Raw genomic sequence first — 72089 nt, 5'->3', positions numbered from 1 at the left:
ATTTAGTCCAAAATTAGCCCTGATCAATCTTGCTTTTTCGAATCTGTAATATCTTTATATTTTTCAGGTGAGAGGAATGTTATCCTCTGCTGTGATCACATCACCCCAACTTTGAATCATGTTAACCATTCACAATACACAAACACCACACCACAAGCACAGACTTGACATTCCTACACCATTACAGACAAACTGTCATCCCACAACACACACATAAAAACATACAATATTAAATTGTAAAAGGAACCATCCCTACGCAAAATTGTCTCCTCAATTAAAATTTCCCTTTTTATTTTAAATCCAAAATGAATATTTAATTGTCTGGTCTCCTGTCCTCTTATCGTTTGCCAATATGCATAATGCTGGAACATGATTTAACTCCCCATATAGTTTGCTCACATCTCACATTTAGACTATTTTGACACTTTGTGTTGAGCTGTAACTTCAATATTTCCACCTTCCCATATTTCTTCCACTAAACAGTTCCATTTTGCTTTCAGTTTAAATTCATCCCTCCAAATAACTACCTGTGGCAAAGAACCAAAAAATTATAGAGCACTCCCTTTTACTGTTACCTTGTTCCTTCATTCATCTCCTCACAAGCATTACTGACCCTCCTAAAAAATAATGATACTAAAAATAATGTTTAAAAAACAATATACAGAGCTTCTTCCTGCCACTTACACTATCACCTTGAAGATTATCGTTCTCATTTTTGTTGATGCCAATTCTTAGAATTAAAAAAAAATGCTTACTCTTGATAATGGAGTCACGCTATATCACAAATTTTGAAACCTTCTTCCACGTTCCCCCTTTGTACCTATCAAAACCAATTAGAAATATTTTTGCCGTCATGATCATCAAAGTCAAAGTCAAACTCTGCTTTATTGTCAACATCTTCACATGCCGAGACACACAAAGAGATCGAAATTACGTTTTCCCTATCCCACGGTGACAAGACATATTACACAATAGACATACAAGTAAACAACGCAATATAAAAAACAAGAAGGCACAAACAATAAATAAGAGTAACAATAAATAATAAATAAATAGATAACACAACGAATAAAAGCCAGTGTGCATACAGACAGTAAAAGTACAGGACGCTACGCAGAACGGGGAAGCGAGTTCAGGATCCTGACAGCCTGGAGTATGAAGCTGTTTGAGAGTCTGGTGGTGCGGGAGCGCAGGCTTCTGTACCTCTTCCCAGAGGGCAGAAGCTCGAACAAAGAGTGAGCGGGGTGACTCACATCACTCACAATCGTGGTCGCCTTGCGGGTGAGATGGGAGGTGTAAATGTCCTTCAAGGAGGGGAGCGAAGCACCAATAATCTTACCAGCCGTGTTCACTATGCGCTGCAGGGCCTTCAAGTTGCAGTCAGTGCAGCCGCCACCCCAAACAGCAATACAGCTGGAGAGGACGCTCTCAATGGTGCCGCGGTAAAATGTAGTCATGACGGCCGGAGGGGCGCTCGCTCGCCTGAGTTTCCGCAGGAAGTACAGGCGGCGCTGGGCTTTCTTTGTCATCATTGTGGCCTTCACACTTATTGTTCCTGTACTTTAAATTGTCATTTTTTGTACATTTGAAGCCCTTTGAGATTTGCGTGTGGGCTGTATAAATAAACTTGACTTGCCTTGACTTTAGTATTATTCAACCACCAGCTCAGTGGCCTAGTGGTAGAGTGTCCGCCCTGAGACGGGAAGGTTGTGGGTTCAAACCCCGGCCGGGTCATACCAATGACTATAAAAATGGGACCCAATGCCTCCCTGCTTGGCACTCAGCATTAAGGGTTGGAATTGGGGGGTTAGATCATCAAATGAGTCCCGAGCGTGGCACCGCTGCTGCTCACTGCTCCCCTCTCCCCCAGGGGATGGAATAAAATCACATGGAGATGGGTTAAATGCAGAGGACAAATTTCCCCACACACAGATGTGTGTGTGATGATCATTGGGAAGTTAATCATTTAATTTAATCAAACTTCTTCTGCATTCTTCTGCCTCTTTTTGATTTATTTATTTATTCTTTTTTTTTTCTTTTCTTTTTTAGCTTAACTACTTCTACAAACTGATTCTAGATTAAAATGTTGCATTTTCACTTTTAACATTGCGGTAAAATTATGCAAAATTTCCTTTTTCCCTTCTAATTTCAATTTTTTTTTTTCATTGACTCAACCCATTTCAATTTTTTAACTGTTCATCTTATTCCAAAACTTCCCACTTGTGAAAAATGTCAAATTTTCAACTTTAAAATTCACGCCCAATTTTACAAAATTCTTTCTATATTTTCATCCATTTTCTGATCAATTCAACACGTTCCAAATTTAAATTTTTATTCAGCCTCTTCGCCTTCACGCGCAATTTCTCCAGAAATGACAAATTCTAGTTAATATTGTTAATCCTCCCTGCCCCTCGTAAGGACAAGCCGCACCAGTAATGGATGGATGGATTGTTAATCCTAACCTCAAGTGCCTATCATGAATTGCCATCTAAATCAATTGTCACAAGGGTCATGTCAATCAATGTATTTGTTATTTAAAGCCCTACTGTATTATTTTCTCATTAAGTAGTGCCCTGTACTACTATTTTGCTGACTATCCCGAATTCCAACTTTCTTATGGCCCCTCACCCCTTCAAGCTCAAATATGCATTCTATAAATCAGTCGCAATTGATGTGTAATTAAATTCTGTCGTTTTGATAAAGATCAATTAAGTTTACCAATTCAGCCTTCTGTTGCCCGAATCCAAATTTTCTCCGGTCCAATTATAAAATTTCGTTATTTCAATTAGATTCATCATGGCTTCGAAATGCTATGTTACATATAAAAATGTATGATTCAAATGATTTAATTTCTATCGATCAATGTCCACTTTGCAAAGTTTCTGATCACGCTGTCGTATGATTTGTTATTATTAGTGCATCTTCACTGTCCATATCTATGTATTTTGTTTTTTATTCCCGTTTCAGTGTCAATAAGCAGCCTTATTATTCCCTCTTTTATCAAAACTCCTCAGTTATGTCCGCCCCCACAGCCTAACACACTTCCATCCCTTTTGTCCCATACTACACCAACTTTGTAATGCTTCAGCAGTCTTTAGCAATGTGTCCAGTTTGACTTCATGTGCCTCGTGCAAGTCTTTAGCAGCCTTTCCTCTTAGATTCTCATGATGATGATTCAGGGCTGGATTGTCCGCCATTCTCAAATGTGTCCATCTTGTCTTTGTTCTTTCAGTCCATTTTCTGTTTGATCTGCCACAGTGTGTATTCCACCAACTGTATGGTTCTTGTCCTGTGAAGAGCTGTGCTTGCCCCCTTCAAGCATGATAATAGTTCCTGTTGTTCTCCCAAAGGTGTCTCATGACCAGGGATAGTCCTCTGTTGATTTTGAGACAGCCAGTGGAGTACGAGGACTCAGTTCAGGACTTGTGCCACGCCCTAGGGCAGAACACACTGGGACACAAATTTCACAAAACTATCTTTGTGTTATCAGTCTTCTTCTGTAGTATTTGTTCCTTACGCCCCAAATCTTCCTATTAACATTTTGTATCCTATCAGTTGCGCACACTCATCCTCTTACTATCAAGCCGCCTTTATCAAATGCTTTTTTTTTTTTTTTTGAGTAATCCATCCACCCTACCCATTAACACAGCTAAAATCCTCGTTCCAGTGTTTATCATCAAATAAAGTTCCGAAATCCTTTTTATTAAACTGTAATGTAATTTAGCATTCTACCAACATGGTTGTACTATATGCGGTGAATGTTATTGTTCAATCTATAGGTCATACAGCGCCTGTGTTCCAAATAAGACACTCCTCCTTGATTTACCATCTCATAAATTATTGTTATCAGCGGCGCTAAATGATAGTGCTTGATAATGAATGTCTCCTTGCCCAATTTACAACAAATGCCACATTTCAGCCAATATTTATTCATTTATTTATTTGCCATCTTCATGTTAGCTGGCATGTCAGAATTAAAATGTAATTTTGCTTTTAATTTGAAGTCTTTCAAAACTGCTATATCCTTTTTGCACCGAGATAAACTGTTAAATATATCTTTAAAAACGAACAAAAACAATCTTTGCTCCTGCACAGACTCTTAAAAGTGGCACCCAAATGCCAGATTACAAATCAAACCTCCTCCTTCACTCTCACATTTTTTTGATAAAACAGTCTACTTATCTAGACACTGCCATCACATACTAAATAATGGCCCGCAAATATAATGTTGTTGCTGTGGTCCCTCAAAACATGTGACTAGAATTTGGATCATTATTAACCCCCATCAATTGATCAATTATCTCCCCACTAAATTCCTAGCCTGTTAACCTATCTGCATAAAGAAGACATTTACAATGCAAGCAATAAGAGAATAACAAGGAACACCTGAACCCTAACCCAAGAACACTAGGAAAACATAACAATAAACAAAATAAATCCAAGTGCTCCAAGTGTTTCCTCATTAAAATTTCAGCCTTTTTGTGCAGAGCACCATTTCTAATCATTGACCTAATTTTATCCTTAATTTAATCCCAATCACAAATTGGTGTTCTTTTAATAAAAAGTGCCCCCTTGCAATGTCGTTTTTATTTGTTTTGTTTTTGTTTGTTTTAACTCTAAGTGATTCAAATCCTTGATTTATTCTTACATGTAACCACCTTGTAATGTCCTAATCGATCAATAATTCCTCCTAAATGTAACATCTGCAATCACAATTTAATTTGATCCAATTCTACAATGTATGTTCTCTCTTACTCTCACATTTTTTATGAGGGCTGGGCACTCTCCTTCTTTGGACCAGTTTCTGCCCACAACCCTCAGATTATTCTATAATTTCTAATGTTTACATTTAACACTGCCAACCGAAGGGGGGGGGCAACCGAAGTGTGGAGAGCCTCGCCACCACAATGTACAATGCAACCCCCCGCCTCTGTCCAAAATATGCATTTGTGCCCACCTAACCGTTTGGCCCAAACTTTAGAGCCCCACCCTTTCGAAAACAAAAATGGTTACAGTCAGGGCTGTGGACTCGGTCGGATTTCTGCACCGAGTCCGAGTCCGGCCTCTTGACCACCGAGTCCGAGTCCGGCTGTCCATTTTTTCTGTTAATTTATGTGGCTGCTTAGTCTTTATTCAAGGCTAATTTAGATCAAAATCTAAATAATTTTAAACAGTTTTGTGATGGCTTTGTCTTTATTAAACATATAAACGAATACAATAAACAGATACTTTCAAGTTTCAATTCAACGACTTGAGTTTGTTCTTAGGAACAAAATCGCCTCAACCAAGTCAGCCTTCATCGCGCCGCGCTGATCAGACATGATAAACTTGAGCCCGAAAAACAGGCGCTCTACGCTGACTTGGCTGATTGGCATTGCTGTTAGTGTCCGAGTCGCTGCCTTGAGGCCGGACGGATAACGATCAGCTGTAACAAATGTAAGATAATATTTTTTAATCATTAATTACACCATTATAGCTCAGACATTTATCTAAACACAAATAATTAGTGACGACCCCACAACTATCGAAACACATCAATGATATAAGCTGGGTGACATAATCATCCTTGACATTGGTACTTAATGTAAACATTAGCCTAAGTGCAACTCAACGTGGCCGCATTGATCCTACGCGCATTCTCAGCAGCATGATGAAAATAAAATTTAACATATTTTTTTTATTGTCGGACTCGGTGGACTCGGTCAAAATCAGCACCGAGTCCGACTCCGGCAAAAATGACCGAGTCCCACCGAGTCCGAGTCCCCAAGTCCGAGTCCACAGCCCTGGTTACAGTTTAACCCCAGCACCCAATGGGATATAACCTTCATGCTAATTATATATACATTCTTTATCAAATTCTTGTTAAGCCATTTTTCTGACTCCAACTCACATACCAAATAAAAGTCAACAATTTTATACAAATCAACTTATTGTTCTTCATGAACCACAAATCATCACTTCCACCCCATGAACAGCAGCACCACAACTAATCACTCACTTCTCCAGCTGCGTCGCTGTCCCATCTGACAGCCAAGCCTGCTTTCCACACAATATCATCATAGACACACTTCAACAATTATGTCGTGACCTGGTTAGCCCAGTTACCCTTCGCCCGAGACAACAATATAAGTCTCTAAGGTCGCACTATTGAGGTCACCAGGCATCCGTCCTGCTATATCAGCGATGCCTTCACCTTTTTTTTCTTTTCACGAGTCCCCAACTCGTATTGGTGGCCTGGCCGATCCAATCGGCCCCGACCTTAGGCAACAGTATAAGTCCCTAAGTGTCTACTATTGAGGCCATATGCTAGTCACTGGCATACCACAAGTTCCAGCGGTGTGAGCGCCCTTTGCTGATCAGACAAAGTCCTCACCACCTTTCTCTTTTCAAAAAGAAATCATCCATACAATCATAAATGTATATACAACCACCATTCCTGAACACAGAGCTAAAATTATTGATTTTTAATTTTTAATTTTACTCCGCTTTCACTCCACAATATTGCTGAACTGGGAGATTTTATTGAAAAAAAAAAGGTTCCCCCTTACCTTTTGTGTTGATCGGACTACAATATTGTTGAGCAAGAGCGGAGATAGAAGAATCCTTCCTGGAGCATGCACTTTCCCTTCTGAAGAAATCACGTCGGATGGTCACCATTTGTTGTATTTGGTCCATAATTGAGGGAGCGCGCTATCTGCGCCTCACGGCAAAAGCAATTACCAATCACCTGTTATCCAATTTACCGTATTTTCCGCCCTACAAAGCACACCTAAAAACCAAAATTTTTATCAAAAGTCGACAGTGCGCCTTATAGTCCGGTGCGCCTTATATATGGATCAAGTGATGAATTTGTTGATCCATACTGGTTGTACACAGTGCTCTGCCAAAATGTTTTAGTACGACTAGTAAATTGCAAGGTCGCATCGCTTCCCAACATTACGGTAACTGTAGTCAGGGGGCGTCACCGAATAGCTGTTGTACCCGCGAGGCTATTTCATTTAAAAATAGGCTGCTCCGTTAATGTTTCGAGTAAATCTACGGATCGATATGGAAGGGAACATAGGTAAGTAGTACCAATGCGTTAGATCGAACTTTAGTCAGTTCTGATCATTTTATAGGAGATCGTTTGAGAAACGCGATTGTTTACACTTTACTGAGGCTCATGGGAGATTGCAAGCTGGGGCTCATAGGAAATTGCTAGGGGTGTAAATCGCGGGTTTTGTCACGATACGATATCATATTGATATAAAGAACTACGATACGATATTTGCAGATATCTTAAAGCCTGCTGCGATTCATTCACGATATATCACGATATAGTGCTCTACGATCTATATATATATTTTTTTTAAATAAAAAATATAGAACAATATCCTGATTTATAACAATTCATACGCAAAATCAACAAGGTACTGCAAACTCTTTATTTAGGAAATTACAAGAGTATTGTAGTATACAAAGTGCTTATTTTAACACTGAACTTTGATGTCGTGTTTTTTCTTTAAATGTGCGGCGAGATTTGTGCTCCCTGAATATTTGATCACCGCATGGCAGGATTTACAAACTGCACGTGTCTTGTCCGTTGAGCCATCTTTTCTTTGGAATCCAAAGTGCTTCCAAACGAATGACTTGAAGCCTAAAGGGGAGCAAATTTCCTCGTTTTTTTGGACACTAGCCATTGCACCAGCCCAGGAGCCGCGTACTAGTTGTCGACTCCCCTTTCACGTGCCTGCTCTGCTCACAACACAACAACGCCGCGCGCACTGCTCCCGGAAAGAGGAAGCAAGCAACAATGAACTGTATTTCAAAATAAAGTCGCGTCTAATGTCCGAGGTCAAACACGGCGATATAAATCGATGTTTACGTTTAGCATCGATGCCAATAAATCGTAGAGCATTATATCGATTAATCGATGTGTATCGATGAATCGTTACACCCCTAGAAATTGCGGATGGCTAATGCTATAACGATAGCTGCTATACGCGCGAGGCTATTTCATGTCAAAATAGGCTGCTCTGTTAATGTTTCGAGTAAATCTACGGATCGATATGGAAGGGAAACCTAGGTAAGTAGTACCAATGCGTTAGATCGAACTTTAGTCAGTTCTGATCATTTTATAGGAGATCGTTTGAGAAACGCGATTGTTTACACTTTGATGAGGCTCATGGGAGATTGCGAGCTGAGGGTCATGGGTTTTTGCGGATGGCTAATGCTATAACGATAGCTGCTATACGCGCGAGGCTATTTCATGTCAAAATAGGCTGCTCTGTTCATGTTTTGAGTAAATCTACGGATCGATATGGAAGGGAAACATAGGTAAGTAGTACCAATGCGTTAGATCGAACTTTAGTCAGTTCTGATCCTTTTATAGGAGATCGTTTGAGAAACGCGATTGTTTACACTTTGCTGAGGCTAATGGGAGATTACGAGCTGAGGGTCATGGGTTTTTGCGGATGGCTAATGCTATAACCATAGCTGCTATACGCGCGAGGCTATTTCATGTCAAAATAGGCTGCTGTAGTGGGGTGACATAATTCACCCGGAACCAAAGTTCACGTTGCCGAGTTCCGGTGGGATGGTTTACACGTGTGGGAGTTTCCTGTTTGGTTTAGTGTGTTAGGATCTCGAGGGGAAAAGAGTCGGCCCGTGGTTGAATGAAGCTAATTATAAATGTCATTAAAACAACTGCCGTTGGCACCGTCATTTGTCACTCCGCCTCCGACTCCAGTCCTTGCACACCACACTGGTGACCCCGACGTCAGTCCCGCTGAAGATTCCGGGACTGAACAGAATACCGAGCGAGACGGCATGGCGCATTCCGCCGTCCTCAGACTGCCTGAGTTTTGGGAGACTTCTGCGGCAACGTGGTTCGCACAGGCGGAGGCTCAGTTCGCCCTCCGGGGAATTACGGATGACGCCACACGCTACTACCACGTTGTCTCAGCACTCGGAAGCTCCACCGCGGCCAGAGCCGTAAGTTTCATCACTTCCCCTCCGGCCCAGGATAAATATGCCGGGCTCAAGGCTTATCTCCTCAGGATTTTTGAATTGTCACGATCCGAACGAGCCCGGCGCCTGCTTGCTATTCAAGGCATAGGGGACAGCAAACCCTCTGAACACATGGAGATGATGTTAAACCTGCTGGGTGGGGAAGAGCCGGATTTTCTTTTCATTGAACTGTTTCTGCGACATATGCCTCCGCACGTCCAAACGGCCCTCGCAAATACAAGTATTACGGAGCCGAGTGCTCTGGCGGAGGAGGCGGACCGTTTCTACTTGTCCACCCAGCGTTTCGCCCCTGGTGTGCTGGCCCCAACACGCAGCTACACGTCCCCCAGCGCTGGCGTTTCCCCCGGCAGAGGACACGCTGCAACTGACAGCCGCACCAGCACAGGTTTGTGCTACTTCCATGCACGTTTTGGCGCCAAGGCTAAAAGGTGCCGCTCCCCTTGCAACTTCAACGCGACGGGAAACGCCAAAGCCTGCGCTCAGTAGTGGCCGTGACCGCAGGCAAAAAGAACCGGCTGCTGTTCATTGAGGACTCCCTCTCTGGTCGCAGATTCTTCTGTGACACCGGTGCCCAGAGGAGCGTCCTGCCGGCTACTGTGGACGACGCCGCTGGAGGGTTGCACGGCCCGCCCTTAACATCCGCCAAGGACACCCCCATCAGGACGTATGGCACAAAGACTGTGGACATATGTTTCGGGGGTCAGCGTTTCACATGGGACTTTGTCACTGCCGACATCTCCTTCCCCCTGCTCGGCGCAGATTTTTTATGCGCCCACGGACTGCTCGTGGATGTTAAGAACGGCCGCCTGGTGGACGCGTTAACCTTCTCCTCCTTCGCATGTGTCCGTGATGAGGGGAATTATGTGAGTCTCTCCAGTTCGCTCTCCGAGGGCGACGTGTACCAGAAACTCCTTGGAGAGTTCCCCAGCCTTACACAGCCCGCTTTTGCCGCCACCACAGCTAAACATGGGGTCAAGCACCACATCAAGACCAAAGGCCCCCCCATCTACGCTAGGGCCCGACGGCTCAACCCGGAGAGACTGACAATTGCTCGAGCCGAGTTCGCCAACATGGAACGCCTTGGAATTATTCGCCGATCTGACAGCCCGTGGGCCTCCCCACTCCACATGGTGCCTAAGCCAGACGGTGGTTGGCGCCCGTGTGGCGACTACCGCCGCCTCAATGATGCCACCACGCCCGACCGCTACCCGGTCCCCCATGTTCAGGACTTTTCGGTACATCTAGCAGGGAAGCACCTGTTCTCCAAAGTGGACCTGGTGCGGGGTTATCACCAAGTCCCAGTGCACCCTGCTGACATCCCTAAAACGGCAGTGGTGACTCCTTTCGGGCTTTTCGAGTTTCTTAGGATGCCCTTCGGCCTGAAAAACGCGGCCCAGTCCTTCCAGCGGTTGATGGACTCTGCGCTTAGGGACATGCCTTTCATCTTCGTCTACTTGGACGATGTCCTCGTCGCCAGCTCCTCGGAGGAGGAGCATGCGGCACACCTGCGGGCCCTTTTCACAAGGCTCGACCAGCATGGCCTGATCATTAACCCGGCGAAGTGCGTCTTCGGAGTGCCGTCGATCCAGTTTCTTGGGCATCTCATCGGCAGTAATGGGGCCACCCCCCTCCCGACAAAGGTGGAAGCAGTTTCCGCTTTTCCCCGCCCACATTCGGCCCGGGGGCTCCGGGAGTTCCTTGGGATGGTTACATTCTACCACCGATTCATACGCCGGGCGGCCCACATCATGCACCCACTGTATGAGGCCCTTAAGGGTAAAACCCCCAAACAGGACATCGACTGGACCCCCGAGAGGATCAAGGCTTTCGAGGATACTAAAGCTGCGCTGTGCCAGGCCACCATGTTGGTCCACCCGTCGCCTGGAGCCCCGGTCGCCCTCACAACCGACGCATCTGACTACGCAGTTGGTGCTGTATTTGAGCAGTGGGTTGGTGGCGCCTGGCAACCGCTCGCCTTTTTCAGCCGCCAGCTGGTCCGTAGGGAGCGCAAATACAGCACATTCAACAGGGAGCTACTCGGCGTCTGGTTGGCGATCCGCCATTTCCGCTCCATCCTGGAAGGCCGTGAGTTTACGGTTTTCGTCGACCACAAACCCCTCACGTTCTCTATGTCCAAGGTGGCTGAGCCGTGGTTCGCCCCCCAGCAGCGTCAGCTGTCTTTTATCTCGAGTACACCAAAGATATCCGACACATCGCTGGCAAGTCCTACGTGGTCGCCGATTGCCTCTCTAGAGCGGTCATCCACACGGTTCAGCTGGGGCTCGACTACTCAAGTATGAGTGCTGACCAAGCCTCAGATCCTGGGATCCAGTCGCTCAAAGACTCGGACACTGGGCTGCGTCTGGAGGAGGTCGCGGTTGGCGACTCAGGAGTCAGGCTGTGGTGCGACCTCTCCACCGGCCAACCTAGACCACTTGTCCCTGCCGGCTGGCAGCGGGCTGTCTTTGAGGCGATACACGGCCTGTCCCATCCTGGCAGAAAAGCGTCCGTGAGGCTGGTGGTTCAGAAATTCGTCTGGAAAGGGCTGAAGAGAGACGTGCGGGCCTGGGTCGACTCATGTGTGGCTTGTCAGCGTGCGAAGGTGCACCGCCATACCAAGGCCCCGTTGGAGCCGTTTACTGTCCCCGAGAGGAGGTTCGACCACGTCAACATCGACCTTGTGGGCCCGCTCCCCCCTTCCCATGGTTTCACCTACCTCCTCACCATGGTGGACAGGACGACCCGTTGGCCTGAGGTCGTCCCCCTCTCCTCAACCTCAGCTGCTGACGTGGCCCGGGCGTTTATCGGCACATGGGTCGCACGCTTTGGAACACCTTCAGACCTCTCCTCGGACAGGGGTGCACAGTTTACTTCCGAGATCTGGAATGTGGTTGCTAGAGACTTAGGGGTCAAGCTGCACCGCACCACCGCATATCACCCCCAGGCTAACGGGCTGTGCGAGCGGTTCCACCGCACCATGAAGGCTGCTCTGCGCGCCAGTCTGGTGGATGGCAACTGGGTGGACAGACTTCCCTGGGTCATGCTGGGCCTCAGGACGGCCCCTAAGGAGGACCTGCAGTCCTCGTCTGCTGACCTCGTCTACGGCCAGGTACTACGGGTTCCTGGGGACTTCATTCCGGACACCACGCCTTGGTCGGCGGCCGGGCAGCGGTCCTCCCTGCCAGGACGTTCGCACCTGTCCCCACGTCACAGCACGGCACCCCTGTTTCCCGGGTGCCCACCAACCTACGCTCGGCGGGTTTTGTGTTCATCCGCCACGACGCCCACCGCGGACCGTTGCGTCCGCCTTACGACGGGCCTTTTAAGGTCTTGCAGCACGGGGGTAAGAGCATGGTCGTGGACGTCGGCGGTAGGCCTGAGACTATCTCGGTTGATAGGATTAAGCCTGCCCACGTGGATGTGTCCCGGACAGTAGAATTGGCGCAGGCCCCACGCCGCGGACGCCCTCCAGCGCCTCGCCCCTCCGACCTGACCGAGCTCCCACCTGCCCGACCGACAACGCGACCGTCCAGCCCGGCGGTCTTTCCCACGGCGCCCCCTACCCTTGACCCCCTGCCAGCCCCTGCCACCTACACCCGCTGTGGTCGGGCTGTCGTTCCTTTCCGGCGTGGAGATTTTGACTATGGGTGAATTCTGGGGGGGCTTGTGTAGTGGGGTGACATAATTCACCCGGAACCAAAGTTCACGTTGCCGAGTTCCGGTGGGATGGTTTACACGTGTGGGAGTTTCCTGTTTGGTTTAGTGTGTTAGGATCTCGAGGGAAAAAGAGTCGGCCCGTGGTTGAATGAAGCTAATTATAAATGTCATTAAAACAACTGCCGTTGGCACCGTCATTTGTCACTCCGCCTCCGACTCCAGTCCTTGCACACCACACTGCTCTGTTAATGTTCAAAGTCAAAGTCAAAGTCAAAGTCAGCTTTATTGTCAATCTCTCCACATGTCACAACACACAAAGAGACCGAAATTACGTTTTTCTCTATCCCACGGTGACGAGACACATAACACGATAGACATACATGTACGCGACACAATATAAAAACAAGAAGGCAAAAATTCAAACAATCAATAGTAAGAGTGATGAATAAATAATAAATAAACAGATAACACAATAAATAACGGAGCCAGCAAGCATAGCGCAAAAGTAAAAAACATCACAAACAAAAAGATTTGGTCATCATCATCATCAATCTTGCATCATCGGTTTAAAGTCCGCTTACCAGGCGCCGCTGGGTTGGACTGGGTTCTCTCGCTTTCTTCCACCGTGAACGGTCCATGGCCATCTCGTGGCTGATGGCGAGTGTCTTTATGTCGGCTGCCACGGTCATCTGCCAGGTCTTTTTAGGTCGGCCACTAGGTCTTGTTCCCTCTACGTTATACGACATAACTTTCTTCACCCAGTCGTTCTCGTCCTTCCTCACTACGTGTCCGTACCATCGCAGTCTGCCTCTCAAGATTTGGTCATGAGTGCAAAAAGTCTTGGTGGTATTTTTATTTTTCCCGGGCTCAATCCAGGCTTTGGTATAACTGAATGGTAACACGTGGAGATTTTGAGCAATACACAGAACAGTAGGGGTGTAACGATACATCGATACTAGGGGTGTAAATCGCGGGTTTTGTCACGATACAAAGAACTACGATACGATATTTGCCGATATCTTAAGGCCTACTGCGATTCATTCACGATATATCGCGATATAGTGCTTTACGATCGATTTTTTTTTTTAAAATAAAAAATATAGAACAATATCCTGATTTATAACAATTCATACGCAAAATCAACAAGGTACTGCAAACTCTTTATTTAGGAAATTACAAGAGTATTGTAGTATACAAAGTGCTTATTTTAACACTGAACTTTGATGTTGTGTTTTTTCTTTAAATGTGCGGCGAGATTTGTGCTCCCTGAATATTTGATCACCGCATGGCAGGATTTACAAACTGCACGTGTCTTGTCCGTTGAGCCATCTTTTCTTTGGAATCCAAAGTGCTTCCAAACGAACGACTTGAAGCCTAGAGGGGAGCAAATTTCCTCGTCTTTTTGGACACTAGCCATAGCACCAGCCCACGAGCCGCGTACTAGTTGTCGACTCCCCTTTCACGTTTCTGCTCTGCTCACAACACAACAACGCCGCGGCGCGCACTGCTCCCGGAAAGAGGAAGCAAGCAACAATGAACTGGATTTCAAAATAAAGTCGCGTTTAATGTCCGAGGTCAAACACGGCGATATAAATCGATGTTTACGTTTAGCATCGATGCCAATAAATCGTAGAGCATTATATCAGTTAATCGATGTATCGTTACACCCCTAATCAGGATATTGTTCTATATTTTTTATTAAAAAAAAAAAAATAAAATATCGATCGTAGAGCACTATATCGCGATATATCGTGAATGAATCGCAGCAAGCTTTAAGATATCGGCAAATATCGTATTGTAGTTCTTTGTATCGATATTATATCGTATCGTGACAAAACCCGCGATTTACACCCCTACAGAACAGTATTATTGTCTGCTCATTTGCTGGATGGAGAGTGCAAGTAGAACAAATAAAAGATTCTTCCTAAATAATTTTAGAATAAACAATAATAAATCATTACATTAATAAAATAATGCATCTGTCTTTTATTATTTTTTATTATTATTATTAGTAGTAGTACCGTGTTTTTCCATGCATAATGCGCAAACTTTAACTACCGTTTTTCTCCGTGTATAATGCACCCCCATGTATAATACGCACCCTAAAAATGGCATGTTGATGCTGGAAAAAAGCCTGTACCCATGTATAATACACATGCAATTTTCACACAAGCAAGGAGGCAATGGGTCCCATTTTTATAGTCTTTGGTATGGTCTCAACTAGGCTGGATGTATTTTTTTTTGTTGGCGTTGATTTCTCCGACTGCCCGTAAAGGCACCACCGCGATCAGATGAAAAGAGAGGAAAGTGACGTGCGGACATGTGAAAAAGGCAGCTCTGTATGGGAGAGACGTTGACGAGGAATAAAAACACCCTTGGAAACCAAAACTTGCCCCTCGTCGTGACTCGAAGCCGCAACAAATGTTTCGGATTTGTGCAGGGTACATTGTGACAGCAAACGAGCAGGTGATCGAGCAAGCGTCTGATACGAGAGCATTGCGGTCGTATGGAGCGTGTTTGAAGTGAACAGCAGAGAAGAAAGGAACAAGGCAAAGTGCTGTGAAATAAAATACCTGTAATACGCATTTTGTTATTTGCTGATTGAAACCGCTAATTAAACTGTGAATTGAAACTAATGGGAAGAAAACTGATTTCTCACTCTTTATATAGCTGACGTGTCTTGCGCATCCGTTCTGCGCATCTGTAATGGCGGCCTCCGTATGATATCCGGTTTGCGATGGAGATTAAAAACCAAACAATATTTGACAATAACACACCATCAAGGATTGCACCATCGCATCAAACGATGTGTCGTCAATTATGAATTTTACTGACTAAGCGTGTTGGGCAGGATGGCTGAATGCGATGCGCGATTGACAACAAACAAGAAGAAAGGTGATTTCAAGTTTTATTTGAAACATTTGCGATCGGACCAAATTAAGCTTCCTGCGCACTGAGGTCCACTTCAATTTTGGAAAGTACATCAGGACTTTAAAAGTATTTTCTAAATTTCAGCGACGGCTCTGTCACAATAATGCGACCAGCGCGGTGCAGTTGCGCGGTCGGCGGCGCAGTACGGTTGCGCGGTCGGCACTGCGCTGCAGTTGCGCAATCGGACAAAAATGCACAAATGAAAAATGCTTATAAAAGGCGGGTTTTTTTGTCTCGGAACGGATTAAATTTTTTTCCATTATTTGTAATGGGAAAAATAGATTCAGAATTCGACCGATTCACTCTTCGAACCGCATTCTGGAACGGATTGTGGTCGAAAACCAAGGTTTGACTGTAATAGTAGTAGTAGTAGTAGTAGTAGTAGTAGTAGTACCATATTGGCCCGAATATAAGACGACCCTGGTTATAAGACGACCCCCTTCTTTTCAAGACTCAAATTTGAAAAAAGACTTTTTGAACACCAAATCTAATTTTATAACTACAGTACTCAACAAGCTGGCCCTCAGTACCTGGACTTCCTCTGTCAGAGGCCTCAGGTGGTACGTGTTGGCGACAAAATCTCCGCCAGCATCACGCTGAGCATGGGGCCCCCCAAGGCTGCGTGCTCAGTCCGCTGCTCTTCACTCTGCTGACGCATCACTGCACTGCACTGCAGCCTACAGCAACAACCGCATAGTAAAATTTGCTGACAACACAACTCTGGTGGGTCTCATTACCAAGGGCGACGAGACTCAATACAGGTTGGAGGTTGACCTTCTGACCACGTGGTGCAGGGACAACAACCTCCTGCTGAACGTCAACAAGACCAAGATTGATTACGTATTCGCATTCAACGAACACATTCATTACATTAACCAATTTCAACCACAATATAGTAAGGGACTCAATTAGCTCGTGGGAAACACAAGTGATTCCAGTACACGAGCATCTTTCCCGAGTGGTATCAAAACCCGCGTCAGTTCGATTCCCACATTGGGCGTCATTATTTGTTTTACTCTTTATCCTTCCCGGTTATCATTTTCAACAGTTATCATTTGTAACTTTTGTCATTCGCATTCAACATTCATTACATTAAGCAATTTCCACCACTTTGATTACGCATTCGCATTCAACAAACACATTCATTACATTAACCAAATTCAACAGGTACTGAGGTAGGAACCTGATTAGCTCAGTTGGAAACACAATGGCAATGTCAACCTGCGCCAGTTTCCTGTAGTGGGTTCGATTCCCACTTTGGGCGTCATAAATTATTTTACTCTTTATTCTTCCCCCTTATCATTTGTACCTTTTTTGTAACATTTGTAACATTTCATTTTTAACGCTTATCATTTGTACCTTTTTGTAACATGTATTTGTAACATTTTCCCATTTATTTCACAATAATTTATTTTCCCTTTCTATTCTTCCCGCTCATCATTTTTAACGCTTAACGTTTGTAAATTAACATCTGCCTTCGCCTTCACACGCAATTTCTTCCGAAATTGCAATTCTAGTTGTGTGAAGGCGAAGGCCTTCACACATTGTTTTTCTACTTTATTGTGTGAAGGCGAAGGCCTTCACACATTGTTATTCTACTTTATTGTGTGAAGGCGAAGGCCTTCACACATTGTTATTCTACTTTATTGTGTGAAGGCGAAGGCCTTCACACATTGTTATTCTACTTTTTGTGTGAAGGCGAAGGCCTTCACACATTGATATTGTACTTTATTGTGTGAAGGCGAAGGCCTTCACACATTGATATTGTACTTTATTATTAAACAACTTATTCCTCCCACTTTTTTGACATCTAACTACTCCCACATGCTTCAACCGATTCACCTCGTTCAACCTTTCACACGTTCAAAAAATTCATGGCACGCTTGCCAGTATTTTTCGCGTTCATAACATTTACCGTTTTTAAGTAATTAGCAAATTTGTGCCTTTTATTTCCCCATTCATTCTTAATGGCAATGTCAACCCGAGCCAGTTTCCTGTAGTGGGTTCGATTCCCACATTGGGCGTCATTAATTATTTTACTCTTTATTCTTCCCGCTTATCATTTTCAACGCTTATCATTTGTAACTAACATTCGCATTCAACATTCATTACATTAAGCAATTTCCACCACTTTGATTACGTATTCGCATTCAACAAACACATTCATTACATTAACCAATTGCAACCACGACATAGTAAGGGACTCAATTAGCTCGTGGGAAACACAAGTGATTCCAGTACACGAGCATCATTCCCGAGTGGTATCAAAACCCGCGTCAGTTCGATTCCCACATTGGGCGTCATTATTTATTTTACTCTTTATCCTTCCCGGTTATCATTTTCAACGGTTATCATTTGTAACTTTTGTCATTCGCATTCAACATTCATTACATTAAGCAATTTCCACCACTTTGATTACGCATTCGCATTCAACAAACACATTCATTACATTAACCAAATTCAACCAGCAAGAAGGAAGGATCCTCGTTAGCTCAGTCGGAAACACAATGGAAATGTCAACCCGAGCCAGTTTCCTGTAGTGGGTTCGATTCCCACATTGGGCGTCATTAATTGTTTTACTCTTTATTCTTCCCGCTTATCATTTTCAACGCTTATCATTTGTAACTAACATTCGCATTCAACATTCATTACATTAAGCAATTTCCACCACTTTGATTACGTATTCGCATTCAACAAACACATTCATTACATTAACCAAATTCAACCAGTATGTAGACAGGGACACAATTAGCTCGTGGGAAACACAAGTGATTCCAGTACACGAGCATCTTTCCCGAGTGGTATCAAAACCCGCGTCAGTTCGATTCCCACATTGGGCGTCATTATTTATTTTACTCTTTATCCTTCCCCTTATCATTTTCAACGCTTATCATTTGTACCTTTTTTGTAACATTTGTAACATTTCATTTTTAACGCTTATCATTTGTACCTTTTTGTAACATGTATTTGTAACATTTTCCCATTTATTTCACAATAATTTATTTTCCCTTTCTATTCTTCCCGCTCATCATTTTTAACGCTTAACGTTTGTAAATCAACATCTGCCTTCGCCTTCACACGCAATTTCTTCCGAAATTGCAATTCTAGTTATTAAACAACTTATTCCTCCCACTTTTTTGACATCTAACTACTCCCACATGCTTCAACCGATTCACCTCGTTCAACCTTTCACACGTTCCAAAAATTCATGGCACGCTTGCCAGTATTTTTCGCGTTCATAACATTTACCGTTTTTAAGTAATTAGCAAATTTGTGCCTTTTATTTCCCCATTCATTCTTAATGGCAATGTCAACCCGAGCCAGTTTCCTGTAGTGGGTTCGATTCCCACATTGGGCGTCATTAATTATTTTACTCTTTATTCTTCCCGCTTATCATTTTCAACGCTTATCATTTGTAACTAACATTCGCATTCAACATTCATTACATTAAGCAATTTCCACCACTTTGATTACGTATTCGCATTCAACAAACACATTCATTACATTAACCAATTGCAACCACGACATAGTAAGGGACTCAATTAGCTCGTGGGAAACACAAGTGATTCCAGTACACGAGCATCATTCCCGAGTGGTATCAAAACCCGCGTCAGTTCGATTCCCACATTGGGCGTCATTATTTATTTTACTCTTTATCCTTCCCGGTTATCATTTTCAACGGTTATCATTTGTAACTTTTGTCATTCGCATTCAACATTCATTACATTAAGCAATTTCCACCACTTTGATTACGCATTCGCATTCAACAAACACATTCATTACATTAACCAAATTCAACAGGTACTGAGGTAGGAACCTGATTAGCTCAGTTGGAAACACAATGGCAATGTCAACCTGCGCCAGTTTCCTGTAGTGGGTTCGATTCCCACTTTGGGCGTCATAAATTATTTTACTCTTTATTCTTCCCCCTTATCATTTGTACCTTTTTTGTAACATTTGTAACGTTTCATTTTTAACGCTTATCATTTGTACCTTTTTGTAACATGTATTTGTAACATTTTCCCATTTATTTCACAATTATCTATTTTCCCTTTGTATTCTTCCCGCTCATCATTTTTAACGCTTAACGTTTGTAACTTAACATCTGCCTTCGCCTTCACACGCAATTTCTTCCGAAATTGCAATTCTAGTTATTCTACTTATTCCGCTCACTTTTTTGACACTTAACTAGTTCCACATACTTCACCCGAATCACTCCGTTCCACTTTTCACTTATTCCAAATATTCATGGCACGACTGCTCACATTTTTTTCGTTCCAAAAATTTTCCGTTTTCGCAAAATTCACAAATTTATGGCGAATTTTGCCCCATTCATTCTTAATGGCAGATTCAACATTTCACATTTACGTTCTTCCAGTTTGATATTCACGTAATTCAACACATTCAAATCACATTGGGGACATTCCCAAACTTGCCAAATTCAAAAATTTCACGTTTTCACTTTTAAAATTTGCATAAAATTTTGCAAAATTTCATAAAATTTCGTTTTTCACTTCTACCTTCTACATTTTTCCACCGATTCAACTCGTTCCAACTTTCAACTGTTCATCTTTTGCCTACCTATTCCACAACTTCCCACTTACCAAAAACTTCACATCTTTTATTTTGAAATTCAACCAAAATTCTCTAAAATTTCGTTTTTCTACTCTTATTTCAACATTTTTCAACCGATTCAACCCATTACAACTTTCAACTGTTCATCATTTTTCTACCTATTCCACAACTTACCAAATACTTCACATCTTTTATTTTGTATTTCACTCCCAATTCTTTTTTCCCTTCTCATTTCTACATTTTTCAACCGATTCAACCCATTCCAACTTTCAACTGTTCATCATTTTTCTACCTATTCCACAATTTCCCACTTACCAAAAATTTCACATCTTTTATTTTGAAATTCACACCCAATTCCTTTTTCCCTTCTCATTTCTACATTTTTCAACCGAATCAACCCATTCCAACTTTCAACTGTTTATCTTTTGCCTACCTATTCCACAACTTCCCACTTACCAAAAACTTCACATCTTTTATTTTGAAATTCACACCCAATTCCCTTTTCCCTTCTCATTTCTACATTTTTCAACCGATTCAACCCATTCCAACTTTCAACTGTTCATCATTTTTCTACCTATTCCAGAACTTACTAAAAACTTCACATCTTTTATTTTGAAATTCACACCCAATTCCTTTTTCCCTTCTCATTTCTACATTTTTCAACCGATTCAACTCGTTTCAACATCATTCTGCAGCATTCCTTAAATATTTATTCAACTTCTTCACCTTCACACGCAATTTCTTCAGGAATTGCAAATTCTAGTTATATATAATTATTTTATCTAATAGCAAATTATTTTCCTTTCAAAGGATTTACTAGTTAATCTTGATTGCATGCTGGTGCATATCAAATTGTATGACAAATTTATTATATATCAACCTTCCCTTTAGTTGAGGAATAAAAACTTTAATTTTGGAGTTATTTCAAATGTGCTAAGATTTTAATTTGGACTGTTTATACACTTCTAAGTCGTTTTCTGTTGAGCCTATTTAAAGTCATCAAACAGAAGAACACCTGACAGTGAAGCAATAATCACTGGAAGGACAGGGCAAAAATACATGCTGAGACATTCCTCATCAAAGAGCGCGTGGAGAGCAAGATTGGGCTTTGAATACCAAACCACACAATGTAGGAGTAAACGCCTCCAAAATCAAATCGTTTTTACAAATGGAAAAAAAAAAGCAGTGAAAAGGAGTCACTATGGAGAGTAATTAAAATTTATTTTCACTTTTGACGTTGAGCTCTGCAACTGAGTCATGAAAAATAATACAAATAGAAATAAACACCAGCTTTACACTTATGTGGTCTGCCACATACCATCAAGATTTACCACTCATTCACTCACGCTTTCAAGAAAGGAGAGCGGCAACTGGAAAAAATGTAACCCAAGCCACATCAATCACATCCTTGCAGGATTTACGTATGCTGTAAAGTTGATGGTGTCCGCGTCAGACTTAAGATAAGTGCTTTCTTAACTTACAACAGGTGGTCTGAAGTCCAAATAATAAGTTGCTGGGTGAAGTCACACAATTGTAAGAACATGAATAATCTATGGCGTAGATTTTGCTCAGTGGGCTCGTATTTCATGTGGCAACGCTCATGCGTTTCATAATTATGCGGGTTTTAAAATGCGTTTTTTCTTCATTTCCCAAACCATTGAAATATGACTTCGGCAATTGTGCTATGTTTCCAATGATACCATGAGAGTATTATTCTAATGACTGTCTGCATGTGTTACTACACTTTTTGTGCTCAAATTTCTGTTGTCCCTTCTATGACGTTCGACAGTATGTGATAGTATTAAACTAGCGGAGCTGCAAGGTTAGACTCAAAGTGACGCCCAGCCCTTTCCTGTAAATCACTTCAAAGTGTGACACTAGCCATTCCTCATGAGCCATTTGACAGGAAGTCACCTGTCACAGTAAGTCCAGCTTCTGTAGATTGTAGAGCATGGTGAACAACAAGTGAACCACTCTCCAAGTAGTTTACAGGCTTTGATCTGACTGAGGTTAGTTGAAGGAGTAAGATGGTGATTCGGAAAATGTATGTCCGGCATCACAGCTGAAATCAATACAGGTATGTGTGGAACTTGAGGCACTTGGGACAGCAATGGCCAGCCTGCTCACACAACGGAGAAAAGTTGTAAGACATGGCGTCAAAATCATGTAAGTGTGAGTTTTTGAGATGGAAAAGCATAATCACTTCCTTTAAATGTCTTGTACAACTCCTGAAAACATTTTTCCTGAAGCAGCTGAGAATGTAACACAATGGAGAAATTAGTCATCACCCGGAAACTTGTTGGCTTGGTGAAAACTATGGGCCATCTTACATGTTGTACACTGCATGGTTGCTTTAGAATGACTGCATCTCAACTAATTCTATTGTGTAAATCTAATTCAAGTGTCAATATTGACTAAAAATGTCTATCAAGGACTGTGTGATGTATGTGCCTATGTTTTACGTACATCCATGGCAGGAGCTGCAGAGAGAAAAAGGATCCTCATGCAAGGTGTTGTTGTTGTTTTGCCAACCAAGGACCCAATGACTTTGTGTTGACATGATCCAGCGGGTAGGTTTTTTCACCGTTTCTTTGTCTTCAAAATGGAATGTTTACCCAGTAGCCGCCACCAGGAAGTCAACCATAACAGGAACGATCCCGTTCCGACAACACCCTAAAAATGAGGGAGCACAGCATTTTTCGTAGATACGTATAATCTCTTTAAGTATCGCACTGACAAAGAGTAGACATGCACCAAAAGTGGGTATTGTTTGTTTTGTTGCTCCTGTAAATTTTCTGCCAAAGTATTTCATCTTTCATTGCAGAGCTTTCCAGCAATCTCCCAGTTCCACTTCAGTGAGTAAAGGAGAAAGAGGATCATCAAGAAAAATGTTTTTTGTCGCCAGGGCCACAAATACAGCATCGGGCGTAGGAAATGAAAGGAGGTGAGGAAAGGGCAAGTGGATGGGTGTATCGAGAGAGGCGCTGTAAACAAGCACTTTGATTTCCAGCTTGTTATATTTGCTGTGTGGCTTCAAAGTGGCAATACAAGTCGCTCTCATCCGTTTTGTTATTGTCAGGTCAATCTATCGGAAATTCCGTGAGGTTGATATACTGGACAAGAAAAAGACCGTGACGGCTCTGAAGCCTGGTGAAGATAGAGCTATTCTCCTGGGTCTAGGAATGATCTTCTCCTCCGTCATGATGTACTTTGTTCTTGGGATCACTATATTACGCTCGTATGCTGAAAGGTAAAATTCAAAATTGTTATATTCAAAAACCTCACAATCTTTACTTGACTTTACTTTATTGTTTGTGCCTTCTTGTTTTTTATATTGCGTTGTTTACTTGTGTGTCTATTGTGTAATATGTCTTGTCACCGTGGGATAGGAAAAACGTAATTTCGATGTCTTTGTGTGTCTCGGCATGTGAAGATGTTGACAATAAAGCAGACTTTGACTTTGAAATGATAATGAAGTAAAAACTTGATACAGCGATCCCTTGCATATTTACAATTCGGCTTCACAGAATTCTTTTCGGGAACACTACGTTTTTGGGTGGCTGAAACAAATTAATGTCTTTTCCATTTGTTTTGATAGAGAAAGCTGATTTGAGATTTGTAAGTAGTGTTTTGCTGCCCTCTTGTGGCATCTATATGCAATTACAAACTGTACAGAAGTAGCAATAATTGAATAACAGGGGATCACCATACTTACCTTTTTCCTTTTGATAAAACCTTTTCAGAGTTTTATCAAGACTCTGCCGAATGTCGGATGTGTGTGTGTGTGTTACTTAACATTCAATTTGTACCTCCATTTAAATTTCAAAACAGTGCGTGGACAGAGGAAGGTGTGTGCGTTGTTCTTAACTCCACGGTCACAGCAGACATGAACTGTTCCTACAACTGTGGCTCAGACTGCTGGCGAGTCTCCAAATACCCCTGTCTGCAGGTCTACGTGAACGTCAACAACACAGGCCGCATCAGTCGATTATCTCACAATGAAGAGACACAGGATGCCAGCTCGGAAGTGAGTAGTACTTGTGGATTTACTCGATAAGATTTGGAGTTAGTCAAGTTACAAGTGGACAAGTGGAGGACTGCTCACAGCCAGTCCTTCCGTTGCAGTGTTTCTATGTGCCCAGTTGCCAGAAGGACAGCGCTCAAATGCACACCATGATCATGAACATCTCCGAACGTCTGAAGGCTAAACAGCAGGTTCCATGTTACTTTGACCCCAGCGAGCAGCAGGACACGGTTCTCCTGACTCGGCTCTACGACCACATTGTTGTCTTCCACTCGCTGCTGTGGCCCTCGTGCATGTTCATCGGAGGCGTCCTCATAATTGTGATGGTCAAGCTCACACAGTACCTGTCCAGATTGTGCGAACAGATCGTGAAGATCAGAATGTGAAGCCATTGTTACAAGGCACCTGACATAATGAGCAAAAGCAAAGTTTTAAACAAATAAGGATTCTGGCAAGTGATGCCTTTGACCAAGGCATTTTGAGGCAGCTGACTCTCTCAAGATTGAGGAACGGACTGAATGAACGTTCCTGAAGACGAATCGCGGCTATTTCTCGAAAACTGACTGAAAAGTGGGGGGTTGGTCGGGGGGGCGTTAGGGGTGGCGGGGTGTTAGGGTTGGGGGGGGGGGGCACACAACTCTACAATCAAACCGTTCAGAGTCGGTTTATAAGTTTTCTGTCTGTACGTAGTATGAAATATACTGTATAAGAGAGATTTGACATACAGAACAATGAATCCCAAACTTGTCCACTATTTGCATGAGAAATCTTATTTTTCACATCATTCTTCAGTATAATTCAGAAAACAGACTAATGTGCTTGCTATTATTCAAGTGACCAATTTTTTGACCAGTTCTATTTAAAATTCTATGCATTTTCTATTAGAAATAAAATTCATTTTTGTATGCAGCATTATAGTGTCAGCCTTGATGATATATGCTTGATCACTTTCATAGTATGAGTGGGGGAGCCAGATCTATTGTCCCTACATTTTTTTCCAAGGTTACACACAAAAAGTGCATCACATCTTTGACCTCTTTAAAGTTTCTGTTAAGTCAAAATAAATGTTGGGCCCATCAAACTTAGAAATTTTACACACTCTGAACAATGTTTTCTTTTTGATGTTGTTGCTAACTTCCATTAGAAAAATACAGCTCTCAGGGATGACACCAAGAACCAAGAATCCCAATCGATTAAATACCTATGCGTTTGCATCATTCGCTTTAGCAGCAAAATAAACAGAATGAGTACCGTTTTTTTCCGTGTATAATGCGCGAAATTTAACTAATTTATTGTCCTAAAATCTGGGGTGCGCATTATACATGGGTACAATTTATTTATTTATTATTTTAATTTTATTATTTTTTTTTTTTTTAAGAAAATCATGGTACAACAAAACCAACAACAGGACTGACCGACAAAGACGTGGAACAAAAAGACAGGGTGACATTACCAAAGACAGGAACAGAAACCAAACAGACATCATGACAGTAACACATGCAATGATCCGACGGTGAGCGAGGGGCAGACGGGACTTAAATACAAAACACGTTACATTGATTGAGGTGACACAGGAAGGGAGGGGCGACGCGAACAGAAACTATGGCAACCTAGACACCTAGCAAAACTGGGGACGAGACATGACAAATCTCCCTCGAAATAAAACTTGAAATCACCTTTCTTCTTGTTTGTTGTCAATCGCGCATCGCATTCAGCCATCCTGCCCAACACACTTAGTCAGTAAAATTCATAATTGACGACACATCGTTTGATGCGATGGTGCAATCCTTGATGGTGTGTTATTGTCAAATATTGTTTGGTTTTTAATCTCCATCGCGGACCAGACGTCATACCGAGGCAGTATCACTGCGCATGCGCACTATGGATCCGATGCGAATAGTCCTCTTCTCTTCTTGACTGACAATGAATGTGATAGTTTAATACAATCAGCAAATAACAAAATGCGTATTGCTCGATCACCTGCTCGTTTGCTGTCACAATGTACCCTACACAAATCCGAAACATTTGTTGCGCCTCCGAGTCACGACGAGGGGCAAGTTTTGGTTTCCAAGGGTGTTTTTATTCCTCTTCAACGTCTCTCCCATACAGAGCCGCCTTTTTCACGTCCGCACGCCTTTTTCACATGTCTGCACTGATCGCGGTGGTGCCTTTACGGGCAGTCGGAGAAATCAACGCCAACAAAAATAAATACATCCAGCCTAGTTAAGACCATACCAAAGACTATAAAAATGGGACCCATTGCCTCCCTGCGTGTGTGACGATCATTGGGACTTAAAAAAAAAAGAAGAAAATTGGGTGCGTATTATACATGGGTATGTAGTGGGTTGACATAATTCACCCGGAACCTAAGTTCACGTTGCCGAGTTCCGGTGGGATGGTTTACAGGTGTGGGAGTTTCCTGTTTAGTTTAGTGTGTGTTAGGATCTCGAGGGGAAAAGAGTCGGCCCGTGGTTGAGTGAAGATAATTATAAATGTCATTAAAACAACTGCCGTTGGCACCGTTATTTGTCACTCCGACTCCAGTCCTTGCACACCACACTGGTGACCCTGACGTCAGTCCCGCTGAGGATTCCGGGACTGAACAGAATACCGAGCGAGTCGGCATGGCGCATTCCGCCGTCCTCAGACTGCCTGAGTTTTGGGAGACTTCTGCGGCAACGTGGTTCGCACAGGCGGAGGCTCAGTTCGCCCTCCGAGGAATTACGGATGACGCCACACGCTACTACCACGTTGTCTCAGCACTCGGAAGCTCCACCGCAGCCAGGGCCGTGAGTTTCATCACTTCCCCTCCGGCCCAGGATAAATATGCAGGGCTCAAGGCTTATCTCCTCAGGATTTTTGAACTGTCACGATCCGAACGAGCCCGGCGCCTGCTTGCTATTCAGGGCATGGGGGACAGCAAACCCTCTGAACACATGGAGATGATGTTAAACCTGCTGGGTGGGGAAGAGCCGAATTTTCTTTTCATTGAACTGTTTCTGCGACATATGCCGCCGCACGTCCAAACGGCCCTCGCAAATACGACTATTACGGAGCCGCGTGCTCTGGCGGAGGAAGCGGACCGTTTCTACTTGGCCACCCAGCGTTTCGCCCCTGGTGTGCTGGCCCCAACACGCAGCTACACGTCCCCAAGCGCTGGCGTTTCCCCTGGCAGAGGACACGCTGCAACTGACGGCCGCGCCAGCACAGGTTTGTGCTACTTCCATGCACGTTTTGGCGCCAAGGCTAAAAGGTGCCGCTCCCCTTGCAACTTCAACACGACGGGAAACGCCAAAGCCTGCGCTCAGTAGTGGCCGTGACCGCAGGCAAAAAGAACCGGCTGCTGTTCATTGAGGACTCCCTCTCTGGTCGCAGATTCCTCTGTGACACCGGTGCCCAGAGGAGCGTCCTGCCGGCTACAGTGGACGACGCCGCTGGAGGGTTGCACGGCCCGCCCTTAACATCCGCCAACGACACCCCCATCAGGACGTATGGCACAAAGACTGTGGACGTATGTTTCGGGGGTCAGCGTTTCACATGGGACTTTGTCACTGCCGACATCTCCTTCCCCCTGCTCGGCGCAGATTTTTTGTGCGCCCACGGACTGCTCGTGGATGTTAAGAACGGCCGCCTGGTGGACGCGTTAACCTTCTCCTCTTTCGCATGTGTCCGCGATGAGGGGAATTATGTGAGTCTCTCCAGTTCGCTCTCCGAGGGCGACGTGTACCAGAAACTCCTCGGAGAGTTCCCCAGCCTTACACAGCCCACTTTTGCCGCCACCACAGCTAAACATGGGGTCGAGCACCACATCGAGACCAAAGGCCCCCCCATCTACGCTAGGGCCCGACGGCTCAACCCGGAGAGACTGACGATTGCTCGGGCCGAGTTCGCCAACATGGAACGCCTTGGCATTATTCGCCGCTCTGACAGCCCGTGGGCCTCCCCACTCCACATGGTGCCTAAGCCAGACGGTGGTTGGCGCCCGTGTGGCGACTACCGCCGCCTCAATGATGCCACCACGCCCGACCGCTACCCGGTCCCCCATGTTCAGGACTTTTCGGTACATCTAGCAGGGAAGCACCTGTTCTCCAAGGTGGACCTGGTGCGGGGTTATCACCAAGTCCCAGTGCACCCTGCTGACATCCCTAAAACGGCAGTGGTGACTCCTTTCGGGCTTTTCGAGTTTCTTAGGATGCCCTTCGGCCTGAAAAATGCGGCCCAGTCCTTCCAGCGGTTGATGGACTCTGCGCTTAGGGACATGCCTTTCATCTTCGTCTACTTGGACGATGTCCTCGTCGCCAGCTCCTCGGAGGAGGAGCATGCGGCACACCTGCGGGCCCTTTTCACAAGGCTCGACCAGCATGGCCTGATCATTAACCCGGCGAAGTGCATCTTCGGAGTGCCGTCGATCCAGTTTCTTGGGCATCTCATCGGCAGTAATGGGGCCAACCCCCTCCCGACAAAGGTGGAAGCGGTCTCCGCTTTTCCCCGCCCACGTTCGGCCCGGGGGCTCCGGGAGTTCCTTGGGATGGTTACATTCTACCACCGATTCATACGCCGGGCGGCCCACATTATGCACCCACTGTATGAGGCCCTTAAGGGTAAAACCCCCAACCAGGACATCGACTGGACCCCCGAGGGGATCAAGGCTTTCGAGGATACTAAGGCTGCGCTGTGCCAGGCCACCATGTTGGTCCACCCGTCGCCTGGAGCCCCGGTCGCCCTCACAACCGACGCATCTGACTACGCAGTTGGTGCTGTATTTGAGCAGTGGGTTGGTGGCGCCTGGCAACCGCTCGCCTTTTTCAGCCGCCAGCTGGTCCCTAGGGAGCGCAAATACAGCACATTCGACAGGGAGCTACTCGGCGTCTGGTTGGCGATCCGCCATTTCCGCTCCATCCTGGAAGGCCGTGAGTTTACGGTTTTCGTCGACCACAAACCCCTCACGTTCTCTATGTCCAAGGTGGCTGAGCCGTGGTCCGCCCGCCAGCAGCGTCAGCTGTCTTTTATCTCCGAGTACACCACAGATATCCGACACATCGCCGGCAAGTCCAACGTGGTCGCCGATTGCCTCTCTAGAGCGGTCATCCACACGGTTCAGCTGGGGCTCGACTACTCAAGTATGAGTGCTGACCAAGCCTCAGATCCTGGGATCCAGTCGCTCAGAGACTCGGACACTGGGCTGCGTCTGGAGGAGGTCGCGGTTGGCGACTCAGGAATCAGGCTGTGGTGCGACCTCTCCACCGGCCAACCTAGACCACTTGTCCCTGCCGGCTGGCAGCGGGCTGTCTTTGAGGCGATACACGGCCTGTCCCATCCTGGCAGAAAAGCGTCCGTGAGGCTGGTGGCTCAGAAGTTCGTCTGGAAAGGGCTGAAGAGAGACGTGCGGGCCTGGGTCGACTCATGTGTGGCTTGTCAGCGTGCGAAGGTGCACCGCCATACCAAGGCCCCGTTGGAGCCGTTTACTGTCCCCGAGAGGAGGTTCGACCACGTCAACATCGACCTTGTGGGCCCGCTCCCCCCTTCCCATGGTTTCACCTACCTCCTCACCATGGTGGACAGGACGACCCGTTGGCCTGAGGCCGTCCCCCTCTCCTCAACCTCAGCTGCTGACGTGGCCCGGGCGTTTATCGGCACATGGGTCGCACGCCTTGGAACACCTTCAGACCTCTCCTCGGACCGGGGTGCACAGTTTACTTCCGAGATCTGGAATGTGTTTGCTAGGGACTTAGGCGTCAAGCTGCACCGCACCACCGCATATCACCCCCAGGCTAACGGGCTGTGCGAGCGGTTCCACCGCTCCATGAAGGCTGCTCTACGCGCCAGTCTGGTGGATGGCAACTGGGTGGACAGGCTTCCCTGGGTCATGCTGGGCCTCAGGACGGCCCCTAAGGAGGACCTGCAGTCCTCGTCTGCTGAGCTTGTCTACGGCCAGGTACTACGAGTTCCTGGGGACTTCATTCCGGACACCACAACGCCTTGGTCGGCGGCCGGGCAGCGGTCCTCCCTGCTGGAAGTCGCCAGGACGTTCGCACCTGTCCCCACGTCACAGCACTGCACCCCTGTTTCCCGGGTGCCCACAAACCTACGCTCGGCGGGTTTTGTGTTCATCCGCCACGACGCCCACCGCGGACCGTTGCGTCCGCCTTACGACGGGCCTTTTAAGGTCTTGCAGCACGGGGGTAAGAGCATGGTCGTGGACATCGGCGGTAGGCCTGAGACTATCTCGGTTGATAGGATTAAGCCTGCCCACGTGGATGTTTCCCGGACATTGGAATTGGCGCAGGCCCCACGCCGCGGACGCCCCCCAGCGCCTCGCCCCTCCGACCGGACCGAGCTCCCGCCTGCCCGACCGACAACGCGACCGTCCAGCCCAGCGGTCTTGCCGGCGGCGCCCCCTGCCCCTGACCCCCTGCCAGCCCCTGCCTCCTACACCCGCTGTGGTCGGGCTGTCGTTCCTTTCCGGCGTGGGGATTTTGACTATGGGTGAATTCTGGGGGGGCTTGTGTAGTGGGTTGACATAATTCACCCGGAACCTAAGTTCACGTTGCCGAGTTCCGGTGGGATGGTTTACAGGTGTGGGAGTTTCCTGTTTAGTTTAGTGTGTGTTAGGATCTCGAGGGGAAAAGAGTCGGCCCGTGGTTGAGTGAAGATAATTATAAATGTCATTAAAACAACTGCCGTTGGCACCGTTATTTGTCACTCCGCCTCCGACTCCAGTCCTTGCACACCACAGGTACAGGCTTTTTTCCAGCATCAACATGCCATTTTTAGGGTGCGTATTATACATGGGGGCGCATTATACACGGAAAAAAACGGTAAACTCTCCGCCGTCAACAAGCCCCTTCCCTCATCTCGGAGAAGGCGGTCCGTCACGAGGAGCCCGCTAGCAGTTAGCTCCATCCAGCTAGCATGCTGCCACACTGTGCCGTTCATTTTTTGGGCAGCCCATTGGGCAACATCATGAAGTAGTCAGTCATTTCTCGCACAACTACGGGCCAGTTCGAGGCGTATTACGGCCCCACGGTCCTAGTTTGGAAGGACTAATGTTTGGACCTCCAAAGCTGGCACGAATGGGATTTGCCCAGTTAGCCGCCGCTGCTAATGATTGTGCTGGATGGCTAGCTTCGCGGCCATCCGGTTTGGGCTAGCGCTGTGACACAGGTAGTTTGCATTGTTTTCTTCTTTACCCCTTCTGATAAACAAGTACTAAATAACACATGTATATGTTATGGATGTATACGGGCTTGTGTTTGCCTACGCATTGCACGTGAAATCGATCTACATAGTTGGACAATTCGTCAACTAGCATTAGTAGCAAAACAAAGTTTGAAGGGATGACTGGCAAGTTTAATTATATTAGTTTATATTATATATTATATTATTAATTATATATTAATTATATAAAAATATATTAGCACCGCAAGTCTCAGAGCGTGCCCCCTAAGACATATTCTTTTGAAGACAATTATATTCATATCACAATTGCAATGTGTTTTAGTGGTAACCGTGAGATTTAACATTACCTTGGTCATTGGAATATTGGTGTGTAAAAGATACATTCATTTACATAATACCAGCATTACCGAGAAAGATCTTTTAAAAAGGACCGCAGTCGTATAATGACAATTTCCCTGAAACAAACGATAAGTTGTGACTTAAAACAAGTGAAAATGCACACTTTTATTGTCAATGTTTTCATAAAAAGACAGTGTTGACAATTGAATTAAAGTTCGAAACTGTCATGACCGTCTTAATCTTTTATCGTACTTTAAAAAGACTGGTATCATTGGAAACTCAGCGAGCGTGTACAAAAGTTCCAAAACAAAATTCTTCCCGTTAAGACAAGTAAGCTCATCAGCTTTGAAATAAAAAATACAATTTTCAGTACTGTACAGCATTATTGTTCTTGGGCTGGTTGTTCATTTGTAACTCTTGTTTTTCTTCTATTCATTTAGCTGGTTCCCATAAATCTCATAATACGCAGGTGGATCACCTGTAACAACCATGCCTCCCCGGCCGTCCTCAGGAGAATTATGGGGGATGCACTTGATGCCACCCAGCATCAAAGTAGACTGCCTCCTGCCGAATGGCATGATCCTCACGTTGGAGTGCCTCCGTGAGGCCACGCTGATCACAGTGAAGCACGAGCTTTTCAAAGAAGCCCGGAAATATCCTCTTTACCATCTACTCCAAGAGGAGAGCTCCTACATCTTTGTCAGTGTCACCCAAGAGGCAGAACTAGAGGAGTTTTATGATGAAACCAGGAGGTTATGTGACCTCAGACTCTTCCAGGCTTTTCTCAAAGTCATTGAGCCTGTAGGCAACAGAGAAGAAAAGATTCTCAATCGAGAAATAGGTACGTATAGTGTTTGAATTACGAGAAAAGTAATAAAATAATGTAATGATAATAATACCGATGGTCACAATGAGACCTGTGTATGACCTGTATGGAAATCTGTCAAAGCTAACCAGGCTTGCTTTTAATTGACATTGTCACGGAGATATTATATTGATAATATGTTTATTGTGATTGTTGTTTTCAGTGAGGTAGAACGGCACTATGCCCAAAAAAATCAAACAAATAAAGTGCATTTGTTGTTAGATATTTATCACAACCACACTCATAAATGTATAACAGTCTATGTTTCTGCTCTTTAGCCACAGTGCTCTAGGTGGCACCTTTGTCACCGTTTTTTTGTGTTCAAAATGTCCACAAGTATTTCTGTGCTTGTCTAAAAATTGTTAAAGAGGCATGCAAAGAAAGAAAGCAGAACTTAATTACAGTAGTCATACTGTTGGTATTGTTTGCACTTCCCTTGTAGGTTTTGCTATTGGGATGCCCATATGTGAGTTTGATTTGGTTAAAGATCCCGAAGTGCAGGACTTTAGACGGAACATTTTGAATGTTTGCAAAGAGGCAGTGGACCTTAGAGATTGTAACGGACCCCACAGTAGAGCGTTGTATGTCTATCCTCCCAATGTGGAATCCTCAGCAGAACTGCCCAGGCACATCTACAACAAACTAGATAAAGGTGAGAGAAAAAGAAAAGTTAGTGATAATATATATTTTTTCTTAAATCTATATTTTAGCAAACACTCTATTTCCTTTTCCTCAGGTCAAATAATTGTGGTAATATGGGTTATTGTGTCACCCAGCAATGATAAGCAAAAGTACACTTTGAAGATCAACCATGACTGCGTGCCGGAACAGGTTATCGCTGAGGCTATTCGCAAGAAGACGCGCAGTATGCTGCTCTCTCAAGAGCAGTTAAAGATGTGTGTGCAGGAGTATCAAGGGAAATACATCCTCAAAGTCTGTGGTTGTGATGAGTACTTACTGGAGAAATACCCCCTGAGTCAGTACAAGGTAATCTAATTCATGGGACTACATCCAATGATTATCCATTGAACGCAAAATCCATCGTGTCAAATTAGTATCAGATTCAATTTGAATAAAAATGTGTTATAAATATAATGCACGAATATTTATTTCATGAATGTATTTTATTTGTGTCTCTCCTCAGTATGTGCGCAGCTGCATCATGTTGGGGCGAATGCCCAACTTGATGCTGATGGCAAAAGACAGTCTATATTCCCAACTGCCAATGGACAATTTCACCATGCCATCGTACGCCCGACGAATATCCACAGCAACACCTTACATGAATGGGGAAACATCCACAAAGTCACTATGGACTATCAACGGAGCACTAAGGATTCGGGTGCTGTGCGCTACTTACGTCAATGTCAATATTAGAGACATAGACAAGGTACAAATGCAGCAAATGTATGTGGTTACATCATATGTTATTGTTATTGTTGGTTGCAGTTGTTAGCTCTTAGTTTGGCAAGTTTTGTCCTCTTCCTTCACATTATAATGTAGTCAGGATGGAGGTGAATAGTTTGGGGTTTGTTTGTGCCCGATTTAGATCTACGTCAGGACTGGCATATACCATGGTGGAGAGCAGCTGTGCGACAATGTCAACACTCAGCGCGTGCCTTGTTCAAATCCCAGGTAATTCCTAACAAAATACTATAACACACGCTTTTGTTTTTTTAATTTTTTTTTATTTGAAAACGTCATCCTTATCTTTTCTAGGTGGAATGAGTGGCTCAACTACGACATGTACATTCCAGACATCCCGCGCGCTGCTCGTCTTTGCCTCTCCATTTGTTCTGTTAAAGGGAGGAAGGGAGCAAAAGAGGTTATCTGCAATTAAACTATCTTTAGTTCTTTTTAAAAAATGCTTTTAAATGGTGTACTTTTAATCATATAAAGCACATTGTGTTACCTTGTGTATCATATTCACTATATTAACAAGGCTGCCTTGCTTTGTTTTGTCTCAGCTCTGACTTGATGTACTCTATTTACGTTGACAAACAGCATCATGGAACCCAAACAAATTAGTCATGTGGCTTTGTTGCTATTGTTTTCATACACATCATCTTGCTGGTATTTTCTTGTAGGAGCACTGTCCTCTGGCCTGGGGCAACATTAACCTGTTTGACTACACCCACACACTCGTAGCAGGGAAGATGGCGCTCAACCTCTGGCCCGTCCCACATGGCTTGGAGGATTTGCTCAACCCCATCGGCGTCTCTGGCTCAAACCCCAACAAGGTTAGCCAAATTTTCTTCGGAATCTAGTTCTGTATTCTATGGAACATAGACATCAGAGTCTCCATTTTTAATATAGCTGACGGTAACCACATTGTTGAATGTAATAAAATCTACATTAAAATCTTATAGGAAACCCCTTGTCTGGAGTTGGAGTTTGACCATTTTAGCTCACCAGTGACGTTCCCTGATTTGACCACCATTGAGGACCACGCAAACTGGAATATATCCAGAGAGCTTGGCTTTAATTACTGCCCCACGGGTTTGGTAAGAGAGCACACATCTTAAGTTTGTACCCATATCATATTGTAAGCATACAAAAAAAAAACAATGTTCCACTGTTATATGGTCTTTCAGTTTATTTCAATGTGTCATGTGGTGCTATAGAGCAATAGAGTGGCCCGAGACAACCCCTTCACAGACATTGACAATGAGCAGCTTCGCCAAGTGTGTAACCGGGACCCGTTGTCTGAGATCACTGAGCAGGAGAAAGACTTTTTGTGGAGGCACAGGTAATGTGTGCAAGTGCATCATGTTGCATGATGTGACGGATAGTATATGGCAAATAGGGTTCTTAGGTTTCTGGGTAGTTTTTTAAAATAGCATTTTGTTTCACAGACATTATTGTGTCAACATGCCCGACATCCTTCCCAAGATCCTCCTTGCTGTGAAATGGAACTCCAGAGATGAGGTTGCACAAGTAAGCACCCCCCAATTGCTGACATTAATTTCAGGACATTGTTTGGGAAAACAGATGTCTACCAGGCTTATTTTTTACAAATATAACTCAGCAGATTTCACAATTGATAAACACAGCTAATTCCCTGTTTCATCAACTGTAAAGTCAAAGTCTGCTTTATTGTCAATTTCTTCACATGCCAAGACACACAAAGAAATCGAAATTACGTTCCCACTATCCCACGGTGACGAGACATCGTACACAATATAGTACATACAAGTAAACAACACAAAAAAATAAAAACAAGAAGACACAAACAATAAATAAATAAGAGTGATGAATAAATAATAAATAAACAAATAAGTTTGTTTTCATGCGTTTGCAATTACTCAGCGTAATTGTACCTCTATGCCGACAGATGTATTGCCTTCTGAAGAATTGGCCGGCTATCAAGCCGGAACAAGCCATGGAGTTGCTGGATTGCAACTTTCCCGATCCCATGATCAGAAATTTTGCTGTAAAGTGCCTTGAGAAGTATTTAACTGATGACAAACTGTCACAGTACCTTATTCAACTGGTTCAGGTGAGGTATATATATTTTTTGTTTATTCTTAAACTTCTTTTATCACGTCTTTCAGATGATGCACATGCTGAATTATTCATGCTTTTCTTGTATATTACTAAATATTCTCTGACAGGTTCTAAAGTATGAGCAGTACCTTGATAATCCACTCGGCCGTTTCCTGCTAAAAAAGGCATTAACCAATCAGAGGATAGGACATTTCTTCTTTTGGCATCTAAAGTAAGTTCATTTTTATGTACAGTATAGAAACCAATTTGTCTTTATTAGGAATTGATGGCAAAAAAATATTTGGCACCAAAAATATTCAGAACAATATAGGTTGCATATTTTAACTTCAACTTGTGACTTTCAGGAACATATGGAAAATCAAGTAATTGCTTGTATACAAATAGTTGGGTCTCTGGAGTGCTTTCCTTTAATAAATAAAGTTACATTTTCTTTCATTCTCTTTTATTAAAACGGAAGACACGTTTGCCAGCAAATGTATTCATTGTGCAAGGTGAAGCTGCAAGCACAGAAAGAACACAATGAATCAAATAATCTATTGTTCCTCCCAACCCCGCTGTATACCGCCTAGGTCATAATTGCGTGAATTTTTGGGAGGAATGGAATTGCACCAGAGCAGTGCGGTGTCAAGAAGGCTGCAGTGTGGGACTCGAGAAGGTGGTGGGAAGGGAAGGGAAGGGAAGGGGAAGGGAAAGGGAAAGGGAAAGGGAAAGGGAAAGGGAAAGGGAAGGGGGAAGGGGGAGGGGGGGATGACCAAGTGGAGCTGTCAGTGTCCAGACTGCAGAGCTCAGCTAAGGTGATGAGGTTAGCAGTGAGTACAAGTTAGCTTTGCAGCTGAGTGTGGGGGTGTGTTTCTTTCCGAAAATCACCAGGAAGACTCTTTAACATTAATTTGAATGTGACTGGTTAATTCTCAACACAGCCACAGTCCCAGTTCTAAGAAAACAAACACGTTACTTCAATTGCAATTTCATTCTTCCCCTTTAAGAAAGAAAAAATAAATGAGTTGTCCAGTGGTACAGAATTTCTTTTGATAAGGCATATAGACACTAACAATGTTTCTTTCCCTCTATGTCTTCAGATCAGAAATGCACAACAAGACAGTGAGCCAGAGGTTTGGACTCCTGCTGGAGTCGTACTGCAGAGCCTGCGGCATGTACCTGAAGCATCTGAGCCGGCAGGTGGAGGCTATGGAGAAACTCATCAATCTCACTGACCTCCTCAAACAAGAGAAAAAGGATGAGGCACAGAAGGTAATCTGACTGCTGACAGCTGCTTGGCCAAATCATTGAGTTTAATCTCGTCAACATCTGGCCTTGGGGCTATTGAGATCATTATAGTGCTTTAGAGTGGGATGAGGTTGGAATGGTTGCTGATTTCCTGTGGTGATTCATGCTTTATACGATGTTTTATTATTAAAAAAAAAAATTAGAGAACCGTTTAGCAGGGGCAAAAATTGGCATTGAATGCAAATGACTGTCAGAGACACTTAGTATTATGTTGGGGTATCATTTTTCTTTTCCTAGAAATAGAAATGGCCATTTATTTTTTACAGTTTTTTTCCGTGTATAATGCGCCCCCATGTATAATACGCACCCTAAAATGCCATGTTGATGCTGGAAAAAGCCTGTACCCATGTATAATACGCACCCTTTTTTTTACCAACGATCGTCACACACGCAGGGAGGCAATGGGTCCCATTTTTATAGTCTTTGGTATGGTCTTAACTAGGCTGGATGTATTTTTTTTTGTTGGCGTTGATTTCTCCAACTGCCCGTAGTGGCACCACCGCGATCAGTGCGGACATGTGAAAAAGGCGGCTCTGGCTCTGTATGGGAGAGAAGTTGAAGAGGAATAAAAAAAAAACTTGGAAACCAAAACTTGCCCCTCGTGGTTACTCGGAGCCGCAACAAATGTTTCGGATTTGTGTAGGGTACATTGTGACAGCAAACGAGCAGGTGATCGAGCAAGCGTCTGATACGAGAGCATTGCGTTCGTATGGGGCGTGTTTGAAGTGAACAGCAGAGACGAAAAGATCGAGGCAAAGTGTTGTGAAATAAAATATTACCTGTAATACGCATTTTGTTATTTGCTGATTGAAACTGCTAATTAAACTGTGAATTGAAACTAATAGGAAGAAAACTGAACTCTCGCTCTTTATATAGCTGACGTGTCTTGAGCATCCCTTTTGCGCATCGGATCCATAGTGCGCATGCGCAGTGATACTGCCTCGGTATGACGTCTGGTCCGCGATGGAGATTAAAAAACAAACAATATTTGACAATAACACACCATCAAGGATTGCACCATCGCATCAAACAATGTGTCGTCAATTATGAATTTTACTGACTAAGTGTGTTGGGCAGGATGGCTGAATGCGATGCGCGATTGACAACAAACAAGAAGAAAGGTGATTTCAAGTTTTATTTCGAGGGAGATTTGTCATGTCTCGTCCCCAGTTTTGCTATGTGTCTAGGTTGCCATAGTTTCTGTTCGCGTCGCCCCTCCCTTCCTGTGTCACCTCAATTAATGTAACATGTTTTGTATTTAAGTCCTGTCTGCCCCTCGCTCACCGTCGGATCATTGCATGTGTTACTGTCATGATGTCTGTTTGGTTTCTGTTCCTGTCTTTGGTAATGTCACCCTGTCTTTTTGTTCCATGACTTTGTCGGTCAGTCCTGTTGTTGGTTTTGTTGTACCATGATTTTCTTAAAAAAAAAAAAAAAATAAATAATAATAATATTTGTACCCGTGTATAATGCGCACCCCAGATTTTAGGACAATAAATTAGTTAAATTTTGCGCATTATACACGCAAAAAAACGGAATTATAAATGTCTCATATTATTTTACCGTACAATCTATCAACCAGAATATTTTCATTATTCTTGCTTTGTATTGCTAAGAGTTGTGTGTGGACAGCATAGATGCCCACAGGGTATTTATTCTCCCCCTCATCCTTGAGTACATCAGTGTTACGTCACTGCGAAGCGTTGCTAACTTTCCTGAAACAAGCAAGCAGATAGGCAATGCTTCTATTTACTGCTCCGGCTTGGCTCCCTCAGCTGTCCACATCTGCTGTGTTATTGATTTACATGTTTCTCTGTTCTCAGGTTCAAATGAAGTTTCTGGTGGAGCAGATGAGGAGGCCAGACTATATGGATGCACTGCAGAGCTTCACCTCCCCACTCAATCCAGCACATCAGCTGGGAAACCTCCGGTACTTGAGATTCCTTATGTAACTCGCCGGACCGCTGGTATAAAAACATAAACATAACAAATGTGTTTCAAACTCGGGAGGCAAAATGTTAATAAAAAGCATGAGAAAAAGCCTCGCCACTCTGGTACAGATGTTTATGGTCCAATGCGTTTTGATACAGCCTGGATGAAGACTCTCTCTTGATGATTTTTATAATTAAATTATTTTGTCAGCCATCTCTCTCCAAGTTCGACCATTCTTTCTCTGCTTCACACTAATTGTGTGCTGGTTTGTTTTCCAGTCTGGAAGAATGTCGGATGATGTCATCTGCCAAGCGACCTCTGTGGCTTAATTGGGAAAACCCAGATATGATGTCAGAGCTCCTGTTTCAGAACAATGAAATCATCTTCAAAAATGGAGATGGTGAGTTTGATGAGCACATATGCTCTTTCTTTCAGGAATTGCTCTGGCACTCCTGATATACCGTATTTTTCGGACTAAAAGTCGCTCTGGAATATACGTCGCATCAGCAATAAAATGCACAATAAAGTGGAAAAAAAACATGTCGCTCCGGTGTATAAGTGGCATTTTGGGGGAAATTTATTTGACAAAATTCAACACCAAGAATAGACATGAACGAGCAACAACAGGCTAAACGATATGCTAACGTGACATAAACACAAACGAGAAGCTGAGAACGGGCCTGATGTAACAATAATAGTTATTCAAATAACTATAACATAAATAACACCTTTATCAAACCATCTGTGTCACTCCAAATCATTAAAGCCATCGATCGATTTGGTCCTCCTTTATGTAAACAAGTCCGACGTCAGCGGCGCGTTCCAGTTTATGATTTTCTACAGGCCCATATAACAATATATAAAGTATGTATGAAATAACAATACTACAAACAACAATATTATCGAACCATTCGTGTCACTCCAAATCAATAAATCCATCAGAATCTTCGTCTTCAGTGTCACTTGGAAAAAAACAAAACAGCTGTTGACGCCGGAAAGACTGCGTGCGCTGCGGACGTCAGACTAGATATATCAAATAAAGATAATATAAACAACAATTTTATCGAACCATCTGTGTCACTCCAAATCAATAAATTCATCAGAATCTTTGTCTTCTGTCACTTAAAAAAAAACAAAAAAAACACCGTTGTTGACGCCGGAAGTACGTGGGCCGTTGACGTCAGACTAGATATATCAAATAAATGTAATATAAACAACAATTTTAACAAACCATCCGTGTCACTCCAAATCGTTAAATCCACCGGAATATTCATCCTCTGTGTCAAAAAAAACCAACAACAAAAAAAAGCAGCTATCAATTCCGGACCTACGTGCGCGCTGACGTCACCCTCGTTGTCAGTTGGCAGATCCAATTATTCCACAGATCTACGTATATAACTATATTGTAGCGTTACCAAAGTACCAGGTTTGATAACCGGCTCTTTATTTCACAACTCAAAAGCTCAACATGTGAGCCAACACATGCAAGCGCCCTGGATAGCTCCCCCCCCACCCCCTTCCTGGGTACTGATTAAGGCAAAGGGCTACCAGTTTGACACACACTTCTGAAATAGCCAATTTGCTCAATTTGGCTTTCACTGTGTTATTATTGTCATTTCCAGTTCACATGTAAGTGTGAATTTAACAAAAATAGCAAAAATTACAGTCAAACATTGGTTTTTGACCACATTCTGTCCCAGAAAGCGGTTCGAGAGGCGAATCGGTCGAATTCCGAATCTATTTTTCCCATTACAAATAATGGAAAAAAAAAAGTAATCCGTTTCAAGACAAAAAATCCCCGCCTTTTTTAAGCAATTTTTCATTTGCGCATATTGGCCAATCGCGCAACTGCAGCGCACTGCCGAACGCGCAACCGTAGCACGTGGCCCACCACGCACTTGCACCGCGCTGGTCGCATTATTGTGACAGAGCCGTCGCTGAAATTTAGAAAATATTTTTAAAGTCCTGATGTACTTTCCAAAATTTAAGTGAACTTACAGTGCCTTGCTGCGAAAGTAGTCCCCCTTGAACCTTTCAACATTTTGCGACATTTCAGGCTTCAAACATAAAGATATAAAAGTTTAATTTTTTGTCAAGAATCAACAACAAGTGGGACACAATCGTGAAGTGGAACAAAATTTATTGGAAAATTTAAACTTTTTTAACAAATAGAAAACTGAAAAGTTGGGCGTGCAATATTATCCGGCTCCCTTGCGCTAATACTTTGTAGCACCACCTTTTGCTGCAATTATAGCTGCAAGTCGCTTGGGGTATGTCTCTATCAGTTTTGCACATCGAGAGACTGGAATTCTTGCCCATTCTTCCTTGCAAAACAGCTCGAGCTCAGTGAGGTTGGATGGAGAGCGTTTGTGAACAGCAGTCTTCAGCTCTTTCCACAGATTCTCGATTGGATTCAGGTCTGGACTTTGACATGGCCATTCTAACACCTGGATACGTCTATTTGTGAACCATTCCATTGTAGATTTGGCTTTGTTTTGGATCATTGTCCTGTTGGGAGATAAATCTCCGTCCCAGTCTCAGGTCTTTTGCAGACTCCAACAGGTTTTCTTCCAGAATGGTCCTGTATTTGGCTCTATCCATCTTCCCATCAATTTTAGCCATCTTCCCTGTCCCTGCTGAAGAAAAGCAGGCCCAAATCATGATGCTGCCACCACCATGTTTGACAGTGGGGATGGTGTGTTCAGGGTTGTGTTGCTTTTACGCCAAACATATCGTTTTGCATTGTGGCCAAAAAGTTCGATTTTGGTTTCATCTGACCAGAGCACCTTCTTCCACATGTTTGGTGTGTCTTCCAGGTGGCTTGTGGCAAACTTTAAACGAGACTTTTTATGGATATCTTTGAGAAATGGCTTTCTTCTTGCCACTCTTCCATAAAGGCAAAGATTTGTGCAGTGCACGACTGATTGTTTTCCTATGGACAGACTCTCCTACCTCAGGTGTAGTTATCTGCAGTTCACCCAGAGTAATCATGGACCTCTTGGCTGCATCTCTGATCAGTCTTCTCCTTGTTTGAGATGAAAGTTTGGAGGGACGGCTGGGTCTTGGTAGATTTGCAGTGGTCTGATACTCCTTCCATTTCAATATAATTGCTTGCACGGTGCTCCTTGAGATGTTTAAAGCTTGGGAAATCTTTTTGTATCCAAATCCGGCTTTAAACTTCTCCACAACAATATCTCGGACCTGCCTGGTGTGTTCCTTTGTCTTCATGGTTCTCTCTGCGCTTTAAACAGAACCCTGAGACTATCAAAGAGCAGGTGCATTTATACGGAGACTTGATTACACACAGGTGCATTCTATTTATCATCATCAGTCATTTAGGACAACATTGGATCATTCAAAGATCCTCACTGAACTTCTGGAGTGAGTTTGCTGCACTGAAAGTAAAGGGGCCGAATAATATTGCACACCCCACTTTTCAGTTTTTTATTTGTTAAAAAAGTTTAAATTATCCAATAAATTTCATTCCACTTCACGATTGTGTCCCACTTGTTTTTGATTCTTGACAAAAAAATATTTTTTTTATATCTTTATGTTTGAAGCCTGAAATGTGGCGAAATGTTGAAAGGTGCAAGGGGGCCGAATACTTTAGCAAGGCACTGTAAGTGGGCAGGGAGCTTAATTTTGTCCGATCGCGCAACTGCAGCGCACTGGCGAACGCTCAACAGTAGCGCGTCGCCGACCGCACAACTGGACCGCGCTTGTCGCATTATTGTGACAGAGCCGTCGCTAAAATTTAGAAAATATTTTTAAAGTCCTGATGCACTTTCCAAAATGTAAGTGGACCTCAGTGCGCAGGGAGCTTAATTTGGTCCGATCGCGCAACTGCAGCGCGCCGGGCGCTCACTGTCGCATTGGTTTAAGAGCATCTTTGTGTTTTAGGATGGCTTTACTGCTCCCACTTTCTTTCTTTGGAGGCATGATTAGGGGTTAATACAATCCTCAAAGTAACGAAAATACAATAACTACGGAGTCAGTCTGCATGCCGCGCGGTCGGGTTTTCTCGGGTCCTACTGGCTCATATCACGAGGTTCGACCTCCGAATTGTGTTCGACAACCGAAGCAAAAAATCTCGGCTTTTTTTGTTCAAATTCCGATTTGTTCGAGAATCAGGACGTTTGGAAACCGAGGTTTGACTGTAAAATAAACAGACTCACTGACAAGTACCGCTATTTGTGCTCATTTTAGAACAGTCCTGCGGGCGACTCATGCGGTCCTCACGGGTGACCTGGTGCCCGCGGGCACCGTGTTGGTGACCCCTGCCGTAGATTGTGTGACCAAACTAACCTTGACAGCTGTCCTCCATAAAGCCTAAAGGCATTATACAGTTATTCATCCTGTTGTCTCCTTCCTCTCTTTGTACCTCTGTAGATTTGAGGCAGGACATGCTGACGCTGCAGATCATTAGGATAATGGAGAACATCTGGCAGAACCAAGGCCTTGATCTCAGGTAGGTCCCTCACTTCACTGTGACAGCAAGGATGCAGGTGCTCATTAATAGGCATTGGATAACTTTTATCTTCTCTGATCTGTGCCGTAATGCAGAATACTTGCAAACTGTTCCAGCCACCTAAGGTCATCTGACACTAAAGCTACTTTGACATTTACTTTCCAATAAATTAGCACATCAGAGGTGTAACAGTCGAGCCTGTACTTTTTGCTCACCTCTTCCAGACTGAACTCATTGAAGAAAGACAGCCCCAATGCGATGAGACACAATGTACTACCGTTTTTTTCCGTGTATAGTGTGCAAAATTTAACGAATTTATTGTCCTAAAATCTGGGGTGCGCATTATACATGGGTACAAAAATCTTTTCTTTTTTTTTTTTTTTTTAATTATTTTTTTTTTTTTTTTAGAAAACAAAACCAACAACAGGACTGACCGACAAAGTCGTGGAACAAAAAGACAGGGTGACATTACCAAAGACAGGAACAGAAAGCAAACAGACATCATGACAGTAACACATGCAATGATCCGACGGTGAGCGAGGGGCAGACAGGACTTAAATACAAAACACGTTACATCGATTGAGGTGACACAGGAAGAGAGGGGCGACGCGAACAGAAACTATGGCAACCTAGACACATAGCAAAACTGGGGACGAGACGTGACAAATCTCCCTCGAAATGAAACTTGAAATCACCAAGTTTTGGTTTCCAAGGGTGTTTTTATTCCTCTTCAACGTCTCTCCCATACAGAGCCCCCTTTTTCACGTCCGCACGCCTCTTTCCCGTGCCCGCACGGACCGCGGTGGTGCGTTTATGGGCAGTCGGAGAAATCAAAGCCAACAAAAAAAATTACATCCAGCCTAGTTAAGACCATACCAAAGACTATAAAAATGGGACCCATTGCCTCCCTCCAAAAAAAAAAAAATTCATAAAATAAAATTCATAAAAATTGGGTGCGTATTATACATGGGTACAGGCTTTTTTCCAGCATCAGCATGCCATTTTTAGGGTGCGTATTATACATGGGGGCGCACTATACACGGAAAAAAACGGTAATTAGTTGGATGGTGATGTCGGCGCAATGGCTACAATTGCTTTAAAAAAGAAACAGGCTTACACAGCGAGTCCTGGGTGTTAAACTTGCCACTTTGTTTGCAGCACCGATGCATCAGTAGCTGGCAAATTCCTGAGTTAACGAGTTAACTTCAACCACTCCCATCTTGCATTAGTATGTGACATCAGGGGTTTTAGGAGTGAATAGATTTGTCCAAAAAATGACCTTATGACTCTAATATTGACTAACCCTACACATTGTGTACTGAAAATATATACAGTGCCTTGCGAAAGTATTCGGCCCCCTTGAACCTTTCAACATTTCGCGACATTTCAGGCTTCAAACATAAAGATAAAAAAGTTTAATTTTTTTGTCAAGAATCAACAAGTGGGACACAATCGTGAAGTGGAACAAAATTTATTGGATAATTTAAACTTTTTTAACGAATAAAAAACTGAAAGGTGGGGCGTGCAATATTATTCGGCCCCCTTGCGCCAATACTTTGTAGCGCCACTTTTTGCTGCAATTACAGCTGCAAGTCGCTTGGGGTATGTCTCTATCAGTTTTGCACATCGAGAGACTGGAATTCTTGCCCATTCTTCCTTGCAAAACAGCTCGAGCTCAGTGAGGTTGGACGGAGAGCGTTTGTGAACAGCAGTCTTCAGCTCTTTCCACAGATTCTCGATTGGACACTTGGACAACTAACAACTGTTGGAAGATAAATCTCCGTCCCAGTCTCAGGTCTTTTGCAGACTCCAACAGGTTTTCTTCCAGAATGGTCTTGTATTTGGCTCCATCCATCTTCCCATCAATTTTAACCATCTTCCCTGTCCCTGCTGAAGAAAAGCAGGCCCAAACCATGATGCTGCCACCACCATGTTTGACAGTGGTGATGGTGTGTTCAGGGTGATGAGCTGTGTTGCTTTTACGCCAAACATATCGTTTTGCATTGTGGCCAAAAAGTTCGATTTTGGTTTCATTTGACCAGAGCACCATCTTCCACATGTTTGGTGTGTCTCACCGGTGGCTTGTGGCAAACTTTAAACGAGACCTTTTATGGATATCTTTCAGAAATGGCTTTCTTCTTGCCACTCTTCCATAAAGGCCAGATTTGTGCAGTGCACGACTGATTGATGTCCTATGGACAGACTCTCCCACCTCAGCTGTAGTTATCTGCAGTTCATCCAGAGTGATCATGGGCCTCTTGGCTGCATCTCTGATCAGTCTTCTCCTTGTTTGAGATGAAAATTTGGAGGGACGGCCGGGTCTTGGTAGATTTGCAGTGGTCTGATACTCCTTCCATTTCAATATAATTGCTTGCACAGTGCTCCTTGAGATGTTTAAAGCTTGGGAAATCTCTTTGTATCCAAATCCGGCTTTAAACTTCTCCACAACAGTATCTCGGACCTGCCTGGTGTGTTCCTTTGTCTTCATGGTTCTCTCTGCACTTTAAACAGAACCCTGAGACTATCAAAGAGCAGGTGCATTTATACGGAGACTTGATTACACACAGGTGCATTCTATTTATCATCATCAGTCATTTAGGACAACATTGGATCATTCAAAGATCCTCACTGAACTTCTGGAGTGAGTTTGCTGCACTGAAAGTAAAGGGGCCGAATAATATTGCACGCCCTATTTTTCAGTTTTTTATTAGTTAAAAAAGTTTAAATTATCCATTAAATTTCATTCCACTTCACGATTGTGTCCCACTTGTTTTTGATTCTTGACAAAAAATATTTTTTTTATATCTTTATGTTTGAAGCCTGAAATGTCGCGAAATGTTGAAAGGTTCAAGGGGGCCGAATACTTTCGCAAGGCACTGTAATAGGAGTCATTGATTTAGTATCTTTGCTTCACTGGCACATTTTTGAGATGCACTTTTTAAAATAGCACAATATAATCATTATTGCAAGCTATAGCTTGTGGAGCCCGGTTTTAGAGCCACTCCCCAAAGGAAGGTGGATAAAAGGTGGGGGGGAAGCCATCTTAGATGGCCGGTGTATAAGGAAGGGGCTTACTAGATCTTAGAGACTCCTTTCAATTAGTTGCAGTTTCACAAACCCAAATCTTTGATCTTGGTGCTCAACTTTTTTTTCCTTTTCCCCTGTCTTTCAAGGATGCTTCCCTATGGTTGTCTGTCCATCGGTGACTGTGTCGGGTTGATTGAGGTGGTGAGGAATTCTCACACCATCATGCAGATCCAATGTAAAGGAGGCCTAAAGGGGGCGCTGCAGTTCAACAGCCACACGCTGCACCAGTGGCTTAAAGATAAGAACAAGGGCGAGATGTGAGTGGCACAAACAATACAGGGGCTAGTCACAAGAAGTATGGATGGAACTGAATTCTGATGCACATTTTTATTATTGACATTTATTCTTTTAGGTATGACCAAGCCGTAGATTTGTTCACACGCTCGTGTGCAGGCTATTGTGTCGCCACATTTATCCTGGGCATAGGAGATAGACACAATAGCAACATCATGGTCAAAGATGATGGACAGGTAAAATTCACAACATGACAGTATATATGTTCTGTTATGCTCATTTTGAGTGTCCCTATTTTTTTTGGGTGCGCCACAGCTGTTCCACATAGATTTTGGTCATTTCCTTGACCACAAAAAGAAGAAATTTGGATACAAGAGAGAGCGTGTGCCCTTTGTTCTGACACAAGACTTCTTGATCGTCATAAGCAAAGGAACACAGGAGTGCACCAAGACAAGAGAGTTTGAAAGGTACAGTCAGTGCTCCCTATGGATTGGGATTATAATTTATGGTTTGGTTATTATAGTGAATCCCTGTTTATCACAGGAGATACAGCATAAAATCTGCAATATAGAGAAACCAGGGCTGTGGACTCGGTCGGATTTTTGCACCGAGTCCGAGTCCGGCCTCTTGACCACTGAGTCCGAGTCCGGCTGTCCATTTTTTCTGTTAATTCATGTGACTGCTTGGTCTTTATTCAAGGCTAATTTAGATCAAAATCAAAATAATTTTAAACAGTTTTGTGATGGCTTTGTCTTTATTAAACATATAAACGAATACAATAAACAGATACTTTCAAGTTTCAATTCAACGAATTGAGTTTGTTCTTAGGAACAAAATCGCCTCAACCAAGTCAGCCTTCATTGCGCCGCGCTGATCAGACATGATAAACTTGAGCCCGGAAAACAGGCGCTCTACGCTGACTTGGCTGATTGGCATTGCTGTTAGTGTCCGAGTCGCTGCCTTGAGGCCGGACGGATAACGATCAGCTGTAACAAATGCAAGATAATATTTTTCAATCATTAATTACACCATTATAGCTCAGACATTTATCTAAACACAAATAATTAGTGACGACCCCACAACTATCGAAACACATCAATGATATAAGCTGGGTGACATAATCGTCCTTGACATTGGTACATAATGTAAACATTAGCCTAAGTGCAACTCAACGTGGCCGCATTGATCGTAAGCAGGGCTGTGGACAGTATTCCTACGCGCATTCTCAGCAGCATGATGAAAAGAAAATTGAACGTATTTTTTTTATTGTCGGACTCGGTGGACTCGGTCAAAGTCAGCACCGAGTCCGGCAAAAATGTCCGAGCCCGAGTCCGAGTCCACAGCCCTGAGAGAAACTAGATCAAAACCATGTTTAAAAAGGATTTACCCCTCCCCATACTAATTAAACATGATTCCAACCTGTAAAAAAACTATTTTTTAAAAGTCAAAATAAGAGGCAAAGTGCTTTAAGAACCAAATTGTTCAACCAAACCATTTCTTCCAGTCAATATTCGATACTGACAGCCCTCGAGCCGCGACACAAACGCAGCCCAAATCAATACTCACAAATGGTACCTTGAGATAAAAATGACCTGGCTTATGAGTTTTTTTTTAGCTCCAAGGTATGCTTTGAACATTTTTTATTTTTAATATTGCGCACAAACTTAAGTTACAAGCTTTGTATCGTGGCAGGAAATATAACACTACTCACAGTCATACTGTATAAAAGGAGTGACTTGCCCTAGCACAGGATATTAGTAAGAATGAAAAAAACTTCTTTTTTTTTGTGGCAGAGCAGCTTTCCATTAATTTCAGTGGGTGAAAATTAGACTTATATGAGTATCTCAAGTCACCGCTGTCTCAGGGGAACACCATACCTCCATCTTTGTGACAAAGATGGTCACAAAGGTTAACGAGGTTTTGGCTTTCCTTTATGGCCACCAGATTCCAGGAGATGTGCTACAAGGCCTACCTGGCAATCCGACAGCACGCCAACCTCTTCATCAACCTCTTCTCCATGATGCTGGGCTCAGGGATGCCTGAGTTGCAGTCATTCGACGACATCGCTTACATTCGGAAGACCTTGGCCCTGGACAAGACGGAGCAGGAGGCTCTCGACTATTTCATGAAGCAGATGAATGACGCTCATCACGGCGGCTGGACTACTAAAATGGACTGGATCTTCCACACCATCCGCCAACACGCCATGAACTGAAATGGAAAGCAAAGTAGCGGAGTGAAGCGAAACTATGACGTGAATCAGCTGCGCACTGAGAACCAAAAATGCAGTAGCAGCAATGAATTGCCACACTAAAACCTGGTTTGTCTTTTGCCAGCATGTGGCTCTGAACCATTACCTGCCAGCGCAGTATGAACAGGGGTGCTAAGAAGAGCCTTTATCAGGGACACTAAATGTTTTCATGCCCTTATGATTTTCTTTTTGGTGGCTGCAGTATATGAACTTCAGAGTTGTATTTCATCAGTTCCCTCCATAGGAACTAAAACCGTTTAATGGACCTTGGGCACATTTGGCCGTCTTCTTAAGAACTAACGAGAGACACTTTATTTTCCACTCTCTTTTTTTTTTTTTTAATATAACCATCGGAAGACATCAGCATTACAAGGAACATCACTATGAAGTTGTGCTATCGCAAGCACAGCAGGCTTTTTTCTTTTGTTTATTTCTATATCTCAGACAGCTGACAGGAATCACACTACATGAGTTTCACTACCTTTATTTAAAAACTATGAATGATAGAGAAAGTGGAGACGGTATTGCTGCATGTGGGAGAAAGAAAAGGCCTTTGGAAAAGTCTGTCCAGATTACTCCTGAAAAGGAACTTGCAATATTCAGATTACAGATGGAAAGCTGTTTGCATGGATTCAATTCAGCACGCTCTTGGCCCTCACAATTATGACAATTCTGAACACTAAAAAAATAACAACTCACGAGTAAAATGTCTCCTCTACTTCCTTCCACTGACATTTCTGCACAATAGCAGGTCTACTTTGGTAAGGCTAAAACTTCTTGCACTAGTACCGCTAGTGACGATATAAGAAAACTGTGAAACTCATGGAATTGTCGTACAAGTGAGGACAAAGCCCTCACTAATACAGCAAACGTAATTTGGTTTCCATAAGGCCGTTTTGAAATGTATTTATTCTGCATCCTTTATATCAAGCCTAATGTCCATTTACTACTCGGACGGTCTTGGGCCTCATAGAAAGAATATCAGCACATGAGTAGAATGCCTGTCTCAATGGTAACATCCCCCCCCCCCCCACACACACACTACTAGTGCTAATTTTGGCCTACTAGTAAGCAATTAAACTAATAAATTATTTCCCTATTCCTACCACTACTTTGGCACAGCTCGAAGGCATGTGTCATGCCCTCATAGCCTCCTGGATCATCACAGTAGATCCACTAGTAAGATTTTATTGTATACTCGTCGGTTTAAAATTGCATTAGTTGTGGAAAAAAAATAGTAAGACATTTCTTCTACTCGTGTGCTGAATTGTTATACAAGTGAGGCCAAAAAGCTTACTAGTGCATAGACATCAAACTAGATATCAAGAATATCAAACAGCTTTCCATAAGTACGGTATGAGACTGACAGATGTGTTGTTGTTGCAAACACTTCAATAATAGCATTTATTACTTGGACTTCCCTGGTTTTGCTGATTTAGTACCTTGGTGCATCCAGATAAGTCCACCGTTTTGAAGTCACTCTTTGACTTTTGATGTTTGTTGTTTGGTACAGCATTATATCCATCGCCGTACATGCACAGATTCCTTTTTTAATCAATTTCTACTGAGCCAAAGTACTACATGTGTAAACTCAGCAGTCTTATTGTTTTAAAAAGTCCCTTTGTCTATTCCCATTCTCGTGTACTCATCGCACTGATTTCGGATTTCTGTTATGTGTGTCGTGTCATTTTATCAGTATTATTGGGTTGGAGGGAAAAAAAAGCGCAGATTTAAATTAACCTCTTTGACCACTCAGTTTAAATTGGTCTCACTTGGAGAAAGCAAGGAGGAAAAATACAGTGTTCCTTTTTTGTCAGTTGTTTTATGCTGTTACACTATGCAAATTGTGATCGTAACAAGTACTGTATTATGCAAAAACAACACAAAATAGTTGATGTCAAAGACAAGGAAAGCAACCCCCTCAACTAGGAAGTATGTGAACTTTAAACTCATTATACACATGGAAGAAATTAATGCACAATGCTGCACTGTAACTGTATCATCAACTTTTGTATCCAGAAGCCTAAAAATGAGACTTGCTTTTTCCTGCCTTTTTAACCTTCAACCGGTTATGTCTCGTCTCCTTCTTAGTACACTTCTTTAACTTTGCAAGTGTCCTCTTTCCTGTGATTGTCGCCCTTATGCGTGCAACGGAGTCATACGTAAGAGGTACCTAGCTTTACCAAATAATGCATTTATACACATTTTCCTATTGTATTGTCTTCAAAAAACGAAACCAGTCCTGGTCACATGCTTGGGCAGGACCCATTCCAACTGAGACCCTGGTAGTCTGTACTTTCTGGATAAACAATTCAGATTCTTCTACATACTACATATGTTTTGTCATGGTTGTTGTTTGTCCCACTACATTCTGTATGAGGTAACTTGTTTTTCTTGTTTTGACCTGATGCTGTTTACTTGAATTTCATGTATAGAATTGACCTTGTTACTTGTGAGGTACAACTCAGTCACAATGAAGGTAACAGAACCGCTACTGCTACGACATGTGCAAATGCTTGTTTCCCCCTTGAATAACTACAGAGGTAATATATTTTTGTATTTTTCAAAATATAATCATTCATATATGAAATTCCAAACCAAAAAGGAAAAAAAACAAACCGATCGAGCCCAGTTGACAGCTAGTAGTGGTTGAAAGACAAAAGGTTGACAGGATGAATGAAGGACACGGGTTTATGATGGCTTTCACAAAGAGCACAATTAGGGGAAAATAAATGCCCTGCATGTTTCAACAAAAAAAATCCATTCTCTATCCATCTGTGTACATATTTACATATATATTATAAATATAAAGCCCCCTCAAATACTTTGTAGTCATTCTCATATGACATTGTCTGATAAGAAAATGTATTCATTGTTAAATAAAGTTTCTCCCTATAAACATTATGAGCTTTATTATTTTACTGTGAACAAACATCGAATGTTTGCGTAATGCAGTGCTTCTCAAATAGTGGGGCGCGCCCCCCTTGGGGGGCGCGGTGCTATTCCTGGGGGGGCGCGTGTGACCCTGGGGAACAGGCTTTTTTTTTTGGCAGTACTAGAATAAAGTGTAATTGCGCGTTTACTACAGCAGGGGGCAGTGGCGCTCTCATTGTTACTTCTGTCACGTTTGCGACAGTGCAACATTTTACGACTTACAAGACAAGTTAGGATAGTCACGGTGGGGAGGGGGGGCGCGAATAGTTTTCTTCTTGCTAGGGGGGGCGTAACAGAAAATAATTGAGAAGCACTGGCGTAATGGCACTTGCCTCTTTGTGATTATTTTGATGCAACAAATAAAACATTTCAGTCAAATATTATCAAGTGATATTTTTCATTCTTATGCTGCACTCTAAAACTCAAATGCCTTAAGATATAAGTTGTACTGTGTTCATCTTGTTTTCAATTTTCAATTATTTTGCTGGTTCTTTTATCACAAACAGATTATTTAGGTTTCATTACCTGACATGTTTTGGCTATCACTTCCGCCTGATGAAGGTGGAAGTGATAGCCGAAACATGTCAGGTAATGAAACCGAAATAATTTGTTTTTGATAAAAGAACCAGTAAAATAAAAGCCTTGAGATATGAATTTCAATATGTCCCATGAGCACGCTAACTAAAAACCATCTTTCCCAACTGAAATCAATGGAAATGCATTTCATCTGTGCCACCCTCACCCACCCCCCAAAAATAGCACTCTAGAATTTTACTTTGTTTACTTTACTACTGCCAGATAGTGAAACTACACTACTGCTTGGATCTCATCAAACTGGTCATGGGATGACAACCTTGGGCACGTTGCTTATTTCCCGATAATGTCGACATCACAGTCACATAGGCGAGGACACAGCCGACCTCTGGATGAGTTTGTAGAATTTCCCCAGAGTGTATCTGGAAGTCATCGCCCCCCCCCCCCCCCGCCGTCACCCTGCATATCTGGCCCGACAGATGAGCAAGACACTGTGTCATTTTGACCAGGACCACCAGCAGGCCTCCGCCAGCCAGCATCAGGCTAGGCCACAGTATTGCGTACAGGGTAGAGATGCACCGATCCGACTTTTTCAGTTCCGATACCGATACCGATGCCGTGGCTTTGCGTATCGGTCGATACCCGATACCGATCCGATATTATGGTTGACTTAACAAGCTACATAACTCTACATGTGGAACAGAAAAAGGCAAAGGCAATGGCATCAGGCAGACTACACAGTTCTTTGCTCTAAATTAGGGGTGTCCAAACTAACGGTCCAGTTCTTATTGGCCCGCAGCAAATTCTGAAAACATAATTGAATATGGCCCGCACAAGAAGCTTGAGCTCAGCTTCTCAGTTTCCACACTAGATGGAGCCCGCCACACAAAGCGTTTGACGTCCCATTAACACCCCCCCCGGAAGAGAAGCGAACACGCAGCGTTTGACATCCGATTAGTAATAAAATATTACCTGTAATACGGATTTAGGTAGAGAACTGAACTCTCACTCTTTATATAGCTGACGTGTCTTGCGCATCCGTTCTGCGCATCTGTAATGGCGGCCTCCGTATGATATCCGGTTTGCGTGTGTGCGCGTGTGCGTGTGTGCGCGTGTGTGCGAGAGCGAGAGAGAGTGCGAGAGAGAGCGCGAGAGAGAACTCTCAACCGTAGCACGCCGCCGACCGCCCAACTGCACCGCGCTGGTAGCATTATTGTGACAGAGCCGTCGCTGAAATTTAGAAGATATTTTTAAAGTCCTGATGTACTTTCTAAAATTTAAGTGGACCTCAGTGCGCACTGCGCAGGGAGCTTAATTTGGTGCGGTCGAGCAACCGCAGCGCGCCGGGCGCTCACTGTCGCATTGCTTAAAGAGCGCCTTTGTGTTTTAGGATGAACAGCAGAGACCAAAGGAACAAGGCAAAGTGTTGTGAAATAAAATTTTACCTGTAATACGCATTTTGTTATTTGCTGATTGAAACTGCTAATTAAACTGTGAATTGAAACTAATAGGAAGAAAACAACTCTCGCTCTTAATATAGCTGACGTGTCTTGCGCATCTGTTCTGCGCATCTGTAATGGCGGCCTCCGTATGACGTCCGGTCCGCCATGGAGATTAAAAACAAACGATATTTGACAATAACACACCCTCAAGGATTGCACCATCGCATCAAACGATGTGTCGTCAATTATGTATTTTACTGACTAAGTGTGTTGGCCAGGATGGCTGAATGCGATGCGCGATTGACAACAAACAAGAAGAAAGGTGAGTTTTATTTCGGGGGAGATTTGTCATGTCTCGTCCCCAGTTTTGCTATGTGTCTAGGTTGCCATAGTTTCTGTTCGCGTCGCCCCTCTCTTCCTGTGTCACCTCAATCGATGTAACGTGTTTTGTATTTAAGTCCTGTCTGCCCCTCGCTCACCGTTGGATCATTGCATGTGTTACTGTCATTCTGTTCCTGTCTTTGGTAATGTCACCCTGTCTTTTTGTTCCACGACTTTGTCGGTCAGTCCTGTTGTTGGTTTTGTTGTACCATGACTTTCTTTAAAAAAAAAAAAAAAAATTTAAAAAAAAGAAATTAAATTTTTTTTTCTTTGTACCCATGTATAATACGCACCCCAGATTTTAGGACAATAAATTAGGTAAATTTCGCGCACTATACACGGAAAAAAACGGTACTTTCTGCTCAAGATGACATCCCCGGGGTGCCTGGCACGGTCTTTGAGGCACGAGGAGGCGCTTCCCAGCTGAGAGTCCAAGTTGCTTTTCACCTTCAGGACTTCACCTTAGAGTTCCGATTGATCCATTTTACATTTGGGCACGTAGAAACACTGCGAGAATAAAAAATAAAAAAAATCTGTGAAGGTCCTGTTATACCACAGAGATTTTGAGATAACTCATTGACTAGCATCTGAAGTATGTTGTCGCTTTGTTGAGATGTTGAAAAAATAGTTAATTAGCATTCGGGTTATTGGGGTTATTGGTTACTTCCATTTATCTTCACCTTGGGTGTAAGCAGCACCGACTCCTTGTCAAAGTGCAGAAAGGCTTATTGATTGGAGTGTGTGAGATTAATGGTGACCATCAGGCACGGCATGCTGCTCACACCTCTGCAGTCCACCCACTCGTCCAAGATTTCAGTCTGCAGCAGCAACCAACTGTCCTCCTCCTCCCACTTACTGCAGCACAAAAAGGAGGCGTGAGTTCAGGAAAAGCCACAAGAGGGCTTTTGTGAACACACACGCATACAACACACACTGAAAGAGGTGACAGTAAAGGCCCGAGAAAACATTCTAAATGAAGGCAAGGTCACAAACTTCGTGAGGGTAATGCCGCTAAATATCAAATGTTGGTAATTTAATAATATCACTTCTACTTTTACCTGTTCACATGCGGTTTGACTGTTGTGATTCCAACAACAAAGAACATGAGCACTGAGAAGGCCATCATACTGAAGCCCAACAAGATGGCTCGCTCTTCCCCAATGCTTGCCACTGACTTCTGGGTCCGGAGTCTTTGCTCCTCTTGGCCTTCTGCAATCCCACTTCCCTCATTTTCTGGGGATGTCACCCTGTGCAGGAGCTCCCTGCGTCTCACACACACATACGGTATCAATACATACAGTATGAACATCAGGAACATCATTCAAAATCATTGAGATTGGTCAAAAATTGCAATTGATTTTGCAAATAAAAACAAACACTAAGAGATCTTATGTGTGCCGTAAAGGAGCAGGTGAGAAGAAAAGAAAAATATACACCAGCAAAGATGCAGATTGTTGCTTTGGAAGATCATTTTGCTTCAATAAAGAAACATTTATGTAGCACATTTCATCGCCGCCAGGCCAGATTTTGCAGAGTGGCACACGCCGAAAACAGAATGTGTGCTCTACCAGAATCTTAATGAGAAGCTGAATCAAACTTGAGCAGCGTTTCTAATGATCTCCAAAGAGTTCGCTTGGTCCAGTCAGGTTGATGGTCCTCCTACCGTGCGTGCTGCCTGTGAGCGGCCTGCAGGTTGATGGTAATTGGGATTCTGAATGTTCTTCGGAGAGAGGCCGTGTTCAAGAACATATTAACTGTGTTCTCAGTCACCACCAGGCCCGGGCTATTCACCTAACAACCTGCTCTGCCTGGATCTGAAAGTCAAATATCAAAAAAATATGTCAAGAGCCAAACACGGCTTAGCTTCGGCAGGCTCCAGAGCCAGCAGTGACAAAAGTGAACCGAGAGAGCTGGCCGGTCAGGGAACAGCCCGCTTGTTTACCCAAGCTCAAAGGTGAGAGTGAAAACACCCTCATGTCTGTTGCTATAGCAACCAGCACAGGTAAACCAGGTAGGATGCTTAATGGGCTCTCAGTGGGCCTGGGCGGCTGAGACAAATGTCACAACTTGTTTGAATCCTGATTATGGCAGCTTTGCTCTATACTTGAATGCAGTGGACCTTCTGCAGGCAGTCTTGTACTTAAATTCAACTTCAGTTCAACAGCAATATTTTTTATTCAACCACTCAAATCATGTTTAAGTGACTAGGAATGCCAATAATGTGTTCCCCCGATGACCACGGGCGCAATAGAACATAGATATTTACATAATACCTCACAAAACTGATCAATCAATATTCACTAAGATTTTTTTAATCATTTCTTGGGTTTAATCTCTTTAGATTGTACAAGCGAATGCATACTTAGAAGTATTTTAGGGTCATTTTTGGTTGCATTTGACTTTTCTTTCTCTTTCCTTACCATCGATTTCTTCTCTTTGCTTTTGTGACCCTACTTGATTTCACAGGGGCTTCCCGCTGATCTTGGCTCAGCGTGTTGGCTGACCTGTTGCGTTTAATCTGAAGACGGAAAAAAAAAATTGTCAGGGTAGCAAGCTGGCAAACTAGGTAGTAAAAAAAAAAAAAACACATTACTGTTATCCAGCATTAAGGCCTTTCTACCTTGAAAAGTTATTTTATTCCTTATTCACACCAAGATGATGCTGTGGAAGGGGGTTTCTCTGCTGCATCTCAATCATCTCTCTGGTGTTTCCCTTTTACACTGACTCCTATTTTCCTTGGAAACAGTGGTAGGCATACGCCCGTGGGAATTGGATTTAAGATATTTATTTCCTCTCATGTCCACAGGCAGCACACGGCAATAAACTGCTCACTTGGACCATGTGCCATGCCTCGACAAAACTGTGTAATATTGCAGTGACTCACAATCACTGGAAATGATAAATCGGTCACAGTTTAGCATTTGAGACTTTGCCTATTAGCTGATCAGGGCTGTGGACTCAGACTCGGGGACTCGGACTCGGTCGGACTCTGTCATTTTTGCCGGAGTCGGACTCGGTGCTGATTTTGACCGAGTCCACCGAGTCCGACAATAAAAAAAATACGTTCAATTTTATTTTCATCATGCTGCTGAGAATCCGCGTAGGAATACTGTCCACAGCCCTGCTTACGATCAATGCGGCCACGTTGAGTTGCACTTAGGCTAATGTTTACATTATGTACCAATGTCAAGGACGATTATGTCACCCAGCTTATATCATTGATGTGTTTCGATAGTTGTGGGGTCGTCACTAATTATTTGTGTTTAGATAAATGTCTGAGCTATAATGGTGTAATTAATGATTAAAGATATTATCTTACATTTGTTACAGCTGGGCGCACTGGGTAGCACGTCCGCCTCACAGTTAGGAGGGTGCGGGTTCGATTCCACCTCCGGCCCTTCCTGTGTGGAGTTTGCATGTTCTCCCCGCGTGGGTTTTCTCCGGGCACTCCGGTTTCCTCCCACATACCAAAAACAGGCTTGGTAGGCCGATTGAAGACTCCAAATTGTCCCTAGGTGTGAGTGCGAGTGCGAATGGTTGTTTGTCTCCGTGTGCCCTGCGATCGGCTGGCAACCGGTTCAGGGTGTCCCCCGCCTACTGCCCGATGACGGCTGGGATATGCTCCGGCACTCCGGCGACCCCCGTGGGGACTAAGCGGTTCAGAAGATGGATGGATGGATGGATTGTTACAGCTGATCGTTATCCGTCCGGCCTCAAGGCAGCGACTTGGACACTAACAGCAATGCCAATCAGCCAAGTCAGCGTAGAGCGCCTGTTTTCCGGGCTCAAGTTTATCATGTCTGATCAGCGCGGCGCGATGAAGGCTGACTTGGTTGAGGCAATTTTGTTCCTAAGAACAAATTCAAGTCGTTGAATTGAAACTTGAAAGTATCTGTTTATTGTATTCGTTTATATGTTTAATAAAGACAAAGCCATCACAAAACTGTTGTAATTATATAGATTTTGATCTAAATTAGCCTTGAATAAAGACTAAGCAGTCACATGAATTAACAGAAAAAATGGACAGCCGGACTCGGACTCGGTGGTCAAGAGGCCGGACTCGGTGCAAAAATCCGACCGAGTCCACAGCCCTGAATATGATATATATATAATAATAATAATAATAAATATATAATAATAGATAATAACAAAAATATATAATACATATATAATAAATGAAGTTGAGTTGTCTGAGTTGGCTCTGCCTACTTACAACCCTGAACAAACCGTTTACAAACCGAATGGTTGGTCGGATTAGATTACTGTAAATGACCTACCGTTTTTTCCCATGTATAATGCGCAAAATTTAACTAATTTATTGTCCTAAAATCTGGGGTGCGCATTATACATGGGTACAAAAAAATATATATGTATATTTTTTTAATCCAGATATGATACGGAGGCCGCCATTACAGATGTGCTTTCTTCTCTGCTGTTCACTTCAAACACGCTCCATACAAACACAATGCTCTCAAATCAGACGCTTGCTCGATCACCTGCTCGTTTGCTGTCACAATGTACCCTACACAAATCCGAAACATTTCTTCGCTATCGAGTTTGCTAGCGCATGCGCAGTGATACTGACCGGCAGAATAACATCCGGTTGTTCCCAAAGATGATCTTTTTTCTGAAATCATTTTACGTTTACGGACTTAAGTAGGAGTCAAAATTTGGGTGCGTATTATACATGGGTACAGGCTTTTTTCCAGCATCAACATGCCATTTTTAGGGTGCGTATTATACATGGGGGTGCATTATACGTGGAAAAAAACGGTATTACTGTGGCCAGTCAGTGTTGAATGTGTCAGGGCCCGGGGTGGTGTACCTCCTTTTTTCCACAGGGAGCAACCGTGAGCAGAGTGGCAGAGGTCCCAGGTGCGGCTCATCAGGCTCGTTAGAGGAGGGCTCTTAAGGAGCACGCTGTCAACCGCTCGTCGCCTGAGTGTCCTACCTGTTGTGATCACCTCCACAGTTGTGCTTCTAGCTCCTCGAACCCCTCTTGCTCATCGACGCCGCGGTCTTCTGATCCTCCGGTCTGCAGTAAGATCCCCGCACATCCACGTCGAATCCAAGACTTGTGTGTTTTGCTCGCAGATTCCCTCAACGCCTCACCGCCAAGATTCACCCCGTCTGGTTGAACTCCACACGCTCCGCCGTTGCTGCTCCCTCTCCTTGCGCAGATCCTCCCGCTCAGCCTCCACCACATCACCTCTAATAAACACTCATCACTCATTCTGAACTTGTGAGTTGGTTTCCTGCATGTGGGCCAAATCAATCGCCAAAACGATGACAGAACACTCAGGCCAATCAGACCCACCAGAGCCACTCAGACGAACCCTTGCCGAACAGCAACAGCAACTCCAGTCCCACAAGTCTACTCTCCAAGCCCTCCTGGAGCAGCAGCAGCGAACCAACATCCACCTAGAACAAGTTTACTTCAAGACACCCAGGTCAGCGAAATCCCCTTGCCGCCAGCTGGCGCCACGAGCACCTCAGGCCTGCCGCAGAGTCTGCACTTCGGCGAGGTTCGTTCCCCTCATCCGGAGAAGTTCTCCGGAGTGGGTGGTAGCTGCGGTGGTTTCCTTCTGCAATTTGTACTAGTTTTTAATCGGTCTCCCCAGTCTTTTTCTCATGACAACGCTAAGATCTCTTATTTTGAGACTCCTCACGGGCAAGGCGCTAAGGTGGGCAGAAGGCCGATTTTCTGATTGCAGGCATTTTGGCTGTTCTTACGAAAAGTTTTTAAAGCAATTTAAGCAGAGCTTTTCGACCGAGACCGATCAGACCGGTGTGTCTCGCCGGTTATGGGGTCTTAGGCAAGGGAACCACTCTGTGTCAGATTTCTCTTGAGTTCCGTACGTTAGCAGCTGCGTCCGGGTGGGGCCCTGTAGCCTTGAAAACGGCTTTCTTTCAAACTTGCGACGAGTTCTTAAAGGACGAATTGGCAGTCCTGGAAGAACCAGACACTTTGGATGACCTAATTTCCCTGGCCATTCGTTTGGACAATCGGATTAGGGAGAGGCGAAGAAGCTCCCGACGGGAGCGAACGGAAGGTAGATAACAGCTCTTTTTAGCCAGGCCCAGTCCGCCTGGGCAGTCACCTTACTCGTCCTCTCCAGAGCCCGAGGCCATGCAGGTTGGCCGGGCTCGACTATCTCCGGAGGAACTGCAGCAGCGCCGAGAGTCCCGACAGTCTCTGTACTGCGGCTCCCCGGATCATTTTGTCACCAGCTGTCCAATTCGGCCAAAAGAGAGGGTCCGACGGTCATGAGGGGAGGACCGCCGGACCATCCTCAAAGTATTAAGTCTCCTCGCTTCTCCCTACCCGCCATGATTTCTGTCCACAACCATAGCTACAAGCTAACCGCGCTGGTCAACTCGGGGGTGACAGAAACCTGATCGTCCAGGAATTTGTCTCCGAGCCCAGATCGAGACGGAACCTCTCTCAGTTACTCTCTCTGTCTCTGCCCTGGATGGGTGGGGACTCTCCAGCATAACCCAACTCACCAAACCCATGGAGCTGCTCATTTTTGGCAACCATTGAGAACTGATTTCATTTCATGTCTTTCCAATCAGACAGTTGACCCTTGGGTTCCCCTGGCTCCAAAGACACAACCCCCAGATCAACTGGTCAGAGTGCCGTATCGAATTCTGGTTCACGATGTGCTTGTCCTCTTGTCTTCAGTCTGCAGTGCCATCTTGCCCGCCCCGAGTAGCACCCGAGGAGTCAGGTCCGATTGATCTTTCACAAGTGCCCAGAGAATACCACGACCTAAAACAGGTTTTCAACAAGAGCAAGGCTTTATCCTTACCACCACATCGCCCCTATGATTGCGCCATAGAGCTTCTTCCCGGAGCCCCACTACCGTCCAGTAGACTCTACAATATCTCACGCACTGAGAGACAAGCTATGGAGACGTACATCAATGAGTCACTGGCCGCTGGCATCATTCGCCCTTCTTCCCTACTACCCCTGGGGGCAGGTTTCTTCTTTGTGGGCAAGAAAGATAAGACTCTCCGCCCTTGCATCGACTACTGTGGCCTAAACCTTATCACCGTCAAGAACAGGTATCCTCTTCCCCTCATTTCATCAGCATTCGAACCCGTCCAGGAGTCCACCGTCTTCACCAAGCTAGATCTCAGAAATGCATATCACCTAGTCAGGATATGCCAGGGTGATGAGTGGAAGACCGCTTTCAAGACCCCGCTGGGCCACTTTGAGTACCTCGTCATGCCCTTTGGACTTTGCAACGCCGCTGCGGTGTTTCAAGCCCCAGTCAACGACGTACTCCGGGACTTTCTCAACATATTTGTCTTTGTTTACCTCGATGGCATCCTCATCTATTCACGGACCCTCTCCGAACATCGCGGTCATGTCCGCCTGGTGCTGCAGCGACTCCTGGAGAATCGCCTGTTTGTCAAAGCTGAGAAGTGCAAGTTCCACAAACAGTCCGTCACGTTCATAGGATTCATTCTCAAGATCAAGGCCGTCCTGGACTGGCCTGTTCCAGAGAACCGCAACCAGGTCCAACGCTTCCTCAGGTTTGCCAACTTCTACCGCCGATTCATCCGCAATTACAGTCAGACAGCCGCTCCCCTAGCAGCCTTGACCTCAACCAAGATAACGTTCAGCTGGACTCAAGAAGCCAACGCTGCGTTCATCGCTTTAAAAGAGAAGTTCTCACAGGCACCAATCCTCATCCATCCGGATCCCTGCAAGCAGTTTACCCTGGCGGTCGACGCTTCCGACACAGTAGTCGGGGCTATCTTGTTGCAACGCTCTGACGCTGATGGAAAGCTTCACCCCAGTGCATTCTTCTCCCAACGTTTAACTCCAGCAGAGAAAAACTATGACGTAGGGGACCGAGAGCTTCTGGCCATCAAGCTTGCGCTGGAGGAGTGACGCCACTGGTTAGAGGCCACCGAACAACCCGTATTAGTTTGGACAGATCATAAGAATCTGTCGTATGTGCGGTCCGCCAAACTCGTTTTAATTTGTCAATCTCTTATCGCCCAGGCTCCCAGAACACCAAACCAGATGCCTTGTCCCGACAATTCGCTCCCGGCGTGTCTGTGGAGGAACAAGCTCCCATCCTTCCCCCAGTTGCACCGTAGGCTCCCTCTCCTGGAATGTCGAAGGACTCGTGGCTCAGCTTCAGGAACCCGGTCCAGGCACAGGCCCGCACAGGAAGACTTATGTTCCTTCCACAGTCCACTCCCGCCTCATTCACTGGTTTCACTCTTCTAAATCCACAGCCCATCCCGGTACCAGTCGCACCATTGCACTGATCACCAGACACTTCTGGTGGCCATCCATCCATAAGGACGTCAGGGAATACATTCTCGCCTGTCCCGTCTGCGCTCGCAATAAGTCCTCCCATAGACTGGTCTTCTACAGCCTCTCGCCATACCCAAACGTCCCGGGTCACATATTGCGTTGGATTTTGTGACGGGCCTGCCCGTATCACAGGGAATGACCACCATCCTCGCCATCGTGACCGCTTCTCCAAGTCTTGTCATCTTGCACCGCTCAAGAAGCTCCCCTCTGCGTTCCAGACAGCTCAACTTCTCGTCAAGCACGTATTTCGTCTCCATGGCATTCCACAGGAGAACCTGTCCGATTGAGGTCCACAGTTCATTTTCCAGGTGTGGAAACTCTGCTTGGCCCTGGATGTGAAGGTCTCCCTGACGTCGGGCTACCATGCCCAGACCAACGGGCAAACTGAGCGCATGAACCAGGAGCTCGAGGCCGCGCTCCGATGCCTAACCTCCGATAACCCGGCGGAGTGGAACAAGTATCTTCCATGGGTGGAGTATGCACACAATTCCCTGGTCTCCGCTGCCACATGTCTTTCTCCATTTGAAGTCTTGTTAGGTTATCAACCGCCGCTGTTCCCAGCCGACGAGAAGGAGATTGCGGTCACGTCGGTTCGCCACCGCTGCAAGAACGTTTGGTCCAACGCCGTCAAGGCCCTTCGCTGCTCCAGCAAGCAGAACCACAGGTATGCCAACCGTCGACGCACGCCTGCCCCACTTTATTCCCCAGGTCACAAGGTCTGGCTTTCCTCTCGCGATGTCCCCCTCAAGTCCATGTCACGGAAACTGGTCCCCAGCTTCATCGGGCCATATGAGATTCTGGCGGTGATTAGTCCCTCAGCGGTCCGTCTCAGTCTTCCTCCGAGCCTCCGGGTCCATCCCATCTTCCACGTCTCACAGTCGAGTCCAGCGCACTCCTCCCTCCGGCCGAGCCCCCGCCTCCTGCCCGGGATCTTGGTGGAGACCCTGTCTACCCGGACCGACGGATCGTGGACGCCCGTCAGCAGGGCCGTGGGTCGCAGTACCTCGTGGACAGGAAGGGCTACGGACCCGAGGACCGGTCGCGGGTGCCCCGTTCCTCCAACCCTCATCTTGGACTACTGGTCATCGCTCCCGTCTTCCTCTTCTGGGCCACCGGGGAGCAGCCGTTGAAGGAGGGGTGGTGTCAGGGTCCGGGGTGGTGTACCTCCTTTTTTCCACAGGGAGCAACCGTGAGCAGAGTGGCAGAGGTCCCAGGTGCGGCTCATCAGGCTTGTTAGAGGAGGGCTCTTAAGGAGCACGCTGTCAACCGCTCGTCACCTGAGTGGCCTACCTGTTGTGATCACCTCCACAGTTGTGCCTCTAGCTCCTCGAACCCCTCTTGCTCATCGACGCCACGTTCTCGTGATCCTCCGGTCTGCAGTAAGATCCCCGCCGCAGCAACGTCGAATCCTCTGACCGAGACTTGTGTGTTTTGCTCGCAGATTCCCTCCACGGCTCACCGCCAAGATCCACCCCGTCTGGTTGAACTCCACACGCTCCGCCGTTGCCGCTCCCGCCCCTTGCTTCTGGCTCAGATCCTCCCGCTCAGCCCCCACTGCATCACTAATAAACACTCATCACTCATTCTGAACTTCTGAGTTGGTTTCCTGCATGTGGGCCAAATCAATCGCCAAAACGATGACAGAATGAAGTAACAATGGTTAGATCATAAAAGATAACTTGATGACAAAGAAATTACAAAACAGGTGGTGTTTCTGACTAGAGGCCTGCAATAAGTTACACAGTAATTATTTTAAGGTCTAACTCCTTTGCCAGCTTTTCTTTTTCATGAAGACAGATGGATTGAGTAAGAGTGGCTCTTTTAACTATGACTGAAAGTGGAGCTTGTGGCATCTGCAGGCAAGGATTATTCAACTCTGCCCCGCTGCTATGAAACAGGGCAAAGGGGCTCCGAATTCTGCAGCCATCACGAGCTGTGTTTTAATGATCTTTTTAGGTCTGTCATTTTTACAACAGTTTTTGAACTGTAATGTATTGAGCATATACAATTAAATAATGATGATTCAGTGTGTCACTGTTGAACAGAATCCTCGTGTCTCCAAAATAACTACTCTTCAGTAAATTTGGCGAACCAGCCATGTTGGTTAACCTACTAAACACTGCATCATTCATATTGGTATTATATATTTTATTACCGACATACACAACACCACACCCAAATCATATTCAAACGAAATTCTACCTTCAAGGCTGACCAGTTCCTTCTGCACCAAAGTTCACAAATTTGTTCTCAAGCTATTTTCAACACTATTGTATAAAATTAACAGATGATATTGGGATAGACTAAAAGTATCGATTTGTGAAAAAAATAGTAAATTTGGACATCTAATTTTGCTGACTAGCAGCAACAACACAACATCGATTTTTTTTCCCTCTAAAACATGTACCTTGGCTCAAATAAGCTTAGGAAACTGCTGCAGAGAAAGCTGTCGTGCTGTGCGGTAAATTGTAATACTCTATGTAACCAGCAGAAGTTTCCATTGTTTTCAGCAATGTTATTAAGTCAGAGATACAGAACGAAGTAGACTGTACTTATTAGAGAGATGTCCGTTATTAATGACTTGATGCAGCATGTAAATGAAGTTCGAGCGCCAGCTCATTGTTCACAAGACAAAACCTGTACAACTGCTTTTAAAAAAGCCAATCGTAAACCAAGTCCAAAATTAGCCCACAAGGTAGACTTCCTTATGTGTATGTTGTTACATCTTAACCCATAGTCAACAGAAAATAATATTAGCTATCGAGCAGACAGCAAACTGGATTTTTCCAGCGACTCAATGTGTTTGATGAAACTCGAGACAACAAACTAAAAAAATGCATAAAGCTCAGTGTACTTGACTTCACCTGGTAACCCAAGACATTTCCTTGATCATCAGGCTCACAGCGTGATGCCATGCTTCATCTCTGATGTGACTCAAAGAATTTCATCTTTAACATAGATGCCAAATGGAAAAGTGACTGGAGAACTATACTGTCATTTCAGACTGAACCGATTTGATGCGTTCTGACCAGCTTTTTTTTCTTTCTTTTTTCTGCGGGGCTTTAGCACATGATCTCTATTTTCATCATGCTCCAAAAGGACTTGTGCAACAAACTGTCCTCATGGTCCAGGGAAGGCGCTGTAATTGGACATGTTGTGTGTCTTATCTTATTTCAACACTCCATCACAGGACTTGTTCAGACGTCATTGTATATCAAGTCACAGGACCATGGATTATCTCCAAAAGAAGAATCTCAGTTTTATTACCATTGGACTAATATTTATGCTCAGCGGCATAGAATATGGTAAGTTTATCCTGACACTATTCAAAATAACCGCCGTTGCAGCAAAAACGAGTGTAAAACCTAAACCAAACGCTGCCGTCAGAATGTTGGCTTCATTCTCCCATTGAGGAGTTTGCATCAGATTTTACTGACCATTCCAAAGTTGTGGTCATTCATTGATCCCCTTCTGGTGGTTTCAGCTGTCATTTTGCCTACAATATGGCGATATCTCCAGATCCTAGAGGCGCCTCCATATTTCTTGGGTCTGGGTTTGTCTGCTTTCAGTCTAAGCGGGCTGCTCACCGGACCACTATTTGGCTGCTGGTCAGATCGCAGCGGAAGCACCAAGCCCATTATTCTTTTCTCCAATCTTTTTGAGATTGCTGGTGAGTTGCAAATCCACATGAACTTAATTATGTGATATTTTGATGGTTCACTGTCTCTGCTCAGCTGGTTTATGCATGACACTGCAAAGTGGATAGTACTGGTACATATTTGAATTTGCCATGTCTTTTCACTGGACCAACTTTTGGTCCTAATGATTGTTTTTATTATTTTCCCAGGTAACTTCATGTATTTTATCGGCTATTCAAAGTGGCTGTTAGTAGGCAGTCGCCTTGTGACAGGTTTCACAAACACACACATAGGCGCACTGTCAGGACTTTGGTGTGCGTCATAGATGGATACTGTTTTCTTCTCAGGTGTCGGCGCAGGAGCGGGATCCTCCATCTTCGGTTTCCTGACTCAGTGCACTCGGCCAGAGGAACGAGCTGGTGTCTTTGCAGCCATCATGGCCTGTCGACAAGCAGGCCTACTTGTGGGTTAGTCACCGCCCATGCCAGACACTAAAATGTGCATTTGGTATGTGGCCATTCAATTGCTGGCTTGATCCACATCATGGAATTACAGTAACCAACAAAAGTACTCAACTGGGCTACATCATCTGGGAGCAGTTCACAATTGTTACTTATTTAATAACAAACACAAAAAAACATTTAAATAGCATACATCATACTCACCAGATGTAATCTATTAGACGTGTGAACTTGTGCAGATCGCACCAGATATGAAAATGAACATATTTGGACATACAAGCTTTCTGTCTTTCATCGACGAATAAATTGAGTTACCTGAGCCATCATCACTGACTGGGATGTTACTGGGCAGATTACAATGGCATGAAAACGCAAAAAGATTGAAATTTGATTAGACAAAAATAAAAATAATAACCCTTGCATACATGTACAAAATAGACAATAAATTGGACACACGCACGCACGCACGCACACACACAACACAGACTCACACAAAGGCTAGCATCCTTTGCTGTCTCCACCTCACATGCCTTCTGAGGAAATATCAGACAGATAAAAAGTATATTTCAAAGGTGGAGCTGTTGTGTTATTCCGTTTCATCTTTAAAGAACTTCCTCCTGTCTCTCCAGGGCCGGCGTTCAACCTGTTTCTGCGGCTGTGTAATTTCAAACTTGGACCCTTTGTTGTCAACAAGTTTACATCTCCGGGGGTAACAGCATCTTGATCAATAATCTAAATTTCCTCCTCAACCTCATCAACACAGCGGTAATATGCTCAAATTGAGCGTTCCTCCTTCGTCGAGTGCTTATTGTACTCCCTTAGAGTAAGAACATAACATTGCTCGCTAAGACTTCCAACAACACACATCGATCGACACTTCATATGCTACTCCTGCATAATTTAGAAGAAGAAAAACAAAAATTCCCTCCTTTTGATGGGAAATGCAGTTTTCACTTTTCAGTTTTCTTTTTTTGCATATACATGAGCATAAAGTAATTGGGTCTTTTGTGCATTGCTCAAGGGATTTTCAGCTGTGTTTAGAAGCAAACGGTGCTCTCCACAAGCAGTCCAAGTTTCCATAATTTATTCTATAGCTGATGTTTTCTTTTAGGATGCCTTAGCCAAGACCAAATCTTGTTTACCTCATTTGCTTAGTAATTCATATAACGCAAAGCAATTCGAAAACAATAGTATTAAAAACAGTCAGTCCGTCCATCCATTTTCTGAATCCATCCATCCATCCATCTTCTTCCGCTTATCCGGGGTCGGGTCACGGGGGCAGCAGCTTCAGGAGGGACTCCCAGACTTCCCTCTCTCCAGCCACTTCATCTAGCTCATCCCGGGGGATCCCAAGGCGTTCCCAGGCCAGCTGAGAGACATAGTCTCTCCAGCGCGTCCTGGGTCGTCCCCGGGGTCTCCTACCGGTGGGACATGCCCGGAACACCTCCCTAGGGAGGCGTCCAGGAGGCATCCTAATGAGATGCCCGAGCCACCTCATCTGGCTCCTCTCAACGTGGAGGAGTAGCGACTCTACTCCGAGTCTCTCCCGGATGACCGAACTTCTCACCCTATCTCTAAGGGAGAGCCTGGACATCCTGCGGAGAAAACTCATTTCGTCCGCTTGTATCCAGGATCTAGTTCTTTCGGTCACGACCCATAGCTCGTGACCATAGGTGAGGGTAGGAGCGTAAATCGACCGGTAAATTGAGAGCTTTGCCTTTTGGCTCAGCTCTCTCTTCACCACGACGGACCGGTACAGAGTCCGCATTACTGCAGACGCTGCACCGATCCGCCTGTCGATCTCGCGCTCCATCCTCCCCTCACTCGTGAACAAGACCCCAAGATACTTAAACTCCTCCACTTGGGGCAGGACCTCATCCCCGATCCGGAGAGGGCATTCCACCCTTTTCCGATCGAGGACCATGGACTCGGATTTGGAGGTGCTGACCCTCATCCCGACCGCTTCACACTCGGCTGCGAACCGCTCCAGTGAGAGCTGGAGATCACGGCCTGAAGAAGCCAACAGCACCACGTCGTCTGCAAAAAGCAGAGACGCGATGCTGAGGTCCCCAAACCGGACACCCTCAACGCCTCGGCTGCGCCTAGAAATTCTGTCCATAAAAATTATAAACAGAATCGGTGACAAAGGGCAACCTTGGCGGACTCCAACCCTCACTGGAAACGAATCCGACTTACTGCTGGAAATGCGGACCAAACTCTGGCATCGGTGATACAGGGACCGAACTGCCCTTATCAGTTGGCTCGGTACCCCGTACTCCCGAAGCACCCCCCACAGGACCTCCCGAGGGACACGGTCGAACGCCTTCTCCAAGTCCACAAAACACATGTGGACTGGTTGGGCGAACTCCCATGCACCCTCGAGGATCCTGCTGAGGGTGAAGAGCTGGTCCACTGTTCCACGGCCAGGACGAAAGCCACACTGTTCTTCCTGAATCCGAGGTTCGACCTCCCGACGGACCCTCCTCTCCAGCACCCCTGAATAGACCTTACCAGGGAGGCTGAGGAGTGTAATTCCCCTGTAATTGGAACACACCCTCCGGTCCCCCTTCTTAAAGAGGGGAACCACCACCCCAGTCTGCCAATCCAGAGGCACTGTCCCCGATGTCCACGCGATGCTGTAGAGACGTGTCAGCCATGACAGCCCCACAACATCCAGAGCCCTTAAGAAATCCGGGCGGACCTCATCCACCCCCGGGGCCTTGCCACCGAGGAGTTTTTTAACTACTTCAGTGACTTCAACCCCAGAGATTGGAGAGTCCGCCTCAGAGTCCCCAGACCCTGCCTCCACAATGGAAGGCGTGTTGGTGGAATTGAGGAGGTCTTCGAAGTATTCTCCCCACCGACACACGACGTGCCGAGTCGAGGTCAGCAGCACGCCATCTCCACTGTAAACAGTGTTGACGTTGCACTGCTTCCCCCTCCTGAGACGCCGGATGGTGGACATTTCCTCGAAGCCGTCCGGAAGTCATTCTCCATGGCCTCGCCAAACTCCTCCCACGCCCGGGTTTTTGCCTCAGCAACCGCCGAAGCCGCGTTCCGCTTGGCCATCCGGTACCTGTCAGCTGCCTCGGGAGTCCTGCAGGCCAAAACAGCCCGATAGGACTCCTTCTTCAGCTTGACGGTATCCCTTACCGCCAGTGTCCACCAGCGGGTTCGGGGATTGCCGCCACGACAGGCACCAATGACCTTACGGCCGCAGCTCCGGTCGGCCGCCTCAACAATGGAGGCGCGGAACAAGGTCCACTCGGACTCAATGTTCCCGCCTCCCCCGGGACCTGGGAAAAGTTCTGCCGGAGGTGGGAGTTGAAGCTCTTCCTGACAGGGGATTCCGCCAGACGTTCCCAGCAGACCCTCACAGAACGTTTGGGTCTGCCAGGTCGGACCGGCATCTTCCCCCACCATCGGAGCCAACCCACCACCAGGTGGTGATCAGTTGACAGCTCCGCCCCTCTCTTCGCCCGAGTGTCCAAAACATGCGGCCGCAAATCCGATGACACGACTACAAAGTCGATCATCGAACTGCGGCCTAGGGTGTCCTGGTGCCAAGTGCACACATGGACACCCTTATGCTTGAACATGGTGTTCATTATAGAAAATCCGTGTCGAGCACAGAAGTCCAATAATAGAACACCGCTCGGGTTCAGATCGCGGGGGCCGTTCCTCCCAATCACGCCCTTCCAGGTCTCACTGTCATTGCCCACGTGAGCATTGAAGTCACCCAGTAGAACGATGGAGTCCCCAGAAGGAGCGCTCTCCAGCACCTCCTCCAGGGACTCCAAAAAGGGTGGGTACTCTGAACTGCCGTTTGGTGCATAGACACAAACAACAATCAGGACCCATCCCCCCACCCGAAGGCGGAGGGAGGCTACCCTCTCGTTCACCGGGGTGAACCCCAATGTGCAGGCGCCCAGCCGGGGGGCAATAAGTATACCCACACCTGCTCGACACCTCTCACCGTGGGCAACTCCAGAGTGGAAGAGAGTCCAGCCCCTCTCGAGAGGGCTTGTACCGGAACCCAAACTGTGCGTGGAGGCAAGTCCGGCTATATCTAGCTCGGTTTCCTTTCCAGCCAGAGAGGTGACATTCCATGTCCCAAGAGCCAGCTTCTGCAGCCGGGGATCAGACCGCCAAGGTCCCTGCCTTTGGCCGCCGCCCAGCTTGCAATGCACCCGACCCCTTTGGCCCCTCCCACAGGTGGTGAGCCCATGGGAAGGGGAACCCACGTTTCCTTTTCGGGCTGAGCCCGGCCGGGCCCCATGGGCGAAGGCCCGGCCACCAGACTGTGATTCAATAATAGTTTTCATCATAAGGGGTACTGTGAGCCGTGCTTTGTCTGGCCCCTCACCTAGGACCCGTTTGCCATGGGTGACCCTACCAGGGGCATGAAGCCCCAGACAACATGGCTCCTAGGATCATAGGGGCACGCAAACCCGTCCACCACGATAAGGTGACGACTCACGGAGGGGCATTTTCTGAATCACTTGTTAAATTAAATTAAACTAAATTGATCCGGGGATCACTAAATACATTTCCTGGCTCATTTTCTGCTCTCAGATCTTCATGTGCTTGCTATGGTTGCTGCTCCAATTTGTGGTCCTCGCAATGTACTGGGACTTAGCGGCTATTGACACCTCAGAGGGAGCCATACCGATGATGGAGCCGCAACTGGAGGAAGATGAGGACGATGAAGACGAGCCGCTGATCAGCTCGGATGGTGTGCAGGTGCACACTTACAAAGCTGTCGCCTCCACGCAATTGGAGATGTCAGCTGAAATGCAAGCTCTCCACGAGGCCTCATTGTCTGGACCCCAAGCATTCGATAGCTTCAGCATTAGTGCAGGTGAGCCAACGTTGTTTAAAGCCTGTCTGGATTGAGAATTATTTTTATATTCTTTTTTTTAGGTCATTTCTGGTCACTGGCATGTTGTGAGATTTTTCTCATGTAAGATATCTGCCTTGGCTAAAAAATGGTTGAGAAAAACTGCCCTACAGGAT

The 72089-nt window shown here is 44.9% G+C and overlaps 3 protein-coding genes across 12 annotated transcripts; 2 read left to right on the top strand and 1 right to left on the bottom strand.

Moving 5' to 3' along the window:
- The first annotated feature begins 22023 nt into the window (after positions 1–22023).
- LOC133166055 (calcium-activated potassium channel subunit beta-2-like) lies at positions 22024–24778 on the top strand. Of its 6 annotated transcripts, XM_061296038.1 has the most exons (7): positions 22032–22181; positions 22250–22338; positions 22650–22931; positions 22997–23116; positions 23252–23422; positions 24004–24199; positions 24298–24778. In XM_061296038.1, the coding sequence occupies exons 3-7, from the start codon at positions 22921–22923 to the stop codon at positions 24580–24582; spliced, it is 783 nt and encodes a 260-aa protein (XP_061152022.1). In that variant the 5' UTR covers positions 22032–22181; positions 22250–22338; positions 22650–22920; the 3' UTR covers positions 24583–24778. The 6 variants fall into 6 exon arrangements, with proteins under 6 accessions (XP_061152020.1, XP_061152023.1, XP_061152024.1 ...); XM_061296039.1 differs by having other exon boundaries at positions 22026–22338; positions 22650–22742; XM_061296040.1 differs by having other exon boundaries at positions 22026–22338; positions 22977–23116.
- A 6194-nt stretch (positions 24779–30972) lies between these two features.
- LOC133166150 (phosphatidylinositol 4,5-bisphosphate 3-kinase catalytic subunit alpha isoform) lies at positions 30973–59868 on the top strand. Of its 5 annotated transcripts, none has more exons than XM_061296180.1 (21): positions 30973–31360; positions 32155–32555; positions 33022–33231; positions 33316–33566; positions 33724–33969; positions 34129–34214; positions 34299–34404; positions 34667–34819; positions 34949–35083; positions 35204–35328; positions 35435–35516; positions 35914–36078; positions 36194–36297; positions 37166–37337; positions 39197–39303; positions 39584–39705; positions 43695–43773; positions 46947–47117; positions 47213–47330; positions 47410–47561; positions 59731–59868. In XM_061296180.1, exons 2-21 carry the CDS (start codon positions 32204–32206, stop codon positions 59849–59851), a joined length of 3057 nt encoding a protein of 1018 aa, XP_061152164.1. In that variant the 5' UTR covers positions 30973–31360; positions 32155–32203; the 3' UTR covers positions 59852–59868. The 5 variants fall into 5 exon arrangements, with proteins under 5 accessions (XP_061152164.1, XP_061152163.1, XP_061152165.1 ...); XM_061296179.1 differs by lacking the exon at positions 59731–59868 and adding an exon at positions 49039–52247 and having other exon boundaries at positions 30976–31360; XM_061296181.1 differs by lacking the exon at positions 59731–59868 and adding an exon at positions 48959–49075 and having other exon boundaries at positions 30976–31360.
- Positions 50375–59689, bottom strand: LOC133166152 (calcium-activated potassium channel subunit beta-3-like). The gene is given in 8 exon segments (XM_061296184.1): positions 50375–53261; positions 53263–53381; positions 54975–55143; positions 55317–55491; positions 55695–55898; positions 56300–56450; positions 57057–57154; positions 59588–59689. Coding segments are annotated over 6 exon segments (840 nt in total). The 5' UTR covers positions 56386–56450; positions 57057–57154; positions 59588–59689; the 3' UTR covers positions 50375–53174.
- Positions 59869–72089: the final 12221 nt, after the last annotated feature.

This window comes from Syngnathus typhle, linkage group LG13, assembly GCF_033458585.1.
Source record: "Syngnathus typhle isolate RoL2023-S1 ecotype Sweden linkage group LG13, RoL_Styp_1.0, whole genome shotgun sequence".
NCBI classification, from domain to species: domain Eukaryota; kingdom Metazoa; phylum Chordata; class Actinopteri; order Syngnathiformes; family Syngnathidae; genus Syngnathus; species Syngnathus typhle.
Note: the sequence above shows the minus strand (reverse complement) of the source record. Positions and strands in the feature narration are given on the sequence as shown.

Excerpts from the sequence above, each read along its gene's own strand:
- LOC133166150 (XM_061296179.1), top strand. The coding sequence starts at position 32,204 with ATGCCTCCCCGGCCGTCCTCAGGAGAATTATGGGGGATGCACTTGATG. Across the intron at positions 34,820-34,948 it reads CTGGCTCAAACCCCAACAAG|GAAACCCCTTGTCTGGAGTT; the intron begins GTTAGCCAAATT and ends AAAATCTTATAG. Across the intron at positions 35,517-35,913 it reads CCAGAGATGAGGTTGCACAA|ATGTATTGCCTTCTGAAGAA; the intron begins GTAAGCACCCCC and ends CTATGCCGACAG.
- LOC133166055 (XM_061296036.1), top strand. Across the intron at positions 23,117-23,251 it reads GGCGTAGGAAATGAAAGGAG|GTCAATCTATCGGAAATTCC; the intron begins GTGAGGAAAGGG and ends TGTTATTGTCAG. Across the intron at positions 23,423-24,003 it reads TTACGCTCGTATGCTGAAAG|TGCGTGGACAGAGGAAGGTG; the intron begins GTAAAATTCAAA and ends ATTTCAAAACAG.